Source organism: Punica granatum, chromosome 8 (genome assembly GCF_007655135.1).
Source record: "Punica granatum isolate Tunisia-2019 chromosome 8, ASM765513v2, whole genome shotgun sequence".
Lineage (NCBI taxonomy): Eukaryota > Viridiplantae > Streptophyta > Magnoliopsida > Myrtales > Lythraceae > Punica > Punica granatum.
This window is the reverse complement of record NC_045134.1, coordinates 7,487,229-7,551,343: the sequence shown is the minus strand read 5'-3', so window position 1 is coordinate 7,551,343 and position 64,115 is coordinate 7,487,229. Positions and strand designations below refer to the sequence as shown.

The 64,115-nt window shown below is 36.5% G+C and overlaps 6 protein-coding genes across 18 annotated transcripts in view; 5 read left to right on the top strand and 1 right to left on the bottom strand.

Moving 5' to 3' along the window:
• The first annotated feature begins 3,516 nt into the window (after positions 1-3,516).
• Positions 3,517-26,393, top strand: LOC116215873 (EG45-like domain containing protein). Of its 10 annotated transcripts, none has more exons than XR_004158583.1 (4): positions 3,521-3,813; positions 4,188-4,488; positions 8,956-9,088; positions 9,463-9,604. XR_004158583.1 is itself a non-coding variant. In XM_031551672.1 (4 exons), exons 2-4 carry the CDS (start codon positions 8,962-8,964, stop codon positions 14,862-14,864), a joined length of 552 nt encoding a protein of 183 aa, XP_031407532.1. In that variant the 5' UTR covers positions 4,351-4,488; positions 8,956-8,961; the 3' UTR covers positions 14,865-14,877. The 10 variants fall into 10 exon arrangements, 9 of the variants coding, with proteins under 9 accessions (XP_031407530.1, XP_031407534.1, XP_031407532.1 ...); XM_031551672.1 differs by lacking the exon at positions 3,521-3,813 and adding an exon at positions 14,741-14,877 and having other exon boundaries at positions 4,351-4,488; positions 9,463-9,763; XM_031551676.1 differs by lacking the exon at positions 3,521-3,813 and adding an exon at positions 10,225-10,469 and having other exon boundaries at positions 4,351-4,488; positions 9,463-9,763.
• Positions 26,394-28,502: 2,109 nt separating this feature from the next.
• LOC116188387 (carbon catabolite repressor protein 4 homolog 6) lies at positions 28,503-35,085 on the bottom strand. 2 transcript variants are annotated; one of them, XM_031517709.1, is made up of 15 exons: positions 34,837-35,085; positions 33,937-34,522; positions 33,165-33,331; positions 32,851-32,916; positions 32,321-32,373; positions 32,003-32,084; positions 31,868-31,914; positions 31,420-31,501; positions 31,058-31,150; positions 30,890-30,922; positions 30,642-30,730; positions 29,777-30,551; positions 29,574-29,659; positions 29,247-29,331; positions 28,503-29,014 (listed from the first exon to the last, which is right to left on the bottom strand). In XM_031517709.1, the coding sequence occupies exons 1-15, from the start codon at positions 34,918-34,920 to the stop codon at positions 28,919-28,921; spliced, it is 2,424 nt and encodes an 807-aa protein (XP_031373569.1). In that variant the 5' UTR covers positions 34,921-35,085; the 3' UTR covers positions 28,503-28,918. The 2 variants fall into 2 exon arrangements, with proteins under 2 accessions (XP_031373569.1, XP_031373570.1); XM_031517710.1 differs by lacking the exon at positions 34,837-35,085 and having other exon boundaries at positions 33,165-33,351; positions 33,937-34,071.
• Positions 35,086-35,796: 711 nt separating this feature from the next.
• On the top strand, positions 35,797-40,550 carry LOC116188679 (TMV resistance protein N-like). Its single transcript, XM_031518165.1, has 5 exons — positions 35,797-36,092; positions 37,323-37,942; positions 38,037-38,422; positions 38,528-38,802; positions 38,924-40,550. The coding sequence occupies exons 1-5, from the start codon at positions 35,797-35,799 to the stop codon at positions 40,548-40,550; spliced, it is 3,204 nt and encodes a 1,067-aa protein (XP_031374025.1).
• Positions 40,551-44,162: 3,612 nt separating this feature from the next.
• LOC116188522 (TMV resistance protein N-like) lies at positions 44,163-53,253 on the top strand. Of its 2 annotated transcripts, none has more exons than XM_031517942.1 (4): positions 44,163-44,789; positions 45,539-46,664; positions 46,765-47,052; positions 51,710-53,253. In XM_031517942.1, the coding sequence occupies exons 1-4, from the start codon at positions 44,347-44,349 to the stop codon at positions 52,724-52,726; spliced, it is 2,874 nt and encodes a 957-aa protein (XP_031373802.1). In that variant the 5' UTR covers positions 44,163-44,346; the 3' UTR covers positions 52,727-53,253. The 2 variants fall into 2 exon arrangements, with proteins under 2 accessions (XP_031373802.1, XP_031373803.1); XM_031517943.1 differs by lacking the exon at positions 51,710-53,253 and adding an exon at positions 48,452-50,247 and having other exon boundaries at positions 44,167-44,789.
• A 6,109-nt stretch (positions 53,254-59,362) lies between these two features.
• Positions 59,363-61,466, top strand: LOC116188523 (aurachin C monooxygenase/isomerase-like). Its single transcript, XM_031517944.1, has 4 exons — positions 59,363-59,666; positions 59,984-60,288; positions 60,386-60,596; positions 60,703-61,466. Exons 1-4 carry the CDS (start codon positions 59,421-59,423, stop codon positions 61,219-61,221), a joined length of 1,281 nt encoding a protein of 426 aa, XP_031373804.1. The 5' UTR covers positions 59,363-59,420; the 3' UTR covers positions 61,222-61,466.
• Positions 61,467-62,090: 624 nt separating this feature from the next.
• The window catches only part of LOC116188526 (FAD-dependent monooxygenase ptmM-like), a 2,906-nt gene continuing 881 nt past the window's right edge, over positions 62,091-64,115 (top strand). The window contains exons 1-4 of one of the 2 annotated variants that reach the window (XM_031517948.1): positions 62,091-62,434; positions 62,675-62,988; positions 63,083-63,293; positions 63,373-64,115. The exon at positions 63,373-64,115 is cut by the window's right edge and continues 881 nt beyond it. In XM_031517948.1, coding sequence (XP_031373808.1) covers positions 62,204-62,434; positions 62,675-62,988; positions 63,083-63,293; positions 63,373-63,660 — 1,044 coding nt within the window. In that variant the 5' untranslated portion in view covers positions 62,091-62,203 and the 3' untranslated portion in view covers positions 63,661-64,115. Of the gene's footprint in view, positions 62,435-62,674; positions 62,989-63,082; positions 63,294-63,357 lie in introns of both variants that reach the window. The other variant, XM_031517949.1, reaches the window with a different exon arrangement.

Genomic DNA, 64,115 nt, shown 5'->3' with positions numbered 1-64,115 from the left:
AATAATAATTATTTTCTCTTTTTCTTTCATTAAATAATACTTTCTCATTCTTACTTTTTTCATTTCTAAACTTTCATTTAATAATATTTTCTCACTTATACTTTTTCCTAACCATTTTTAAAATTAATTTTTTAATAATAAATATCCTATCTACTTTCCCATCTATATATGTATACATATATATATATATATATATATATATATATTTTTTTTCATACATCAATATATTTGTTAATATTTATAATCATTATATAAAATCAAATTGAGTCAAATCACTTATCTAACTCGAAAACCAAACGCAAGTTAAATTTTCTTTCTTTGGGATGCGTGAAATCGACAACTTATGATGAACTATCTCTCTTTCAAATGTCATCTCAATTCAATTTTTTCATAAGCTTTTAATTATTGTAACTTTTTTGCCATGAAGATCCACAAGCCTAACAAGAAAAAAAAGTAAAAAAGAAAATGGAAAGTAACGAGGCAAGGAGTTTCATTCACGATGAGTATCAAATCTGGAACCCTTAAGAGAATTAAACGATCTTTCGTTCACAAATGGGGAAGTCGATATTTATGATCTATAAAGGCCATTCCTTTACTTACTTGAAGCCCATTGGTGCAATCTTTTGGGCCTACATTGGATTATATTGTTATTTGGGCTTCCGCGAGGCCCTGCATGTTTGTTTTGATGGGCTATCACTTTTCCAATTTTTGATTTGATTTAATAAGGGGAGTTATGAAAGATGCATCTCCATTACGGCATGCAAAGGGCAAAAGACAATAATCTATGAATTTTTATAGCTCGATACTTGACGCTGAAATTTACATTTAATATTTGTCAAGGCAGAGGTCGATGGTTTTCAATTACATCTGGATTAATTAATTATTTAATGCATCGGTTTGTGTAGGTCATCTATGTTGACAAATGAACCTATCAAAAGAATTCAAGTTCGAGGCCGAATATAAATTTTATGGTCTCCTCTCTAGAAAGGTTAAGAATGTTCTACCACATTGAATTTTTTGGCAGTTGGAAATTGGGAGAGCTACTCATTAAACGTCCAACTAAATCGATTAATATTGTCAGTATTAGCTGAAAAGCGCACCCTTTTTTCTTCCCATATATGTCACCTAATGTCAACCTATATATGTACGCATACATCAAATGGGTATATGTATATATATGTTTACGTTCTAGATTTTTATTTATTTTGGGCTCGAAAGAACATTATTATTTATCACATTAGAAACTTGGGAAAAGTATGCTTTTAGTTTGGTAGATTTAGCCACTTTTCTGTTTTTATCTTATTTCTATTTTTGTCCTTTACCTTTTACAATTTTTCTATTTTCGTCATTCCGTCATTTTAACTGTTAACTTTGTTGATGTGAAATATGATTACATTCCATGTATTTATACATGAGCCCACACCCTCATATGAAGAAAAGGGAATTCCAACAAGTGAGTATTAATAAAAGAAAGAAATATGCCTAGAAAAAAATAAAAGAAAGAAATATGAAAAATAGAATTCTTTTTTCTTCATCCTTCTTCTTCTTGTCGATGACCATGACAGAGAGAGAGTGAGAAAAACTTTCCAACTAAAGTCTTTGACACCAAGTTATAAAGAGGACAACCATAACAACAACATCTAGTACTTCTTGCTAATACTCTGATGCTCAAGGGTATCGAGGTCTTGCTCCCTCCTCTACCACCGTCGCCAAGGCGTTGCAATTCTCTCTCTCTCTCTCTCTCTCTCTCTCTCTCTCTCTCTCTCTCTCTCTCTCTCTCTCTCTCTCTCTCTCTCTCTCTCTCTCTCTCTCTCTCTCTCTCTCTCTCTCTCTCTCTCTCTCTCTCTATAAATTAAGGTGGGAAGAAAATAGAAAAGTTGTAAAAGGTCAAAAACAAAAATAGGATAAAATAGAATAGTGACTAACCCTACATGACTAAAAGTATATTTTTTCCTAGAAACTTCTAATTCAAACTATAAGCACACACTTAATTTTCTTCATGGATGTGTGTACATGAAATATTGATGGATCATGTACTTATTTTTTATGCGTGAAGCTCACACTCATCATAAGTATCTCTATGCATAATCCCCGCTAGACTAATGTTGTACAGTCTTGATTTTGGGAAATATTAGTAGTCTTAGCCAACAATGACATAATTATGATGTATTTGGTTTTTGAGTTAAGTTGAAGTTGAGTTTTGATTTTAATTGGTTTGTAATGATTGTATTGTTGAATTATGAGAAAAAATGTGAAAAAGTAATGAATAGTTGAGAGAAAGTAATGATTGTGTTGTTAAATTGTGAAAAAAATAATGAATAGTTGAAAGAATTTAATATTAAAAATTGAATTGAATTATTAAAAAATTTTAAAAAATTAAAAAAGTAATGATTGTATTGTTGAATTGAAGATAAGTAGAATTAAAAATTTTTTAAAAACCAAACACACCCTTAAATTTCTTAATACTGGTGACTGGTGAGTCGATTATAGGCCGCAAGAAGTTTATAACTCATCAGTCGGTTATGCAGAAGGCATCATACGCAAGGTTAGACGGTTTTGCCGTTTCTTGACCTACCAAAATTTTCTATTGTTCCTTAGCTATTATATGAGCATGGACATAGAAAATTGATTGAACCATATCATATAAATATAAATATAAATATAATCCCCAAATAAGATAATAATAATAATAATTTCAAGAATTTCTGGAGAAATTTACCTTATATCTTTTTAGAAAGGTCTTTTTATTACCTTATCCATATCCATCCGAACACAAATTGGCTGGATCCATCAACATCTCAAACCCTAAATGGTGAACTTGACATATAAATTTTTTTCCTTAATTATTTTCCATGAAATTGCCTAAATGATATAAATGTATACACTTCAAGCAAAAAAAGATATATATGAATACACAAAAATGTATAGAGCCGGAAAATGATATTTATTTGGGAAAACGAGCTGTACCCTACCGTACGCGTAAACTATATGCACCATTCACGGCACCGAACAAGAGACTAAAATCTTTTGGTTGCTTCCTTTGGGCCTTTGAATTGGAAATTTCCTTTCATATACTTGCATACGCCTCGAGGATGAGGACATGACGTCGACCTACCCCAATTATTATATTCATAAAACTAGTTACCATATATATAGCTTTTCTAGATCTCTGACTTCACATTATTTTTTATTTAAAATTTATTTATTTATTTTATCAATTAATAAATATCGACGCTTGTTGTCCTTAATTAAGATATCATATTTGAGTCTTGTGAACGAAGGTTATTCTTAAATGGGAGAGCTTTACCCCTTAATAGGACGATCAAGTCAAAACTAATTGGAACTCGTTGGTCTTTTGAATATAAGGCATATACGAAAAAATAAATATATATATATATTTTTTACACAAGTGGCGAATAAATAAATAAATGTATATATAAGCTGCACGCATGTTAACTCTCTCTTCAGGATTATTGCCGATGTAATCATCAAAAGCCAATTTTTCAAGAATTTTAGACCAAGCTCCCGATAAACTTTCATTTTTGGCTAGCCCGAAAATTAACTTTATTATTATAAATAAAGTTATTGAATATTTCGACAAATCCAGAAATTCAAAACTACACCTAAAATTCCTAGTTTGTATATAATATATGAAGAAGCTTCGTCACATGACATTGCAGGAAGATATGCCTCAAATGCAGCCTATGGCTGTCTCTCAAATTCTATTGCGACTTCTTATAATTTCAACGGCATTAACTTCTCTGTCGTACGGCGACGTCGGTACCGCCGCTCGGTATAGCCCTCCATACACTCGTAAGTCCGGCATCTTTCCCGTGTACTGCCTGTTTTTCTTTTTCTGTTTTGCGAAAGTCGGAATTTGTGTGTTTCTGCCGTACACTGCACGTAGAAGCTTCAAGTTCATCCAACGTGTATGTGTGTATACTGCTTAGCATCAGGAACAACAATGATTATAACATCTTTCTGAGATATACATCGCCCGTGTTATATTGTTTATATGTACCCTTCCTCATGATGCTATCGTATAGCCGAGGCCAACTTTTATCGATGATCTTCGTATCTATCGATGTACTGCTACCATAAGCTGAAAAGGACATACTGGCGGATCTATCTCCTTATTCGCACGGCCCGCATGTGAGAATAATTCTTTTTATTTCCATGGCACATAGCTACTGCTTGCTATGGAAACGATCCGTCACAGTTCCCATCGAGCAACCTGTTCGGGGCAGCGGGGGATGGAATATGGGACAATGGGGCGGCATGTGGGAGGCAGTATCTGGTTCGATGTATTAGCGCCACCGTAGCCGGGACTTGCAACCCAAGCCAAACGATCCAAGTTCGGATTGTCGATCGGGCCGCTACATCGGGGTCCCGCCCCTCGAGGGAAGGTGCGACCATCGTCCTCTCAACCACCGCCTTCGGGTCCATCGCGAACCCATCCGCAACTTCCATTAACGTCGAGTTTCAACAGTGAGTAGTCCTCTATCTCTCCGTCTGTCGTCACTCATATTTATCTTATTTAATGTCGTTTTCCTCGCGTATATATAGACGGCTTCCCTGTCCTGTCTTTTACTTTCGATATGGTCCGTAAGCGGTTCGGCATTCGTTCCGCTTAAGGTTTCGGATTCGAGTTATTATAAATGTAGAAAATATATGTTTAGAAAGTTTTACCCTTTAGTGGGCCAACCTGATTCAACAGGATTAATCGGGGCTCAATTGTGATTCAAATACCGAGATTCACATTGAAAAAAACTTAAAAATTAACAAATTAATCAGGATCATTGCAGAATTTCTCGTATTTTATCCCATTATTAGTTGAAAAAAAATACGACATTTGATAATTTAAAGCTCTTCGATTATACCATTGTTGTATGATAAACTGATCCTTCTTTTTTTTTTTTTTTTTTTTTTTCTTTTTGGCTGGATGCAGAGTCTGAGATGATAGAGAACTTTCGATTTCTAAATATTTGAACCGATGCTCTTAGCAAACCGATTATTTTGAGTAAGATTGTGTTTGTTTGGACTTAATTATTAGTGCTAAAATATTAAGTGCTAAATGAAATAAGTGCTTTTTCAATTAAGTTAATTTTGTTTGATTGGATACATGTTGAAAACTTCATATTATTTGAGATTCCAATTACCTAATGACCAGAAAACTTTCCTTTTTTCCACTTTTGCCTCGATATTTTCTTTTTTGCAAAAATTAAAAAGAAAAAGTCAGATAAAATCTGACGTAGAAGGGGGAGAGGGGCGGTGATGGCCCCGATTCTAGCCACCACAATCGAGGTCACCAACGACATTAGAAGTCGCCAGCGACCTCGTCTGAATCGGGCCACCACCACCAAGTATCGCGTCCGCCTCTCTTCTCTTGTGAAGAGAGAGAGGAGGTAGATTGGAGGGGTGGGCGGCTCATTGCTGACCACCACCTCCCTATTAAGGTCGCTGGCGACCTCAATCAGTGTGGGGGGAGAGGGGTGAGGGTGCAAAGAGCAGCGCACCCCTTCGATCTACCTCCTCTCTCTCTTAGCGAGAGAAGAGAGGTATTGCTTATTTCGGGCGGTGGTGGCCTCGATCTCGGCCACCATCGCCCATACGAGGTCACTGGCAATCTCTGACGTCGCCGACGATCTCGGTTAGCGTGGTGATAACTAGGATCGGGGCCACCACCGCCCTTCTCCCCCTGGTTGCCCGACTCACCCACCGACACTCTCTCTCTCTAGCTTTCTGTCTGTCAAAGCAAAAAAAGGACGACTTTGCAAATTATTGAAAATATAGGGGCATCGCTGAAAATCTAGAAAACTACATGGATGGCTGAGTGAGTTAGTAAAAAGAAACAAAGTAGATTCCCGTTTGCTTAATTAAGTACTTTTCGAACTGAATGATTAAGTTCAATTTTTATATTTTGCTTATCAAATAAGCTAAATTTAATTAAGTGGTGAAATTTTAATTTCAACACTTAATTTGAGTTATCAAACACAATCTACGTTAGGTTTGTGATCCTTATTTCAGTTTCTAGATAAGCTATTTTGTACTTAACCTTGTGACTTTTTTTATGCTTGCTTACCTCCCTGAGAAACTTTTAAGATACATTATTGAAAGCGAAATATAAACTAACAAGGGTATTCAACTGGAATTCGACTCTTATAAACATAGAAAATCCACCACTAAAATAGCTTTATCGTGTAACAACCCAACTCAAACATGGATTTATTGGGGTCTATTGGGCTCTGGATACCCAGTCATGCACAAAAAAAAATAATAAAAAAAAAAATATATATATATATATTCGCGTTTAATGGAGAGACACTTGTGTTATGTTTGTTTGGATTTAATTTTAAGTGCTAAAATTTTAAGTATTTAATCAAATAAGTGCTTAATTGATTAAGTATAAATTATTTGATAAAGTTAACTATTGAAAGTCTAGAGTTTTTGGTACAGTATTCACATGCTAGCCTACTATTTTCTTTCTTTTCACTTTTGACCCCTGTATTTACTATTATTTTCTTTTTATCATTTCTCAAAATAATAAAAATAAAAAATTAAAAAAAGAAGAGGAGAGAGCAGATCGGGATATGGGAAGGGGGAGGTGATAGCCGTTGATTTCGGCCGCCACTGCTCAAATTGAGGTCATCGGCGACATCGAGGGTTGCTGGCGACCAGACTAGGTGGTGGTGGCTGGGATCGGGGGCCACCACAACCCATAATCGCCCCTCTCTCTTTGGATCGAAGAGAGAGAGAAGGATGATCACCACTGCCCTCCTCCCTCACCGTCGCCCTTCTCCCTTGCCCCCTTCTCTCTTCTTTTCTGTCCAAAACTGAGTAGGTTGACTTGCAAACTCTGTAAAAGTTGTGGGGCGCCACTGCTGCAAGTATCTTAAAATGGATCTCAGCTGAGCGAATAAGATAAAATCTGCTGAATCTATATTTAAGTAAAATTTATTTGAGTAACAATAATGCTACTCAATAAATGTTCTTATATTAATGTAATTGAAAAATAAAAGAATTTGATTTTTAATTTCTGAAATTAAAATTAAAATACTACTTAAAGTTGTATTATTTACGCAATATTGATCACATATAAAATAAAAAATAAAATTTATCAAAAAATAAGAATTTTGATAGCAATATTTCAAAAAAATGCGCAAAATAAAATTTATAAATCTAAATGTGATTTTTTCGGTATATATTCATATTATATTCACAATATTCAACATGTGTTAAATGAAATACTTAGTTATCTATGCGCCGGATTTCAAAAATAATATAAAACATGACTCTAATTCTAAGAATGAGGGTCATAAAAAGTAAAAATTTAATTAATGAAAGTAAGGATTTAACAATATAATATTTTAAAAATTATTTACAAAATCACATTGGAATACTTGCACTTCATATTTGGAGTCGACTTGAATAATATTAACGATTAAATAAATACGCAATGCAATTAAATAGGAGAATTAGTAATAAATTTGCACTAAACTAAAGTTAATTTAATATATTAGGTATGTAATTCAAAAGATTAAGTTATTGTTGAAAATTTTCATTATACTTAAAAAAGTAAATTTGTTTTTAAAAATTATGAATTATTCTATTGAAACAAACTTGTGCCAAGCACGGTCATAACACTAGTGATTAAAGTAAATTCCCATTTACTTACTCATTCAACACTTTTTTTGACTTACTCATTAAGTTAAGTCACTTTCATTTTGTATTTATCAAACAAGGTTAATCTAATTAAGTATTGGAGTAATCAAATACAACTTTACTGTTAGTTTTGAACCAAGATATTCTAAATCTAAATAGAATAGTTAATAGGACTTTTTGTGGTTATGCTTATTTATTTCTCATTATTCTAATTCTTATCTAAGCTGATCACTCTCCTGTGTAATTGAAGAAAAAAAGTGTGGAGAGAAAAGAGCCCTCCTGTGTAATTTAGAGAAAAGGCGTTAAGAGAAAGGGTTGAGTGTGTAAGGGCACTCTTTCGCTTATGAATTAAGAGATTATATAGATTGGATTCTTGCTAGCGAAACTGTTCGTGTCTCATATCGAGTAATTTGCTTGAGCAGTGAGCAATTTACTAATACGTGCCATCACAGTACAAAATCGGATCTGTTGATTCCTTTGGATTAATTTATGTCGATTGCTTTGCATGAAAAGGGCAACTTTAGTGCCAAAGCATCAGACTTTTCGTGCCTCATCACAAGAATGGACGTGCATGCAAAAAGAAACACGGATTTTGCGAGTCAAGATTCATGCAATTCAGACTAATTTTTAGTAGAAAGTCGTACAAAAATACACATTAACTTTAACTTTAAAATCTTTTGGTTGTTTCCTTTGGGCCTCTGAATTGGAAATTTCCTTTCCTTTCAAATATGGGCACACTGATGAGGACATGACGTGGGCCTACCCAATTATTATATTCATAAACTAATTACTATATATATGGCTTTTCTAGATCGTTGACTTCACATTATTTATTATTTAAAATTTATTTATTTATTTTACCAATTAATAAATATCGTCTCTTGTTACCCTTAATTAAGATATAATATTTGAGTCTTGTGAACGAAAGTTATCCTTAAATGGGAGAGCTTTACCTCTTAATAGGACGATCCAGTCGAAGCTAATCGGAGCTAGTTGGTCTTACACGGAAAAATAAATAAATATATTTTACACTAGCGGCACACATATTATTGCCGACGTAATCATAAAAAGCCAATTTTTCAGGAATTTTAGACGAAGTTTCCAATAAACTTTGATTTTTGGCTACCCGAAAATTAACTTTAGTATTATAAATCAAGTTATTGAATATTTCGACAAATCCCAAAATTCAAAACTACCCGTTATCCAATAAAACCTAAAATTCCTAATAATAAACCAAAATCACCCCATGTTTGTATATAATATATGAAGAAGCTTCGTCACATGACATTGCAGGAAGATATGCCTCAAATGCAGCCTATGGCTGTCTCTCAAATTCTATTGCGACTTCTTATAATTTCAACGGCATTAACTTCTCTGTCGTACGGCGACGTCGGTACCGCCGCTCGGTATAGCCCTCCATACACTCGTAAGTCCGGCATCTTTCCCGTGTACTGCCTGTTTTTCTTTTTCTGTTTTGCGAAAGTCGGAATTTGTGTGTTTCTGCCGTACACTGCACGTAGAAGCTTCAAGTTCATCCAACGTGTATGTGTGTATACTGCTTAGCATCAGGAACAACAATGATTATAACATCTTTCTGAGATATACATCGCCCGTGTTATATTGTTTATATGTACCCTTCCTCATGATGCTATCGTATAGCCGAGGCCAACTTTTATCGATGATCTTCGTATCTATCGATGTACTGCTACCATAAGCTGAAAAGGACATACTGGCGGATCTATCTCCTTATTCGCACGGCCCGCATGTGAGAATAATTCTTTTTATTTCCATGGCACATAGCTACTGCTTGCTATGGAAACGATCCGTCACAGTTCCCATCGAGCAACCTGTTCGGGGCAGCGGGGGATGGAATATGGGACAATGGGGCGGCATGTGGGAGGCAGTATCTGGTTCGATGTATTAGCGCCACCGTAGCCGGGACTTGCAACCCAAGCCAAACGATCCAAGTTCGGATTGTCGATCGGGCCGCTACATCGGGGTCCCGCCCCTCGAGGGAAGGTGCGACCATCGTCCTCTCAACCACCGCCTTCGGGTCCATCGCGAACCCATCCGCAACTTCCATTAACGTCGAGTTTCAACAGTGAGTAGTCCTCTATCTCTCCGTCTGTCGTCACTCATATTTATCTTATTTAATGTCGTTTTCCTCGCGTATATATAGACGGCTTCCCTGTCCTGTCTTTTACTTTCGATATGGTCCGTAAGCGGTTCGGCATTCGTTCCGCTTAAGGTTTCGGATTCGAGTTATTATAAATGTAGAAAATATATGTTTAGAAAGTTTTACCCTTTAGTGGGCCAACCTGATTCAACAGGATTAATCGGGGCTCAATTGTGATTCAAATACCGAGATTCACATTGAAAAAAACTTAAAAATTAACAAATTAATCAGGATCATTGCAGAATTTCTCGTATTTTATCCCATTATTAGTTGAAAAAAAATACGACATTTGATAATTTAAAGCTCTTCGATTATACCATTGTTGTATGATAAACTGATCCTTCTTTTTTTTTTTTTTTTTTTTTTTTCTTTTTGGCTGGATGCAGAGTCTGAGATGATAGAGAACTTTCGATTTCTAAATATTTGAACCGATGCTCTTAGCAAACCGATTATTTTGAGTAAGATTGTGTTTGTTTGGACTTAATTATTAGTGCTAAAATATTAAGTGCTAAATGAAATAAGTGCTTTTTCAATTAAGTTAATTTTGTTTGATTGGATACATGTTGAAAACTTCATATTATTTGAGATTCCAATTACCTAATGACCAGAAAACTTTCCTTTTTTCCACTTTTGCCTCGATATTTTCTTTTTTGCAAAAATTAAAAAGAAAAAGTCAGATAAAATCTGACGTAGAAGGGGGAGAGGGGCGGTGATGGCCCCGATTCTAGCCACCACAATCGAGGTCACCAACGACATTAGAAGTCGCCAGCGACCTCGTCTGAATCGGGCCACCACCACCAAGTATCGCGTCCGCCTCTCTTCTCTTGTGAAGAGAGAGAGGAGGTAGATTGGAGGGGTGGGCGGCTCATTGCTGACCACCACCTCCCTATTAAGGTCGCTGGCGACCTCAATCAGTGTGGGGGGAGAGGGGTGAGGGTGCAAAGAGCAGCGCACCCCTTCGATCTACCTCCTCTCTCTCTTAGCGAGAGAAGAGAGGTATTGCTTATTTCGGGCGGTGGTGGCCTCGATCTCGGCCACCATCGCCCATACGAGGTCACTGGCAATCTCTGACGTCGCCGACGATCTCGGTTAGCGTGGTGATAACTAGGATCGGGGCCACCACCGCCCTTCTCCCCCTGGTTGCCCGACTCACCCACCGACACTCTCTCTCTCTAGCTTTCTGTCTGTCAAAGCAAAAAAAGGACGACTTTGCAAATTATTGAAAATATAGGGGCATCGCTGAAAATCTAGAAAACTACATGGATGGCTGAGTGAGTTAGTAAAAAGAAACAAAGTAGATTCCCGTTTGCTTAATTAAGTACTTTTCGAACTGAATGATTAAGTTCAATTTTTATATTTTGCTTATCAAATAAGCTAAATTTAATTAAGTGGTGAAATTTTAATTTCAACACTTAATTTGAGTTATCAAACACAATCTACGTTAGGTTTGTGATCCTTATTTCAGTTTCTAGATAAGCTATTTTGTACTTAACCTTGTGACTTTTTTTATGCTTGCTTACCTCCCTGAGAAACTTTTAAGATACATTATTGAAAGCGAAATATAAACTAACAAGGGTATTCAACTGGAATTCGACTCTTATAAACATAGAAAATCCACCACTAAAATAGCTTTATCGTGTAACAACCCAACTCAAACATGGATTTATTGGGGTCTATTGGGCTCTGGATACCCAGTCATGCACAAAAAAAAATAATAAAAAAAAATAAATATATATATATATATTCGCGTTTAATGGAGAGACACTTGTGTTATGTTTGTTTGGATTTAATTTTAAGTGCTAAAATTTTAAGTATTTAATCAAATAAGTGCTTAATTGATTAAGTATAAATTATTTGATAAAGTTAACTATTGAAAGTCTAGAGTTTTTGGTACAGTATTCACATGCTAGCCTACTATTTTCTTTCTTTTCACTTTTGACCCCTGTATTTACTATTATTTTCTTTTTATCATTTCTCAAAATAATAAAAATAAAAAATTAAAAAAAGAAGAGGAGAGAGCAGATCGGGATATGGGAAGGGGGAGGTGATAGCCGTTGATTTCGGCCGCCACTGCTCAAATTGAGGTCATCGGCGACATCGAGGGTTGCTGGCGACCAGACTAGGTGGTGGTGGCTGGGATCGGGGGCCACCACAACCCATAATCGCCCCTCTCTCTTTGGATCGAAGAGAGAGAGAAGGATGATCACCACTGCCCTCCTCCCTCACCGTCGCCCTTCTCCCTTGCCCCCTTCTCTCTTCTTTTCTGTCCAAAACTGAGTAGGTTGACTTGCAAACTCTGTAAAAGTTGTGGGGCGCCACTGCTGCAAGTATCTTAAAATGGATCTCAGCTGAGCGAATAAGATAAAATCTGCTGAATCTATATTTAAGTAAAATTTATTTGAGTAACAATAATGCTACTCAATAAATGTTCTTATATTAATGTAATTGAAAAATAAAAGAATTTGATTTTTAATTTCTGAAATTAAAATTAAAATACTACTTAAAGTTGTATTATTTACGCAATATTGATCACATATAAAATAAAAAATAAAATTTATCAAAAAATAAGAATTTTGATAGCAATATTTCAAAAAAATGCGCAAAATAAAATTTATAAATCTAAATGTGATTTTTTCGGTATATATTCATATTATATTCACAATATTCAACATGTGTTAAATGAAATACTTAGTTATCTATGCGCCGGATTTCAAAAATAATATAAAACATGACTCTAATTCTAAGAATGAGGGTCATAAAAAGTAAAAATTTAATTAATGAAAGTAAGGATTTAACAATATAATATTTTAAAAATTATTTACAAAATCACATTGGAATACTTGCACTTCATATTTGGAGTCGACTTGAATAATATTAACGATTAAATAAATACGCAATGCAATTAAATAGGAGAATTAGTAATAAATTTGCACTAAACTAAAGTTAATTTAATATATTAGGTATGTAATTCAAAAGATTAAGTTATTGTTGAAAATTTTCATTATACTTAAAAAAGTAAATTTGTTTTTAAAAATTATGAATTATTCTATTGAAACAAACTTGTGCCAAGCACGGTCATAACACTAGTGATTAAAGTAAATTCCCATTTACTTACTCATTCAACACTTTTTTTGACTTACTCATTAAGTTAAGTCACTTTCATTTTGTATTTATCAAACAAGGTTAATCTAATTAAGTATTGGAGTAATCAAATACAACTTTACTGTTAGTTTTGAACCAAGATATTCTAAATCTAAATAGAATAGTTAATAGGACTTTTTGTGGTTATGCTTATTTATTTCTCATTATTCTAATTCTTATCTAAGCTGATCACTCTCCTGTGTAATTGAAGAAAAAAAGTGTGGAGAGAAAAGAGCCCTCCTGTGTAATTTAGAGAAAAGGCGTTAAGAGAAAGGGTTGAGTGTGTAAGGGCACTCTTTCGCTTATGAATTAAGAGATTATATAGATTGGATTCTTGCTAGCGAAACTGTTCGTGTCTCATATCGAGTAATTTGCTTGAGCAGTGAGCAATTTACTAATACGTGCCATCACAGTACAAAATCGGATCTGTTGATTCCTTTGGATTAATTTATGTCGATTGCTTTGCATGAAAAGGGCAACTTTAGTGCCAAAGCATCAGACTTTTCGTGCCTCATCACAAGAATGGACGTGCATGCAAAAAGAAACACGGATTTTGCGAGTCAAGATTCATGCAATTCAGACTAATTTTTAGTAGAAAGTCGTACAAAAATACACATTAACTTTAACTTTAAAATCTTTTGGTTGTTTCCTTTGGGCCTCTGAATTGGAAATTTCCTTTCCTTTCAAATATGGGCACACTGATGAGGACATGACGTGGGCCTACCCAATTATTATATTCATAAACTAATTACTATATATATGGCTTTTCTAGATCGTTGACTTCACATTATTTATTATTTAAAATTTATTTATTTATTTTACCAATTAATAAATATCGTCTCTTGTTACCCTTAATTAAGATATAATATTTGAGTCTTGTGAACGAAAGTTATCCTTAAATGGGAGAGCTTTACCTCTTAATAGGACGATCCAGTCGAAGCTAATCGGAGCTAGTTGGTCTTACACGGAAAAATAAATAAATATATTTTACACTAGCGGCACACATATTATTGCCGACGTAATCATAAAAAGCCAATTTTTCAGGAATTTTAGACGAAGTTTCCAATAAACTTTGATTTTTGGCTACCCGAAAATTAACTTTAGTATTATAAATCAAGTTATTGAATATTTCGACAAATCCCAAAATTCAAAACTACCCGTTATCCAATAAAACCTAAAATTCCTAATAATAAACCAAAATCACCCCATGTTTGTATATAATATATGAAGAAGCTTCGTCACATGACATTGCAGGAAGATATGCCTCAAATGCAGCCTATGGCTGTCTCTCAAATTCTATTGCGACTTCTTATAATTTCAACGGCATTAACTTCTCTGTCGTACGGCGACGTCGGTACCGCCGCTCGGTATAGCCCTCCATACACTCGTAAGTCCGGCATCTTTCCCGTGTACTGCCTGTTTTTCTTTTTCTGTTTTGCGAAAGTCGGAATTTGTGTGTTTCTGCCGTACACTGCACGTAGAAGCTTCAAGTTCATCCAACGTGTATGTGTGTATACTGCTTAGCATCAGGAACAACAATGATTATAACATCTTTCTGAGATATACATCGCCCGTGTTATATTGTTTATATGTACCCTTCCTCATGATGCTATCGTATAGCCGAGGCCAACTTTTATCGATGATCTTCGTATCTATCGATGTACTGCTACCATAAGCTGAAAAGGACATACTGGCGGATCTATCTCCTTATTCGCACGGCCCGCATGTGAGAATAATTCTTTTTATTTCCATGGCACATAGCTACTGCTTGCTATGGAAACGATCCGTCACAGTTCCCATCGAGCAACCTGTTCGGGGCAGCGGGGGATGGAATATGGGACAATGGGGCGGCATGTGGGAGGCAGTATCTGGTTCGATGTATTAGCGCCACCGTAGCCGGGACTTGCAACCCAAGCCAAACGATCCAAGTTCGGATTGTCGATCGGGCCGCTACATCGGGGTCCCGCCCCTCGAGGGAAGGTGCGACCATCGTCCTCTCAACCACCGCCTTCGGGTCCATCGCGAACCCATCCGCAACTTCCATTAACGTCGAGTTTCAACAGTGAGTAGTCCTCTATCTCTCCGTCTGTCGTCACTCATATTTATCTTATTTAATGTCGTTTTCCTCGCGTATATATAGACGGCTTCCCTGTCCTGTCTTTTACTTTCGATATGGTCCGTAAGCGGTTCGGCATTCGTTCCGCTTAAGGTTTCGGATTCGAGTTATTATAAATGTAGAAAATATATGTTTAGAAAGTTTTACCCTTTAGTGGGCCAACCTGATTCAACAGGATTAATCGGGGCTCAATTGTGATTCAAATACCGAGATTCACATTGAAAAAAACTTAAAAATTAACAAATTAATCAGGATCATTGCAGAATTTCTCGTATTTTATCCCATTATTAGTTGAAAAAAAATACGACATTTGATAATTTAAAGCTCTTCGATTATACCATTGTTGTATGATAAACTGATCCTTCTTTTTTTTTTTTTTTTTTTTCTTTTTGGCTGGATGCAGAGTCTGAGATGATAGAGAACTTTCGATTTCTAAATATTTGAACCGATGCTCTTAGCAAACCGATTATTTTGAGTAAGATTGTGTTTGTTTGGACTTAATTATTAGTGCTAAAATATTAAGTGCTAAATGAAATAAGTGCTTTTTCAATTAAGTTAATTTTGTTTGATTGGATACATGTTGAAAACTTCATATTATTTGAGATTCCAATTACCTAATGACCAGAAAACTTTCCTTTTTTCCACTTTTGCCTCGATATTTTCTTTTTTGCAAAAATTAAAAAGAAAAAGTCAGATAAAATCTGACGTAGAAGGGGGAGAGGGGCGGTGATGGCCCCGATTCTAGCCACCACAATCGAGGTCACCAACGACATTAGAAGTCGCCAGCGACCTCGTCTGAATCGGGCCACCACCACCAAGTATCGCGTCCGCCTCTCTTCTCTTGTGAAGAGAGAGAGGAGGTAGATTGGAGGGGTGGGCGGCTCATTGCTGACCACCACCTCCCTATTAAGGTCGCTGGCGACCTCAATCAGTGTGGGGGGAGAGGGGTGAGGGTGCAAAGAGCAGCGCACCCCTTCGATCTACCTCCTCTCTCTCTTAGCGAGAGAAGAGAGGTATTGCTTATTTCGGGCGGTGGTGGCCTCGATCTCGGCCACCATCGCCCATACGAGGTCACTGGCAATCTCTGACGTCGCCGACGATCTCGGTTAGCGTGGTGATAACTAGGATCGGGGCCACCACCGCCCTTCTCCCCCTGGTTGCCCGACTCACCCACCGACACTCTCTCTCTCTAGCTTTCTGTCTGTCAAAGCAAAAAAAGGACGACTTTGCAAATTATTGAAAATATAGGGGCATCGCTGAAAATCTAGAAAACTACATGGATGGCTGAGTGAGTTAGTAAAAAGAAACAAAGTAGATTCCCGTTTGCTTAATTAAGTACTTTTCGAACTGAATGATTAAGTTCAATTTTTATATTTTGCTTATCAAATAAGCTAAATTTAATTAAGTGGTGAAATTTTAATTTCAACACTTAATTTGAGTTATCAAACACAATCTACGTTAGGTTTGTGATCCTTATTTCAGTTTCTAGATAAGCTATTTTGTACTTAACCTTGTGACTTTTTTTATGCTTGCTTACCTCCCTGAGAAACTTTTAAGATACATTATTGAAAGCGAAATATAAACTAACAAGGGTATTCAACTGGAATTCGACTCTTATAAACATAGAAAATCCACCACTAAAATAGCTTTATCGTGTAACAACCCAACTCAAACATGGATTTATTGGGGTCTATTGGGCTCTGGATACCCAGTCATGCACAAAAAAAAATAATAAAAAAAAATAAATATATATATATATATTCGCGTTTAATGGAGAGACACTTGTGTTATGTTTGTTTGGATTTAATTTTAAGTGCTAAAATTTTAAGTATTTAATCAAATAAGTGCTTAATTGATTAAGTATAAATTATTTGATAAAGTTAACTATTGAAAGTCTAGAGTTTTTGGTACAGTATTCACATGCTAGCCTACTATTTTCTTTCTTTTCACTTTTGACCCCTGTATTTACTATTATTTTCTTTTTATCATTTCTCAAAATAATAAAAATAAAAAATTAAAAAAAGAAGAGGAGAGAGCAGATCGGGATATGGGAAGGGGGAGGTGATAGCCGTTGATTTCGGCCGCCACTGCTCAAATTGAGGTCATCGGCGACATCGAGGGTTGCTGGCGACCAGACTAGGTGGTGGTGGCTGGGATCGGGGGCCACCACAACCCATAATCGCCCCTCTCTCTTTGGATCGAAGAGAGAGAGAAGGATGATCACCACTGCCCTCCTCCCTCACCGTCGCCCTTCTCCCTTGCCCCCTTCTCTCTTCTTTTCTGTCCAAAACTGAGTAGGTTGACTTGCAAACTCTGTAAAAGTTGTGGGGCGCCACTGCTGCAAGTATCTTAAAATGGATCTCAGCTGAGCGAATAAGATAAAATCTGCTGAATCTATATTTAAGTAAAATTTATTTGAGTAACAATAATGCTACTCAATAAATGTTCTTATATTAATGTAATTGAAAAATAAAAGAATTTGATTTTTAATTTCTGAAATTAAAATTAAAATACTACTTAAAGTTGTATTATTTACGCAATATTGATCACATATAAAATAAAAAATAAAATTTATCAAAAAATAAGAATTTTGATAGCAATATTTCAAAAAAATGTGCAAAATAAAATTTATAAATCTAAATGTGATTTTTTCGGTATATATTCATATTATATTCACAATATTCAACATGTGTTAAATGAAATACTTAGTTATCTATGCGCCGGATTTCAAAAATAATATAAAACATGACTCTAATTCTAAGAATGAGGGTCATAAAAAGTAAAAATTTAATTAATGAAAGTAAGGATTTAACAATATAATATTTTAAAAATTATTTACAAAATCACATTGGAATACTTGCACTTCATATTTGGAGTCGACTTGAATAATATTAACGATTAAATAAATACGCAATGCAATTAAATAGGAGAATTAGTAATAAATTTGCACTAAACTAAAGTTAATTTAATATATTAGGTATGTAATTCAAAAGATTAAGTTATTGTTGAAAATTTTCATTATACTTAAAAAAGTAAATTTGTTTTTAAAAATTATGAATTATTCTATTGAAACAAACTTGTGCCAAGCACGGTCATAACACTAGTGATTAAAGTAAATTCCCATTTACTTACTCATTCAACACTTTTTTTGACTTACTCATTAAGTTAAGTCACTTTCATTTTGTATTTATCAAACAAGGTTAATCTAATTAAGTATTGGAGTAATCAAATACAACTTTACTGTTAGTTTTGAACCAAGATATTCTAAATCTAAATAGAATAGTTAATAGGACTTTTTGTGGTTATGCTTATTTATTTCTCATTATTCTAATTCTTATCTAAGCTGATCACTCTCCTGTGTAATTGAAGAAAAAAAGTGTGGAGAGAAAAGAGCCCTCCTGTGTAATTTAGAGAAAAGGCGTTAAGAGAAAGGGTTGAGTGTGTAAGGGCACTCTTTCGCTTATGAATTAAGAGATTATATAGATTGGATTCTTGCTAGCGAAACTGTTCGTGTCTCATATCGAGTAATTTGCTTGAGCAGTGAGCAATTTACTAATACGTGCCATCACAGTACAAAATCGGATCTGTTGATTCCTTTGGATTAATTTATGTCGATTGCTTTGCATGAAAAGGGCAACTTTAGTGCCAAAGCATCAGACTTTTCGTGCCTCATCACAAGAATGGACGTGCATGCAAAAAGAAACACGGATTTTGCGAGTCAAGATTCATGCAATTCAGACTAATTTTTAGTAGAAAGTCGTACAAAAATACACATTAACTTTAACTTTAAAATCTTTTGGTTGTTTCCTTTGGGCCTCTGAATTGGAAATTTCCTTTCCTTTCAAATATGGGCACACTGATGAGGACATGACGTGGGCCTACCCAATTATTATATTCATAAACTAATTACTATATATATGGCTTTTCTAGATCGTTGACTTCACATTATTTATTATTTAAAATTTATTTATTTATTTTACCAATTAATAAATATCGTCTCTTGTTACCCTTAATTAAGATATAATATTTGAGTCTTGTGAACGAAAGTTATCCTTAAATGGGAGAGCTTTACCTCTTAATAGGACGATCCAGTCGAAGCTAATCGGAGCTAGTTGGTCTTACACGGAAAAATAAATAAATATATTTTACACTAGCGGCACACATATTATTGCCGACGTAATCATAAAAAGCCAATTTTTCAGGAATTTTAGACGAAGTTTCCAATAAACTTTGATTTTTGGCTACCCGAAAATTAACTTTAGTATTATAAATCAAGTTATTGAATATTTCGACAAATCCCAAAATTCAAAACTACCCGTTATCCAATAAAACCTAAAATTCCTAATAATAAACCAAAATCACCCCATGTTTGTATATAATATATGAAGAAGCTTCGTCACATGACATTGCAGGAAGATATGCCTCAAATGCAGCCTATGGCTGTCTCTCAAATTCTATTGCGACTTCTTATAATTTCAACGGCATTAACTTCTCTGTCGTACGGCGACGTCGGTACCGCCGCTCGGTATAGCCCTCCATACACTCGTAAGTCCGGCATCTTTCCCGTGTACTGCCTGTTTTTCTTTTTCTGTTTTGCGAAAGTCGGAATTTGTGTGTTTCTGCCGTACACTGCACGTAGAAGCTTCAAGTTCATCCAACGTGTATGTGTGTATACTGCTTAGCATCAGGAACAACAATGATTATAACATCTTTCTGAGATATACATCGCCCGTGTTATATTGTTTATATGTACCCTTCCTCATGATGCTATCGTATAGCCGAGGCCAACTTTTATCGATGATCTTCGTATCTATCGATGTACTGCTACCATAAGCTGAAAAGGACATACTGGCGGATCTATCTCCTTATTCGCACGGCCCGCATGTGAGAATAATTCTTTTTATTTCCATGGCACATAGCTACTGCTTGCTATGGAAACGATCCGTCACAGTTCCCATCGAGCAACCTGTTCGGGGCAGCGGGGGATGGAATATGGGACAATGGGGCGGCATGTGGGAGGCAGTATCTGGTTCGATGTATTAGCGCCACCGTAGCCGGGACTTGCAACCCAAGCCAAACGATCCAAGTTCGGATTGTCGATCGGGCCGCTACATCGGGGTCCCGCCCCTCGAGGGAAGGTGCGACCATCGTCCTCTCAACCACCGCCTTCGGGTCCATCGCGAACCCATCCGCAACTTCCATTAACGTCGAGTTTCAACAGTGAGTAGTCCTCTATCTCTCCGTCTGTCGTCACTCATATTTATCTTATTTAATGTCGTTTTCCTCGCGTATATATAGACGGCTTCCCTGTCCTGTCTTTTACTTTCGATATGGTCCGTAAGCGGTTCGGCATTCGTTCCGCTTAAGGTTTCGGATTCGAGTTATTATAAATGTAGAAAATATATGTTTAGAAAGTTTTACCCTTTAGTGGGCCAACCTGATTCAACAGGATTAATCGGGGCTCAATTGTGATTCAAATACCGAGATTCACATTGAAAAAAACTTAAAAATTAACAAATTAATCAGGATCATTGCAGAATTTCTCGTATTTTATCCCATTATTAGTTGAAAAAAAATACGACATTTGATAATTTAAAGCTCTTCGATTATACCATTGTTGTATGATAAACTGATCCTTCTTTTTTTTTTTTTTTTTTTTTTTTTTTTTTTGGCTGGATGCAGAGTCTGAGATGATAGAGAACTTTCGATTTCTAAATATTTGAACCGATGCTCTTAGCAAACCGATTATTTTGAGTAAGATTGTGTTTGTTTGGACTTAATTATTAGTGCTAAAATATTAAGTGCTAAATGAAATAAGTGCTTTTTCAATTAAGTTAATTTTGTTTGATTGGATACATGTTGAAAACTTCATATTATTTGAGATTCCAATTACCTAATGACCAGAAAACTTTCCTTTTTTCCACTTTTGCCTCGATATTTTCTTTTTTGCAAAAATTAAAAAGAAAAAGTCAGATAAAATCTGACGTAGAAGGGGGAGAGGGGCGGTGATGGCCCCGATTCTAGCCACCACAATCGAGGTCACCAACGACATTAGAAGTCGCCAGCGACCTCGTCTGAATCGGGCCACCACCACCAAGTATCGCGTCCGCCTCTCTTCTCTTGTGAAGAGAGAGAGGAGGTAGATTGGAGGGGTGGGCGGCTCATTGCTGACCACCACCTCCCTATTAAGGTCGCTGGCGACCTCAATCAGTGTGGGGGGAGAGGGGTGAGGGTGCAAAGAGCAGCGCACCCCTTCGATCTACCTCCTCTCTCTCTTAGCGAGAGAAGAGAGGTATTGCTTATTTCGGGCGGTGGTGGCCTCGATCTCGGCCACCATCGCCCATACGAGGTCACTGGCAATCTCTGACGTCGCCGACGATCTCGGTTAGCGTGGTGATAACTAGGATCGGGGCCACCACCGCCCTTCTCCCCCTGGTTGCCCGACTCACCCACCGACACTCTCTCTCTCTAGCTTTCTGTCTGTCAAAGCAAAAAAAGGACGACTTTGCAAATTATTGAAAATATAGGGGCATCGCTGAAAATCTAGAAAACTACATGGATGGCTGAGTGAGTTAGTAAAAAGAAACAAAGTAGATTCCCGTTTGCTTAATTAAGTACTTTTCGAACTGAATGATTAAGTTCAATTTTTATATTTTGCTTATCAAATAAGCTAAATTTAATTAAGTGGTGAAATTTTAATTTCAACACTTAATTTGAGTTATCAAACACAATCTACGTTAGGTTTGTGATCCTTATTTCAGTTTCTAGATAAGCTATTTTGTACTTAACCTTGTGACTTTTTTTATGCTTGCTTACCTCCCTGAGAAACTTTTAAGATACATTATTGAAAGCGAAATATAAACTAACAAGGGTATTCAACTGGAATTCGACTCTTATAAACATAGAAAATCCACCACTAAAATAGCTTTATCGTGTAACAACCCAACTCAAACATGGATTTATTGGGGTCTATTGGGCTCTGGATACCCAGTCATGCACAAAAAAAAATAATAAAAAAAAAATAAATATATATATATATATTCGCGTTTAATGGAGAGACACTTGTGTTATGTTTGTTTGGATTTAATTTTAAGTGCTAAAATTTTAAGTATTTAATCAAATAAGTGCTTAATTGATTAAGTATAAATTATTTGATAAAGTTAACTATTGAAAGTCTAGAGTTTTTGGTACAGTATTCACATGCTAGCCTACTATTTTCTTTCTTTTCACTTTTGACCCCTGTATTTACTATTATTTTCTTTTTATCATTTCTCAAAATAATAAAAATAAAAAATTAAAAAAAGAAGAGGAGAGAGCAGATCGGGATATGGGAAGGGGGAGGTGATAGCCGTTGATTTCGGCCGCCACTGCTCAAATTGAGGTCATCGGCGACATCGAGGGTTGCTGGCGACCAGACTAGGTGGTGGTGGCTGGGATCGGGGGCCACCACAACCCATAATCGCCCCTCTCTCTTTGGATCGAAGAGAGAGAGAAGGATGATCACCACTGCCCTCCTCCCTCACCGTCGCCCTTCTCCCTTGCCCCCTTCTCTCTTCTTTTCTGTCCAAAACTGAGTAGGTTGACTTGCAAACTCTGTAAAAGTTGTGGGGCGCCACTGCTGCAAGTATCTTAAAATGGATCTCAGCTGAGCGAATAAGATAAAATCTGCTGAATCTATATTTAAGTAAAATTTATTTGAGTAACAATAATGCTACTCAATAAATGTTCTTATATTAATGTAATTGAAAAATAAAAGAATTTGATTTTTAATTTCTGAAATTAAAATTAAAATACTACTTAAAGTTGTATTATTTACGCAATATTGATCACATATAAAATAAAAAATAAAATTTATCAAAAAATAAGAATTTTGATAGCAATATTTCAAAAAAATGTGCAAAATAAAATTTATAAATCTAAATGTGATTTTTTCGGTATATATTCATATTATATTCACAATATTCAACATGTGTTAAATGAAATACTTAGTTATCTATGCGCCGGATTTCAAAAATAATATAAAACATGACTCTAATTCTAAGAATGAGGGTCATAAAAAGTAAAAATTTAATTAATGAAAGTAAGGATTTAACAATATAATATTTTAAAAATTATTTACAAAATCACATTGGAATACTTGCACTTCATATTTGGAGTCGACTTGAATAATATTAACGATTAAATAAATACGCAATGCAATTAAATAGGAGAATTAGTAATAAATTTGCACTAAACTAAAGTTAATTTAATATATTAGGTATGTAATTCAAAAGATTAAGTTATTGTTGAAAATTTTCATTATACTTAAAAAAGTAAATTTGTTTTTAAAAATTATGAATTATTCTATTGAAACAAACTTGTGCCAAGCACGGTCATAACACTAGTGATTAAAGTAAATTCCCATTTACTTACTCATTCAACACTTTTTTTGACTTACTCATTAAGTTAAGTCACTTTCATTTTGTATTTATCAAACAAGGTTAATCTAATTAAGTATTGGAGTAATCAAATACAACTTTACTGTTAGTTTTGAACCAAGATATTCTAAATCTAAATAGAATAGTTAATAGGACTTTTTGTGGTTATGCTTATTTATTTCTCATTATTCTAATTCTTATCTAAGCTGATCACTCTCCTGTGTAATTGAAGAAAAAAAGTGTGGAGAGAAAAGAGCCCTCCTGTGTAATTTAGAGAAAAGGCGTTAAGAGAAAGGGTTGAGTGTGTAAGGGCACTCTTTCGCTTATGAATTAAGAGATTATATAGATTGGATTCTTGCTAGCGAAACTGTTCGTGTCTCATATCGAGTAATTTGCTTGAGCAGTGAGCAATTTACTAATACGTGCCATCACAGTACAAAATCGGATCTGTTGATTCCTTTGGATTAATTTATGTCGATTGCTTTGCATGAAAAGGGCAACTTTAGTGCCAAAGCATCAGACTTTTCGTGCCTCATCACAAGAATGGACGTGCATGCAAAAAGAAACACGGATTTTGCGAGTCAAGATTCATGCAATTCAGACTAATTTTTAGTAGAAAGTCGTACAAAAATACACATTAACTTTAACTTTAAAATCTTTTGGTTGTTTCCTTTGGGCCTCTGAATTGGAAATTTCCTTTCCTTTCAAATATGGGCACACTGATGAGGACATGACGTGGGCCTACCCAATTATTATATTCATAAACTAATTACTATATATATGGCTTTTCTAGATCGTTGACTTCACATTATTTATTATTTAAAATTTATTTATTTATTTTACCAATTAATAAATATCGTCTCTTGTTACCCTTAATTAAGATATAATATTTGAGTCTTGTGAACGAAAGTTATCCTTAAATGGGAGAGCTTTACCTCTTAATAGGACGATCCAGTCGAAGCTAATCGGAGCTAGTTGGTCTTACACGGAAAAATAAATAAATATATTTTACACTAGCGGCACACATATTATTGCCGACGTAATCATAAAAAGCCAATTTTTCAGGAATTTTAGACGAAGGTTCCAATAAACTTTGATTTTTGGCTACCCGAAAATTAACTTTAGTATTATAAATCAAGTTATTGAGTATTTCGACAAATCCCAAAATTCAAAACTACCCGTTATCCAATAAAACCTAAAATTCCTAATAATAAACCAAAATCACCCCATGTTTGTATATAATATATGAAGAAGCTTCGTCACATGACATTGCAGGAAGATATGCCTCAAATGCAGCCTATGGCTGTCTCTCAAATTCTATTGCGACTTCTTATAATTTCAACGGCATTAACTTCTCTGTCGTACGGCGACGTCGGTACCGCCGCTCGGTATAGCCCTCCATACACTCGTAAGTCCGGCATCTTTCCCGTGTACTGCCTGTTTTTCTTTTTCTGTTTTGCGAAAGTCGGAATTTGTGTGTTTCTGCCGTACACTGCACGTAGAAGCTTCAAGTTCATCCAACGTGTATGTGTGTATACTGCTTAGCATCAGGAACAACAATGATTATAACATCTTTCTGAGATATACATCGCCGTGTTATATTGCTTATATGTACCCTTCTTCATGATGCTATCGTATAGCCGAGGCCAACTTTTATCGATGATCTTCGTATCTATCGATGTACTGCTACCATAAGCTGAAAAGGACATACTGGCGGATCTATCTCCTTATTCGCACGGCCCGCAAGTGAGAATAATTCTTTTTATTTCCATGGCACATAGCTCCTGCTTGCTATGGAAACGATCCGTCACAGTTCCCATCGAGCAACCTGTTCGGGGCAGCGGGGGATGGAATATGGGACAATGGGGCGGCATGTGGGAGGCAGTATCTGGTTCGATGTATTAGCGCCACCGTAGCCGGGACTTGCAACCCAAGCCAAACGATCCAAGTTCGGATTGTCGATCGGGCCGCTACATCGGGGTCCCGCCCCTCGAGGGAAGGTGCGACCATCGTCCTCTCAACCACCGCCTTCGGGTCCATCGCGAACCCATCCGCAACTTCCATTAACGTCGAGTTTCAACAGTGAGTAGTCCTCTATCTCTCCTTCTGTCGTCACTCATATTTATCTTATTTAATGTCGTTTTCCTCGCGTATATATAGACGGCTTCCCTGTCCTGTCTTTTACTTTCGATATGGTCAGTAAGCGGTTCGGCATTCGTTCCGCTTAAGGTTTCGGATTCGAGTTATTATAAATGTAGAAAATATATGTTTGGAAAGTTTTACCCTTTAGTGGGCCAACCTGATTCAACAGGATTAATCGGGGCTCAATTGTGATTCGAATACCGAGATTCACATTGAAAAAAACTTAAAAATTAACAAATTAATCAGGATCATTGCAGAATTTCTCGTATTTTATCCCATTATTAGTTGAACAAAATACGACATTTGATAATTTAAAGCTCTTCGATTATACCATTGTTGTATGATAAACTGATCCTTCTTTTTTTTTTTTTTTTTTTTTTTTTTTTTTTTTGGCCGGATGCAGAGTCTGAGATGATAGAGAACTTTCGATTTCTAAAATTAATACGAGGTCGCTGGCAATCTCTGACGTCGTCGACGATCTCGGTTAGGGTGACACACTAAGAGAAAGGGTTGAATGTGTAATGACACACTCTTTCGCTTATGAATTAAGAGATTGTATAGATTGGATTCTTGCTAGCGAAACTATCTGTGTCCCATATCGAGTAACTTGCTTGAGTGGTGAGCAATTTACTAATACGTGCCATCCTTTCAAGGTGAAAGATTTGTTTAACATGGGCTAGGCAAAGTTTAGCTTAGTCAATGGAAATCGCAAGCGAATAAGAATTGTCTCGAAATCGGATCTGTTGATTCCTTTGGACTAATTTGTCTCGATTGCTTTGCATGAAAAGGGTAACTTTAGTGCCAAAGCATCAGACTTTTCATGCCTCATCACGAGAATGGACGTGCATGCAAAAAGAAACACGGATTTTGCGAGTCAAGATTCATGCAATTCAGACTAATTTTTAGGACAAAGTCGTACAAAGCATAAACACTAATATTCCTTTTTTCCTTCACGTGCAGAGATTATTAGATCTCATCCTATCATTGAATTCTTACGTTGTGAGAAAAATCAAATGATCATCCCACACAATAACGTGGTGTGAAATAGAAATTCTTGCTTTATAAAACTTTAGCTTACCCACTGCTCGCTTGCTTGCTGGTAAAACTTTCTCACTGTAACTTGGTATGGTATTATCGATAAAATTATCTCATTTTAGGGCCCCATTTGGTATAATGAAATGAAAGAGAACGAGTTTGATCAAATCATGTAATGGTATTGGAGGAAGAAGAATGATGATTTTTGGATTGATACATAGACCTTGTTGGAATGTTACTAAAGGATTACACTTTTTCCCCCCCTTTTTGAGTGTGTAATCCGGTGTCCGGAAGTGTAATGTGTATCAACTAATCCAGTTCAAATTTGATCGACTCATTAAGGAAATAAACCTCTCTCAACATGAATTTTATTCATATTTAACGCAATGATATACTAAACATAATAATCCAAAAATTCATTGTTGACATTCGTAGAATTAGTGGAGTAACCATTCCTTTAACTTTTTTGAGGGAATGTCAATTCCATCAAATAAAAGAAAAATGATCATAATCATAATGGAATGATCATTTCAACACTTGCACGTGCAACCATTCAAGGATGTGAGATTGAAGGTTGAATGACGCACCATTTCGTGCTATTCTTGCATACTAAACATTAATTATCATTCCATTCTGTTCTATTCTTACGTACCAAACGTGACCTAATAATTTGCAATGCGACAATGATAAACCCATCATTTGTTTATTATTATTTTTTATTATTTTCTCACGTCATATAGCGATATATAATTACTAAAGATATACTTTACCATAATCTCATAAATGCTTTATGGTGATATATAATGAATTAGGATTACCGAAAAATTTCTTTAACAAAAACAATTGGATGGGTCCACCCTTCTCCAACTTGATCTTCAAATGAAAACAAAAATCTTTAGTCAAATCCAGAGGAAGAATTGAACTATATATTTGGCAAGAAGATGTTGTTCCATATGGAACAACAGACGTGTCGTAGACCGCCTTTCCGGTCAATGCGCAATTTGATCACGGGACCTTGGATTATTAGCTGGGAAAGGGAAAGCCAAAACAATCAACTCACAATTCAGTTTATCCCCACCAAAAGAAAATCTAATACCTATTTAAGAAGAAATTATATTTTTCGATGATAGGAGGCTACGGACTTTACGGAGAACAGAAAGGAAAATATAAAATGATACGGATATTCCTACTAATAATAATCAAATTCAGACTCTTGGTTTCATGGGAAAGCCATCGAACCGTAAACAACATAACATGAACATATGTAGTGGAACCTCAACTGATCCACAAGGCCACACCCGTGCCTTCGAGCCAGTTCACTGGCCGAGCCGTTTTCTAGAAACCGTCTTGTGGACGTAGGGGGGAAAACTGGTCATGGGAAGAACGTTACTCCCATGTTACTCTCTTCATCCTCTTCTCATCCAAGCTTTGCGGCCATCAATTGTGGCATTGATACAGCCCTCAAAAGTCGATAATAATTTTCATTCATGTCGATATGGAATCATTATTTGGGATCGAGATACACAATCCGAGACCAGTCATGAATACTAACCATCATCCCGTCAGTAGGATGCATCAGTATGGAACACAGACACTCCACCACAAGAAGCTGCAGGTTTCGGTGAAGAAAGTAAGCATTAAGTGACGATTAAAACATAACGGCTTTGTATCAAGTCATCAATGTGGTCCTCGACATAATTGCACATCAATATCGGGCAACATGCATATACACACACAATAGAAGTCAGACCTTATAGAGTGAATAAAACCCAATAGCTTGTCCTAAGAAATTTCTCGAGAACAAATAACAGCATGCTAATAAGAGACAATTGTATATCACGACCAGTGTTTTACGAGAGCAGTCGCATCAGGAAAGAAAGGGAAAAGCCTAAAATTCGTGAAACCAGCTCCGAATTTGCTCGGAACCCAACAGTTTTCAGGATGCCTCCATATATACTACTGATTGGTAAGCGAAATGCTGTGGATAAAAAACTTCTGCATGGCAGGATTCTATTGATTCTCAAGAACAAAATAGTTCATTTCTACTCGAAAGGATCGACAGGTGAGTTTTATTTCCAATGCTAAATGGAGTACACACTTGGCCAAAATTGGGAAACAGAACCACGATAATCGAACATAAGAACAAGATGAGGCGCACAAGGACAGCATAATGGAGTGGTAGGATTCGGAGTTCTTTGCTTTGTCCATCACGGATGGCAAGTGCCAAAGCTAGGGAGTGTCACCGCATTGGGCTTCTTGATCAGAAACATTACCCCCCGTAAGGGTCAATTCAGAGACCAGAGCTATATGATCGCTACCCCATTTCTGGAAACACGACAAGCAAGTATAAAATTACTGATAATATGAGCCGCAAACAGAATGAAGCTAGAAACTAGAGTTTCTATCTATTCCACTGAGCGAAATTTAATTCGTGACATCAATCAGTGAATCACCATTTATTGGCTTACCAAGCAGATTTATCAAAGAGCTAGTGAAGATGCATCTAGAAGACATTTTCGAGAAGTATTCTAAAAAGAAATAAAAATACAAGACTTACCTTAGTTGGGAACCCCTGTGTCCACTGCATCGCCTGTTTTGGTATCGGAGCAAGCACTTTAATAGTCTGAAGACCTTCCGAACGCCTATATTTTAAATGCGATACAGAGTATAGTTCAGTAAATTACAGGAACAGAACAATTGCAACTTCCTATACTTATTATCAAAATCCCAGAAATATGGCCTCAGCCTAAGCGAACTAAAAAATAAAGTTTTACAACTTGATTTTGGAGGTATCTATGAATGTACTCGTTCCAGACATCTAAAACATGTCTAGTAGCTAGGATCAAAAGAAATGAAAATTCTGACTGTAAGAGGGAATATTTACCATATGTAATCAACAGTGCCCATAAACCGACTGTTGTAACTGGTCACAAGTGGCTCCCCAATGTCATTTCTTGTCCTCGAAAGATCCTACAAAGAGGCAAATGTTGAAGATCCATTCAGAAGTACTATCCCAAAATCAATTCCCCAGTATTTAAAATATATATGGCACCACATATATAATGAAACTCAATATATGCAGCTTACCTCAACCTCAGTGTACGTGCTTTTGAGTTTGAGCTTATGCTCCAAAACAAGGCAATCCCCACTGCCGGTCGCAGTAGCTATTTCCGTCGGAGTCCAAACTGACGGATCATATGAAGTTCTTCCCTCTTCAACAGGCTCAAATTCTAACCCTGATGGAGACCCAAGCTGTGGGGAATCCTCTCCTTCATGTAGCGCTGCCAAAAAAGCAGTATCATCCTCACATGAACTTCCACCACCTTCCACATTTGGCTCATCTACCTCGTTCAGAGACAACACCTTCAGTTGCTCATCCAGCGACTCAGCAGCAGAGTCCTCATCATTAGCACTTGGGTTGAATGATGAGTCTACAGCCGTCACAGAAATAGATATAATGGTGTCATTTGCTTCAATGGCTGTCCGCTCCATTTCGTCAGCTAAAACAGAGCAATGCTCTGAGGATTTCTTTTCGACTTTATCCACTATGCCCATATCCTCTGGAAAGTCTCTTCCTCCAAGTGAGCTTGAACTCTCCACGGTGTTATCGTACGAGGCAAGAGAAGAGGAAATATTCTCATCTGAAGTAACATCCACTGAAATCAGTGTATCATTTTTTGTCGCCTCATGGTTTGCTTCTTCATGGTCGGAAGTATCTTGAACTTGCCCATTGGTGCAAGATTGCTGTGGAGATAAGTCATCCTTAATGAGAATATCTTCAACATCGGGGGAACTATGTTTATGCTCATCCAAGCTCTCCACATTCAGCGGATCTTGAATTGTCCTATCAGTTGATAATTCCCTGTAAGAGTTTCATGGGAAAAAAAGGAATAAATTTAAATTTCGTTTAGCCTTCATTAACTAAAAATTAAACACAAATTTGGAACCCCACCGATTATTGTGAAAATTTGGCTTCGTTTCACGTATTTCTGCTGATGCCTGTCCAGATACTTTATCTCTATCTATCCCAGATAAATCTAACTGCGAAGCCCGGTAAAATTATGTCAAGACAGTGAGAGGATTATAGACTGAATGAAATAGGCAGGCAGATAAATGAAATCCCACATACATCCCCCTCTCAGTAGATTAGAAAATTGACAACTACTATATTTCCATCAGAAGTCAAAACAAGATAATTACCTTCTGTTCTGAGATGAAGTTGTACAATGGGCTCTGAGTAAGAAGTAAAAGAGATATTTGTTTCAAAACATCATTACAGAAATGAAGCATGGAAAAGAAGAAGGGAAGGAAAAGAACAAAGGATCAGGTTCAACACAAGAAAATGAGTTCAAGGCATCAAGCAATAACCTTCGGAGTGCAATTAAAATCTCCACAAAGAACAATCGGTGAATTATCCCAGCTTTTTGATACAACATGAGCGCTATCCAAGAGAACCCTAATCTGTTTGATCAGAAATGAGCAAAATTGTCATGAGCAAGCTTTAAACCATTAGTGTACTTCCACATTGGAATCAACATAAGGAAAGATGAGGGGGAAGTCAATCTTGATGGTTTAGCATTATCACAAATATCAAGTCCATAAACTTTTAACAGGTAAAATCCTCAAATTTAGAGACAAACTAAAGTCACAGATGCCCAGTAAAAACTCTGACCATGGTCTATTAACAATACCAAAATTCTAATATAAAATTGTTTACAACAAACAAGTACCTGGCCAAGCTTGATTTCCCCTCTTTTAGGATTGTAAAGCACATGGATGTTGCAAACTACAATTTTATTAGAACCTGTTGAGCTGTCAGAGGTACACTTTTAAGTCAGAAGAACAGAAATGAGTGATGGAAAAAGGACGAGGAAAATCTATTAAGACGAGAGCTTTGAGGCCTGTTGTATGGGACTTCCATTCAGCAGTTGATGAGTAGCTTCGGTTAAAAGATGGAAAATGTGAGAAATGGTGTTCATTGTAGTAACACTCCCTCTCAACCTAGAAAGATTCTAAATTTGACTCTTACTAGTGAGACTTCATGTGTCCTTTATTTCCCCTTTCCTATCCCTACTAGGCCTACGGGCCTCCTCTCTAACTCTCCCTCCCCCCACAGAAAAGAAAAGGGGAAAAAGAGATGGAAGACACAAACAACTAAACTAAAATGATGACTATTACCTTATTGGGGCGTTACCAACATCCTCGGAGCTATCTTCACTCACAAGCTGTTTGTCAAAAGAATAGCGATGCAAATATTAGAGGACATATAACGGGCAGATGTTAGCTCTACAAGTAACTCTTAAGCAATTGTACCTCAAGCACACATATCTGAGCAACATTATCCCGTAGTCCAAGCTTACTGAATTCAATGAATTCCTCATGAAGCAGCTTGAACCTAATAAGCCAGAAGCAGAGAAATTCAATATCAACACTGTAGATCATTGACTTCATCTATACTTTTTCTTTAGCAGATTCGTGAAAGAAGACATTTGACAATACAAAAAACTGTGTAAAACACCAGAGCTAATGGAATAGCTTTTTATCTCTACAAAACTACAATTATAAAATAAACTTTACCCATAAATTTTAAATTGAAAAACCATTGAGAGACTAATGAGGACCATTGACTACCTTGAAGTACGCCAAAATATTGCACACCCATCAACTGGATCACCAGTCCGCATCTATTTGACAATAAAAAAATGTAAGATTTCCTTCTAAAGAACCTCCCTGTTGGATATAATGCAAAAATTGGTCAAATCCAACTTCAAGTGAACATTGAATTTGTTTGCCAGCATATAGGTAGATTTATCGTTAATAATATGTCACTATATACAAATTTTGTTAGAATAATAAACAACAAAACATGCCTCGAAAGAACACGCTTAAGCTTTTATTTCAGTTGGTTGTGAACACGGTGTTCATAAAATTCTCGAAAAGTTGAACATGGCCCCTGGGAAGTGTCACTTTTCCTCCAACAGTAAATTTTTCTGGCAGCGAGGGACATTCGTTTTGGATTCCGTAGTTTCTATCCCATGTAAACTGTATCCTTATAGCTTCTTATTGCATATGACATTGCGTGCAAAACACCAACATGATAAACTAAATATAAATAAGGTAGTACATTTAGTCTAATCACATATTTCAGGCTTTACGTGCACCTTCCAAATGCCACAATAACCCCGGAACTTTAACTCCTCCTCCAGGTCCTGAAATCTATCAACTTCCTGAGAATAAGAAAAAAGATAGAAATCATTGCAAAACCATAAAAATAATATCAAATCCAGTCTCCACGCAAGAACCAACAATAGATCATCAATAAGATGTTCACTAGTTTTTCAGACATTAGGGGAAGCAGATGTTGAAACAACTAATTCGAACTCGACAAGGCTAATCACTTAAGCAGAGTTCACCTATTAAAATTAAATAAGTACACTGCAAACAAATGACATAATCAGACACAGCCAAAAAGTACCTGAAAGCACATTATGTCAGCAGACCACAGTCCAAGCTCGAAGATGATGTTTCTCTTTCGCCAGTCCCAGTCCAACATGTAACGAGGTATATGGTAGTAAAGTTTGCTCCTATGGTTTAGAGCAAGGTAATCAGCCAATATGTTGTACGAAAGAACAACAAACCGCTCTGCAAAGCATGCCATTAAACTATAACAAGGTTAGTCAGTCTCAGAGACTACAACGTGGAGAGAGATCATACAATCGTTCCAGCAAGTATGCTAAGAAAATATCAGTACTCCCTTATTCTTGTCAAGTCAAAAAAAGTTCACAATTAGTATCTTACTAATTTTTCAATGATCTCGTTTGGCAACATTAACCCAATGTTGACCCAGTTGCAGTTTTTATAGCCGTTATCATTAAACGATGGAAATACATCTCTTTATATCTAGTTCACTAGACCTCATGCAGTACAATTCCTTACATGCTTCCTCTTAACAAGAAAGCCCAAACATATGAGAAGTTCTAATATAAATGCTGAGAAGCTTTTCCTTTTTGATGATCTGACTTTGGTGAGTGTTTCATTTCATCAGCAAGTTAAATTATCATTTCACAATTTCCAATTTCCACGTGAAGCTTTGAACTTACAGATATGGACCATTATAAACAAATTCCATGGTTTCAAAATTGGAGCATTTTCTAAAAATCAACCGACTGAGACATTGAAAGCAATGCTAATTATGCATTTGGAGTTGCTTCTTCATTCAAGTAATGTGTAAAGAAAAAAGGACATACTGCAATTCGGAGGAGGCTTTGTCCCTGCAAATTTCCAATTCCGATAATTTAAAGCTTGAGGAGGCCTAGGCCTGATTTGCTGAGGTGGGCCTACAGCGGGATTTTGATCATATGGTGGAGGCTGATAAAATGGATGATTTGGATAAGGCAGTGGTTGCTGAGAAAACTGTGGGTTTCGAACATTTGGCCGTGGCCGATAAAGTCTTGGATTATATTGCTGAGGTGGAGCAAACTGCTGGTTGTGATTATAAGGCGGCGAGAGTTGACGAAATCGAAATGGTTGATTGTGGTTATAAGGACGTCCCCTACTGAATGGAGGCCGAGATTCACTTTGTGGGTATTGCTGATTATGATTATAAGGGGAGGGAAGACGAAAGGATTGGTTATAAGGCTGTCTTCCACTGAATGGGGGAGGCTGCGACCGCGTCCGAATCAGAGGATCGCCTCCCTCTAGTTCTCGTGATGTGACATTAGCCTCTTGCACTGACCGGCTATGGGAATCATTGGTCGCGCACTGGCCTCTTCCAGCATTGTCTCGTTGGTCGGAGTAGCTCCTCTGCCACTGTCTCCGACTGCCACCTCGGTACTGAAACCAATTAAAAATAGGTCAGCAACTTCCCCGAATTAGTCGATAAACCAAGACAGTTCCATGATCAAAAGGAGATGAAAACTAGCAGGACCACACATGCTCACTGAAGAGTTCATACGCTGAATCTCATCTATTTGAAACAAACAAACAAGCAAGGAGCTAACTTCAATCTGATGATTTTACGAGGTACAGAAGCTATGAATCAATAGCATGAACTTCCTCGCGCATAGCTTCAGCGATGGTGATCGTTTGCATTGATTCAGCCGACAAAGCTCTGATAGAGAGAATCGAGTAGAGATAGGAACACTCACCCTGGGAGCAAAGCTCATGGTTTTCGCGGCTTCGGAGCTGGCGGCTGCTGATAGGGACCGGACGGAAGTAGCGGAACGCCTCATTCGAGGGGAGGTGGCTCCATCGGCCGAAACGCCGTCGGTGCTGGCTGGGTTTATCAGCTGAGGATGACCGGTGTCGACGACGCGCCGCCGTTGGGCTCTTGGGCAGCGTGGGCTTCCTCGGGCCCTTTAGATGGATGTGTAAACAATTGGGCCAGTTCTCCTCCAGCCTGCAGGATTTATTTATTAAGTAATGTATTTTATGCTCCTCAATCATTTTTCTTAATTAATTTTCTGAAACTATAAAACAATATTAAAAAAGTTTTTTCAAGAACTGTAAAAATGATTTTAAAATAATATTTCCAAAAAAAAGAGGAAAGGGCTTTGGTCTGTCGGGCCATGATCAGAGTTGTCGCTGATGCTCTTCTCGGAAGCCGGTGGACCAAAATGAAGTGCTGATATGGAGGAAATAGTACTGGTGAAATATGAAATTATTTACTTACGTGACAATTTATCAAAGAATATTCTATTCTTTGATCTATAAAATTTTTTTGATCTATAAAAATGTCAATGGCATTTCTTGCAACTAAAGTTCCTTAGATTTGGTGTTTATTCCTGTCTTTGCAGTTTAGTGATGGGGCAACGCATCCTATTCGCTCGGCAAACTGGTGAAGCTAAGTACACAACGAATCTGAATATCGACTTTGAGCAGTTGAAGCCTGTTTTCCTTGTTCCTTGCCAAGTGCAGAAGCTAAGTATATGAGGAATAAGATCATATCTTTCGTGATATATATATATATATATGTATATATATGCTTTTCCTTTTAGATATCAATCGGCTTTTACAGCTTTCATATTGTTGCATTGTGCTTTGCCAAACAAGTTTCCCTCATTACTGGATTCAAGCAAGAAGATTTGTTGTTGGAAAATCCGCGTGCAATGGCCCTCGCGACTGCAGAGAGCTACGACTACGACGTCTTCCTAAGTTTCAGAGGGACAGACACGCGCCACGGCTTCACTGATTGCCACTACAATTTCATGGTAGACGCCGGCATCCGGGTCTTCAGGGATGATGACGAGCTCTCAGTCGGTCAGCAGATCAACAAGATCTTGCTGGCCATCGAGAATTCCAGAATATGCATGCCGGTCTTGTCTAGGGGTTTTGCATCTAGCACTTGGTGCCTCCACGAGTTTGCAAAAATGGTTGAGCTTAGGAAGGAGATCGTGCCCATCATGTTAAGCTCCGGACTTCGGTGTATGGAGACAATATGGACAAGCACGAGATGAAGCACGGGAAAGACCAAGTGAAACAGTGGGAGGATGCTCTTAAGGAGGTTGCTAGGATCAAAGGACGTGAAGATGTATTCATATGTAACTCCAATAGAAGCATTGCCTATTCATATTTGATGAATAAAGATGTATTGGATGCCAGTATAAATGTGATGAAATTGAAAGGATAAACATGATATATAGTTAAACGAAAAAGTGACGATGCAAATTCAGTAAAAGGATTTGAAGTTCTACAATAATAATATTTATACATCACTAGAACATGAACATATGCGTACACTAGTATCTACTTTATTATAATTTGACCATTTATGTGAGGTCTACAATATATAGAATACACATACAATGTGAAAATTGATAGGACAAATGAACTTTTGGAGATCTTCTCCATTTTATCTTGTTTCGGTTCGTGGAATTATTCAACTCTCCAGCTAATATTTTCTAGTTCAAATATTACAAATTTTCAGTTAAAATTTTATATAAAAATTTTGGTAAATTGCAGATCATAAAATCAATTGGTTTACCGACTTCAAAATAAAATCAAACATTTCACATTTGAAAAATAAAATCACAGGGTTTTACCGACTTCAAAATAAAGTCAAATCGTCATTTCTTTTTCAAAATTTAGTGAGACTCAAGACTGAAAATAAAAATTAATATTAAACTCTAAGTTTGTTTATATTATTTGGTAGCCCAGACTGGCTCAACATGCTGACCGGAAAGACAATCATTTGAATTCGCTTGCTTGATCGAAGATAGCGTATCTATTCAAGGGAAAATTCACATATATCCAATGCACATATCTGTCTCCGATCAAGCAAACTTGACATATTGCCCCTTTGATTATTAACGCACTGAGCGACAAAGAGGACAGAGGAAGAAGGTTTTTTTTATCATTCACGTGCCAATGATAAAATGTTAGTAAATTTGAAGTTTGACCTAAATCTTATAATTTTATTCGATCCTGTATCTCACTTAAATTCAAAGAAAATGACGAATTGACTTGATTTGAGAGAATTATTATATAACGCGATTTTATTTTTCAAATTCGATTGTGAAAATGATGAAAATGAGTGATTTTATTTTTCAAAATTATGCATTGTGATAATGTAATATATTTGTTAGCTCTATTTGTTTTTGGCTAATTAAGTCAATTTTATAATACGCTATCGCAGATACTTTCAATTCAGTAAAGAGATCGTTAAAGAGGTTCTAATCGAGTTGAAGCTCAACCACATTCATGTGCCGGACTATCTAGTTGGAATGGATGGTCAACCGGAAGTTGCGATGAAAATGTTACTTTCCAAATCGAGTGATGTTCGGTTCCTCGGGATCCACGGCATGGGCGGGATTGGAAAAACGACACTGGCCAAGGTTCTATTCAACAAACCCTCATCGAGCTTTGAGTGTTATAGCTTTCTCGCAGATGTTCGAGAGATGGCGAGCCACCATGGTATCGAATACTTGCAAAAGAAGCTACTGAGCAATCTCAATCCCAGAATAGGAGACACTACTCATATCTCCAACCCAATTGTGATGATAAGGAATAGCTTTCGTATAAAGAAAGTTTTGATAATTCTTGACGATATCGATCGAAAGGAACAGATTGAGAATATTGTTGGCGATGCTAAGTGCTTCGGTCCAGGGAGTAGGATAATTGTTACAACGAGGGACTCAAGAGTCTTGAAAATTGGCCATGAACCGTTTCATGGCATCATTGAGATGGAAGAGATGAATTTAAGTGAAGCACTTCGACTTTTCAGCTGGCACGCTTTTGAAGGGGACTCTCCTCCACGTGAGTATGAGCCCCTTTCAAGTCGAGCAGTTGTGGCTTGTGGAGGACTTCCTTTAGCTCTTGAGGTATTAGGCTCATTGCTTCATGGCAAAAGTAAAAAGCATATGGGAAGAGACCGCAAAGATGTTAGAGAAAAAGCCAGATCGGGCTGTCCGAGAAAAGCTGAAGATCAGTTATGACGCGCTGGAGCATGAGCAACAGCAGATGTTTCTCGATATCGCTTGTTTCTTCATCAACACAGAAAAGTCAAATCCGATTCACATGTGGGATGCCTGTGATTTTCATCCGACTTTGGGACTCAATACCCTCATTTCCATGGCTCTGGTGAACATTGTTGAAGATGATAAGCTATGGATGCACGACCAACTAAGAGATCTCGGAAGGGAAATCGTCCGAGAAGAAGGATTGCAACATTATAGAAAGTGCAGCAGGTTATGGATATGCGGGGAGGAGATCTCAACCACGCTCAAAAGCAAAGAGGTATAAATAAGTGGACGAAAGGAATATTACTAGTTCAACATTAATTACTAGAGCAATTATACGTAACCAAGTTTCTCATCTCTTTTGTTTGATCTTTATTGACAGGGTAAGGAAAGCATTGTAGGCCTCCATTTAGACGGACTTTACCCAAATGCGACGGGAGAGGTGTTTGCCGGAATGCAAAATCTACGGTTCCTTTCATTGGAGGAGGCTAAATTTGGGAAGAAGTTCAATCATCCTCTTCCAGAACTAAAATGGTTGTCATGGCATTATTTACCTTCAAGTTTGAACCCTGCCCATCTAAACATTCGCAAGCTGGTTGTTCTCGAGTTGCCACGGAGTTCCACTAGCAAGAGTGGAGTGGATGGAATCAAATCGAGGTAAATATTATGTCATAGCGCAGTTTCAACTGACCTAATAGTACGTGATATATTTTTTGGCCTAATGTTGTGTGTTTCCGCAGATGGTGCATTTGAAGGTCCTTGATCTCACAAACTGCAGCAAGTTGACTGCTACACCAGACTTCTCTAGGATCTCGAACTTGGAGAGATTGACTCTCTGTAAGTGCACCAATCTTGCCAAACTTCACAGATCCATCGTTAAGTTGAAGAACCTAAGGCACCTGGATCTCAGGTATTGTTCTTCACTTTGTGAGCTGCCCGACGAATTAGGATGCCTAGAAAAACTGGAATTCATGTCCTTATATCGTTGTGCAAGACTAAAGAAACTCCCCAACTCATTTGGGAAACTAAAGGCTTTAGTCGCATTGAATTTTTCAGGTAAAGTAGATATCAGCACCAGATTAGTGTCTTGGATTGTGTCTATGATTGAGATGAGTGAGATGATGCCATTTGGGAGCACAAGTTTATGGGATGAAGTTCTGGATCTGTCGCTTCTTTCTGATTTTGATGATCAATCCATCATCAGGAAGATAATATCGTTTGTGAAGTTCGTCATAGATGAATACCTGGCCAAATGGCTATACCCTCAGCAGCAAGAGCTTCCGGAAACGTTTGGCGATCTAACAGCACTCACAAAGCTAGATCTCTCGTACTCGAAGGTTTCTCATTTACCAGATTCCTTTGGAAATCTAGGAAACCTGAAGGAACTAAACGCAAAATGGTCTTCCTTGGTTGCACAACCAAAATCTGTAGGAATGTTAAAGAAGCTTGAAACACTTGGCCTGGGAGGATGTCTCTCGTTGGCAGAAATCCCATCAGAAATCGGGGGCCTCTCCAGCTTGAGAATATTGGACCTGTCACTTACAGCAATCCACCAGTTGCCTTCAACCGTGACTCAGCTTTATCTTCTCCAGTCTATCAATTTAAGGATTTCCTCGCTAGGAAAACCGACAGAAGTTCCTACTAGCTTAAACGGTCTGCCCGGTGAATCTTCAGACTCCCCCCTGTCGCTTGAACTCCTTCAGTGGGTTACCCCCCTGCCAACCACTTTTGCTGATTGTTCTCGACTTGAGGCACTTAACCTCTCGTGTGAGTTCTTGAAACGCATCCCACCACTTCCCTCTAGCTTGAGATGGTTGGCTCTTGACGGGTTAGGTAATGCCGTGGAAATGCCATATACTTCCAACTTGAAGAATTTGGCCGGTTTAAGTATCTACATGTCCAATCGAGAGGAACTGGCATGTTTGTTGCTGGAAAGTTTGAGAGAGCTGCGCATATCTGACTGTAATTCTTTGCCTGATCTGTCACACTTGAAGAATCTCCAGAAGTTTACATTATTAGGTACGGCATCATTGCAAGAGATTCCAGGGCTCGGGAAATTGGAATCATTGCAAGAGCTATGTATTGGCGACTGCAATTCCATTGGGTCATTAGAGAATCTATCAGTTTTGACGAAGCTAAAGCACCTCAGTCTACACGATTGTCGGAACCTCAAAGTAGTTGAAGGACTCGATAGACTGTCATTGATTGAGAAAGATGTGCACTTTGCTGATTGTAAATGCACACTATGTTCTCCAAGACATGGTTTGCTGTCGGCAAAGACATTGATCCTCTTAGTCATAGGTGTAGTTGGAATTCCCCGTTGGGATCTTCCATCGAAGATTCGACATTTCTTAGAGAGCCCGGAAGTCAACGCAATCTCTTCAATAAATGATGGAAACCATTGATCGGATCAATAACGTGGCTGAGCTGAGGGATGACGTTAATCTGAAGAGATAAATGGAAAACTCAAATCAAGCAGCACTCAAACTCAAACTCAAATCAAGATTAGCCTACTGAATGATTCTTTCTATCACTTACGTCATTTCAGGATGGGTTTTCTTTGATCGGATCACCACACCTGACAAATAATTAAAACAATTTCATTGCATTAAGATCGAGACTGGCACGGGTGGTGGAGAGCTCAGCTTTTCCATGTGCAAGACCACAAACAGTATTCCCCCTAAAGCTCAGCTCTGCTAAGGCGTTTTGGAGATTGACCTATCTTTCGAATTCGTATCCGTTGGCTAAGTACTTAGAAGCATGGCTGCCAGTAGCCAACTTTGGGACCTTCATCCTTCGTTGATTCCCTCAAGTTAAAGGTAGTTCCTATCCTAATCCTCAAATCTTTCCATGGACCACATCCACGGATCGTCTATGTACTTTCTTGTTTTCCAGTTGATAATTAAACTTCAATGGCATGTGACTTTCTACTTTCTCATCTCCTATTATCTTTACATGGTAAAATGGCACTTCAATTATAATGAAAGTAAGACGCAACATAATCTGAAGATCAAATACTCTGGGACAATGTCATGCTGGTTGTGGACACAGCCGATCCCATGACCCTGCTTTGCGCTCGGAGCACCAACCTGTCGATACTAGATACAGTGATGCTGGGCCGGTTCGGGGAGGTATCCTGGGGACCTGCAGTGGGCGCGCCATGAGTACCAGGCGATCAGGTCCCCAGTCACTTCCGCACAGGTCCTCAAGTCGAGGAGGGTCACGAGGATCAAGGAGGGCTTGAGTGTTCCTGGGTTCAATGTATCACTTCACCTGAACAAGGCCAGCCTGCAGGAGCACGAGGATCTGGAGCCAAAAACAGTGCCTTTCACTTGTGATGATCCCTTTGCGAGTAAGGAAGGCACTGAGCTCCCTTTGATGAACTCATCAGTACGTATAATGGATTCCCGGGTCATGTCTACTTCCAATATTCAGGCCAAGGGGACTCACATAAGCTTTTGCCGCATTGATTTGGATTGCAGGGTATTGGGATAGAGATCTCAGCTCCTATCATTTGAACATGTCATGATAAACTTGACGATATATAAGGAATGTAATTCTTTGACCTCCTTCGGTTTGCTTTTGATCAAAACGTCAAGGTCCGACTGGGATTGTGAATGGAGTGTGTTTATTTTTTTTGGCTATTGATTTGGATTGCAGGGTATTGGGATAGAGATCTCAGCTCCTATCATTTGAACATGTCATGATAAACTTGACGATATATAAGGAATGTAATTCTTTGACCTCCTTCGGTTTGCTTTTGATCAAAACGTCAAGGTCCGACTGGGATTGTGAATGGAGTGTGTTTATTTTTTTTGGCTAACCCGGGGTGTCCGGGCTTCGCCCGACTAATTCCCGGGGCTCCGTGAACCCCCGGCGACGCACGAAGCGGGTAATCACGCTAAAGGCGCTCCGGTGGAGCCAAGGGGATTCGAACCCGGGTCTCGGAGCAAACTTGGGTGCTCATTAACCACTAGGCCAAATCCCTTAGAGTTGTGAATGGAGTGTGTTACCTATATGGGATGTTGGAGCGACAATTTTTGCACAAACTTTATTAGTCTTTTTTGTTATCTTTTCATTATTATCCTCCATAACTTCACATATTTAATGCGCCATTCACCGCCTCCGTAGATAACTGCCCCCACTGTGCACACTGATATGTAAACATCTGGAAGTGCTAGCTATGAGCGAACTTGAAGTCCAGGCCAAATCAATGTATGAGTTCAATATAATATGACAAAAATATATCTTTGATATCTCTAGAACTCAATAAATCGTCCCTTTGCCCTTGCCCATCTCCAGATTACTGAGGCTGCTCCAGTATATGGCAGCCTCTCTGCACTAAATAACCATTTCGTCGTGCTTGGCATGCAATGCGACTGACTCAGGGTGTCTTTCATCAGTATTAATACCGTAACTCTAAACCTCACCCTCTCATTTCCAAATATCATATTCGATTGTATGAATAAATACATGATCTACGGCACTGACTTGGCCATGAAAAAATTTTAAATTATTTTCCATTCAGTGATGTTAAAAGTGTTTTAAACTGTATTGTTTATTAAAAAAAAACTTATGTTGAGTGTTTGTTAAGCGATTGAAGGATCTATTTTTGACATAAAGAATTTAGAACTTGCGGAATATTTAAGGTTCCTTGAACTGCACAAGCGATTGAAGGATCTCTGCTTTTGACGTAAAGAATTTAAAACTTAAGGAAAATTTAAGGTTCCTTGAAGTGCACAAGCAATTGAAGGATCTCCGCTTTTGACGTAAAGAGTTTAGAACTTACAGAAAATTTGCTTCGTTTGGTTTCGCAATTAAACTTTAACTTTAACTCACCACACTATACAACAAAAATACACATTTCCCAAGTCAAAAATTTTAACTTTAACTTTAACTCAACACACTACACAATCATTTGTCATTTTCCACAATCAAAATCAAAGTTACTTTAATTCTGAAACCAAACGCACTATGTTCCTTGAACTGCACAAGCAATTGAAGGATCTCTGCTTTCGACGTAAAGAATTTGAAACTTACGGAAAATTTAAGGTTCCTTGAACTTCACAAGCGATTGAAGGATCTCTACTTTTGAAGTAAAGAATTTAAAACTTACGAAAAATTTAAGGTTCCTTGAACTACACAAGTGATTGAAGGATCTCTGCTTTTGACGTAAAGAATTTAAAACTTTCGAAAATTTTAACGTTCCTTGAACTGTATAGGTTGAGTATTGTTTGAGGTTCTGATTATCATTTTTCCCCCTATCTTGAATCTAGTGATTCGTGACCTCTCACGGGAGTAGACGTAAGTGAAAAGAGGGTTCTTTAGCTGCTCTGGAAGAGGAGGTAAAGGTGAATTGATTCTTTCACCTGTGTGCATTCCCACAAGGATCTTCAGGCGAACTTGCCTATCAATGCAATTATAGAACATTTTCCCAATAAATGTAATATTATTAATTCTAGCTACTTGAGTGCTCTTCAACTTCTGAAGGTTGGGTTATGAAAAAACTCCAGAATTTTTCCTTGACTCAACCACGGAATGTGAAATTCGTAAATTCACATTCAATTTCTTCGCCCTTCTCTTTCATGGCACTCTCCTACTTTTACGCTTACTGTAACATCCCAAGAATTTGGGCATACTATTTTGCATTTTGGAGCCATTAACATCTAAAAAAATTTTAGATTCACAATAAAACCATGGTGATGATTAATAATATCCTTTTACCGCTACTAAGGCTGTCACATGAGTTTCAACGTAATTTAAGACTAAATTGCCCATGAAGATGAGGTTGGAGCTTGGATGTGCCTTAATCTGTCCAATTTCTGCAGAACTATCAAATATTGATACATCTGTAGTTAGAATTGCACTTCCAACAATTACAAATCGTGTCTTATATGTTTTTCTATTGCTTTGCTTTCTTCTTTGCTCATCCGCTTTATCCTATACTTATTGTCTTCACCATTCTTAAACCTCGCGTAAAGGAAAATGTGGATAGCATATCATGCTTTCCTCTCTTCAAGCAAAGGAAATTAATGTACTTTACTTGCTATATCGTTCTAGCTTTGTACCCTCTTCCTCTTTAAATTTTGGGACTTCTCTCCCAGCTTGTCATCACTTCTCTCCATCTTCAAATTTCATCACTTCTCTCCAGCGTGCCCTTAAACATAATCACTCTCTGAAACCTAACTTGTACCTAAAAAGATGGACTCGGTCATACCAGGAGCTGAGTATCAAGTGTTCCTGAGCTTTAGGGGCCCGGATACTCGACAAGGGTTTGCAGACTGCCTTTATCATTACATGATTGATGCAGGACTTCGCGTCTTCAGAGACAATGAAGAGATTCGCCAAGGTGAGAAGATCGAAGAGATCCTAAGAGCCATAGACAACTCAGCCATCTGCATGCCCATCTTCTCACAGGGCTATGCTTCTAGCAAGTGGTGCCTCCGTGAACTAGCTGAAATGGTGGAGAAGAAAAAAAAGATTATGCCTATCTTCTATGATGTGACTCCTGATGATGTAAAGCTCAAAACGCCTCTTTATCGTGATGCTCTGCAAAGACATGAGGATAAAAATGAGAAGACGCAGTGGGAGAATGCACTGGAGAAGGTGGCTAAAATAAAAGGATCGAAACTAGAAGATATTGGGTATGTGCCATTTCTTTATATTTTCTAAGCATATACTTTTCATGTTCACTCGGTCTGGAATAAGAATTTGGCAAAACACATAATAAAATCACAAACACCCAACTATCTGAAAATACAGGAAATTAAAAATATATATATACCATGTAATATAAGAAAGCATCGGCAAATAATTATTAGAACAACAGTAGCTTCCAAGCTAAAAAGTAAAGGAGGGGCGGTTCTGCTGCTTATGAAAGGTGAAGCACCAATTGGAACTTTATTCGAAATACGACCCAAAGTTTTGAGTTTATTTGCTGATATTTTACCTTCTAATTTAATTATAAACAAAAAAACAAAATATAATCAAGACTGATTTTTCCTCAAACAGAAAAATAAAATGTTGATCTTAATTCTTGTAGGAAGTTCATAAACTCAAATCATTTCATCCAAGTTGCCAAGACATTTTTCATCGGCTAGATATTTTCCAACGATATGACAACTAGTGATGTACAATTTCAATTATGACAATAATTTTAGTAGTTTTCTATAATTTTCTATCTAAAAGCATTATTTTCAGAAACTAATAGTTTTCGCATGACAATTTGTGGTATCTAGAGAAAAATCTAATTGTCTACGATGATAATGCTTGTGACTCCTGAAATCACGTACATGAGGACTTTTAGTTTTTTAGGTACATAAATATATGTTCTTGAATTTGATGATGATGACATTTGGTAAGGTTGTTTTCTTTTTTCTTTTGTTTCTGGCAGTTATGGTGAGTTATGCAAATTAATTGTCAAAGAGGTCTTGGCTAATTTGAAGGTAAAAAATCGGGTTGTAACTAACAACCTAGTAGAAATGGATGAAAGTATTGAAAACATGTTGGCCTACTTAGACATTCAAGCTCCTGGAGTGAGATGTGTGGTTGTTCATGGAATAGGCGGTAGCGGCAAGACAACTCTTGCCAAGACTTTGTTCAATCAACTATCAACCCGCTTTGAGGCTTGTAGTTTCCTAGCAGATATTCGAGAGTCTTCAAAACATGAACTTAAGCATCTGCAGAAAAAGCTAATTCGTGATCTTCTACCAAAAGACTCAGGAACTATTTCGGATACCGATGGTGGGCTCAACATCCTCCAAGAAAGATTACATAATAAAAAGGTTCTCATAGTTCTTGATGATGTGGATAAAAGAGAGCAAATTGAGAGACTGGCTGGAAGTTCGAGTTGGTTTTCTCCTGGAAGTAGGATAATTGTCACAACCAGGGATACACGAGTGTTAGTAGCTGAGCAAGAGCATATGAAAGAAGGCAACGGGAAGAAGTCGGAGGAATTGTGGACTTTGGAAATGGGAGAAATGAATTTTGAACGTGCTCTTCAACTATTTTCGAGGCACGCTTTTAAAATGGATTATCCTCCAAGTGACTTCCTCAATCTATCAAAAGATGTTATTTCTGTTATCGGACGACTTCCTTTAGCTCTTGAAATCACAGGTTCATATCTTTGTGGCAAACCTAAAGAAGCATGGGAGGACAACCGAAATATGATGGTGAGGATACCGCAAAAGAACATCCAGAAAACGTTAATGATAAGCTCCGAAGCCCTAGACTTTCGAGCAAAACAAATCTTCCTTGATATAGCTTGTTTGCCAACTAAAACACAGATAAAGACTGCAAATTACATGTGGGAATCTTGCGGATTTCGTCCAGAGATGGGGACTAAAGAGCTAATTTTAGCATCTATTATTAAAGTAAGGGATGATGGCGAACTGTGGATGCATGACTATCTCAAAGATCTAGGAAAAGAAATTATTTGTATAGAGAACTTTATGGATTCTGGGATGCGCAGCCGGTTGTGGGATCATGAGGAAGCATTGGGTATATTGAAGAGAAAAGAGGTAAGATTATATGCAGGCACACATGAACCCAAATTTAATTATTTCTTTGAAGAAATTTTGTTATTGTTGTTTTCAATATACATTTCCTCTTTTCTTACAGGGATCCGAAAACATTCAAGTGTTGTATCTTTTAAGTGATGATCCTACACAAAAATGCAATCTCTTTCAAGGTCATTTTAGAAAATTTCGCAATCTGAGATTACTTTATTTGCATGGGATTAATATTGTCAGGAATTTCGAGCATCGATTTCAAAAGTTAAGATGGCTATCTTGGCATTCTTGCCCTTCGGATTTCAAGGCGACCAATCTATATATGGAGAACCTAGCAATTCTTGATCTCTCCAACAGTGATATCTGCGAAGAATGGGAAGGATGGAGCCAAAGAAAGGTATGTAATTAGGTTTTGTTTTACATGGCAAATTATCCAAGTTTTGCATTTATTATCTTTCTTCCATCTATACGCATGATAGAATGATTATGTACGTATAATGACTATGTTACACTAATAAAAATGTCTGGCAAGACCATTAATGGACCAAAAAATGCTTAGACCCAAAATCCCTAATAAAAACACTTTAATATGTATATATATATATATATATATATAATTGTATCCCACCCTATTAAATAGGGGTTGAATTGTTATTATCTCTACTAAATAATGTTAGAATAGTAATCTCACTCAATTAAATAGGGTTTAATTGTAAACAGCTCTATTATATAAAGGTAGAATAATAAATGTCTTAATAAATTAATATGTTATATAGAAATTGAATATATTCCTTATTGTTGTAATTAAAGAAAATATATCACTCTAACAGAAAAGAAAAATTAAAGAAGAATTCTAATCACTTATTATTATTTTTTATAAGCAATTGCTATTTTATTAGTAAATAAATATACATAATTTTAATGATCATTATTAGCCTCTAAAAGTTAAATTAAGTTAATCTCTCATTGAAATGATTAGTCATTTTATCTAAAATTATTCAAATTTACAAAAATTAATACATCAAATTTGAGTGAGAAAAAGACAATTGCGAATACTTAATATAAAATTTTATCAACTCTATACTTATTAATTTTTCTTTCAAAAGTTAGGGATTTTATATCTTTTGGATTTTATGATTATTTTTAATAAATTGGATTGACAATTGAGATCATGCATATGGAATATTTTACATGAACGATTTGCTTATGAGCTCTTAAATTAATTTTATCTTGCATGGGTATGGAATTCATCATATTACAATTTATATAGTGCGAAAATAAATTTTGTATATATTAATATAAACTATAAATCAATATTAATATATTTTTAATATCTAACATTTTATAATGGATTTTCTTCACAAAGCCCTTGTAACGAACGGGTTCAATAGTCTACTATTTATCTATCCGTCTCATACTTGAGTAGAATTTAATAGAATTAATTGCCTAAAAAAATATGAACCTTTCACAATTTATCAAGGGTAAATAACCTAAAAAAGGACGTACTATTCAAATATTCCCTAATTTAGTACGAACTTTAAAAATTTTCTAAAAAAACACGAAATTTCAAAATCCTCCCTAATCTAGCACGCCGTCTCCTTCCGTCCAAACAAAACCGTCAAATGCTGACGTGGTCATTAGCTTTTGTACACATGGTCGTTATCCTCCACGTGAATGCCATTAAGTTCTGGTCGGAGCCGAGGAAAAATGAGAATGGGAATGAATATCAGGAGAGGGAATGGTCATGAAGGTCATGTACTGATGGTAAGGGGATCATTTGATGAACTTCATTGCAGGAGATGATGAGGATGATCCGAGAGATGGTGGTCTGGAAGGAAAAGAAAGTGATCAGTAGAAGCCATTGCGAGTGAGGGAAGGAAAGAACATTCCGGTTGTTCTTGTGACCGAGAAAAGAAAAGCTCGTGAGTTCCAACCGAGAGCCTTTTGATACGCGGGACTTGGAGGAGGAAGCCGGAGAAGAAAAGAGCAGTAGAGATTGATGTTGATGATGCAGAGGAGCTGATGATCAAGCTCGGGGTCAAGAGGTGATGGGAGATGTCTCTATTTGTAGGTGTCCAGAGAGGAAGAGATAGAGAGAGAACGAGAGAGAGGTTGGTTTATGATCTGGTCTCATTCGGTTCAGAGCAGGGAATGGGCAATGTTGTCTGTTGACTGATGTAGCAAGATGGCGTCCAGAGAGAGAGTGAGGGTTACTTTGCTGTAACCGAAGAAGAATCGCATAGGAAGGGAAGCAACCCTCGCAGTTGCAGAGTTGGGGCAGCCCAAAAAAAAATGAAGTTGATGGAGGTGACGGGAGGGCACGCTTGCGTGAAGATGATAGAGAGGCAGATGATGGGCATGGCAGTTCGACGCTGGGACAGAGTTGCAGGGAGGAGCAGGTTGGACTCGAGGAAGCAAGCCAGCAACTTGCACAAGAAGCAGAGAAGAGAACCGAAGAGAAAGGAAAAAGAAAAGAAGAAAAAAATGGTCAACTAGTCCCGGAAGAAAAAGAAAAGAATAGAAAAGGAAGGAAGGAAGAAAAGTGGAATAGGTTTTGGAGGGAAAAGGATACTGGGGAGGGGGGAGGGCTCGCTAATTGCTTTAATGAAGTTTACGTGGAGGATAACGGTAATGTGTACAAAAATTAACGGCCACATCAACATTTGACGGTTTTATTTGGACGGAAGGAGACGGCGTGCTAGATTATAAAAAATTTCGAAACTTTGGGGTTTATAAAATTTTTAAATTAAGGAATATTTGAATAGTATGTGTTTTTTTAGGTTTTTACCCTTTTATCAATTCTAGCATAAACTTTTTTTCTTAACCTAAAAATACACAAACTATCAATTTGATATTAATGTTAACACGACTTCCATTTTTTGATCATGGGTCTCAACGACAACCACCGCTCACCCAATTAGAGTTGTCCATGACGGTGAGATCTCCGGTGACCCTAATTAGGGAATGGTGGCCGTCAATAAGACTCCCACCACCTACCCCCTTCATTTGTTTGTCGAAATTTTTTTTTTTCAAGTTCCAGAGGTAAAGGCCTCATCGGGGCCTAGCGCCGCCTCTATAAGGTCGCCAGCAACCTCGGCTACTCCAATCGGAGGGTCTGGCCATCGATTCTCATTTAAATTAACGAACAAATTTAGTGCTAAAATTGATAGTTCGTGCATTTTCCGGTCAAGAAAAAAGTTAGTGCTAGAATTGATAAAATATGAAAAGTTTGTATTTTTTAGGCAATTAACCCAATTTAATATGCTGGAGTTTGAAAAATTCAAAAAAATTAAGTTTAGTTTTTGAAATTAAAAATTACTTAAGAACTAGTGTTGCATATCTATATGTTCATATATATAAATATGAAAATTAATTGGAATTGCAGTTACATGCAGTATCAAAAGCAACTAAATTCCCTAAAATTGTGCACACTAAAAAAAATCTCCTAAAAAATTAAAAGAAAATTTAAAAACAAATAATGGTAGTTAAAGATGTTTAACAAGAAAAAATAAATAAAGGAGTTCCAATCCCTAAAACTAAAGACAAGTTTTAACTGATTTTAATAAATGAACTACTTACAAATTGGAAGAAGAAAACTTACAAGAAAAGTAAATTATGAAAAATGAATATAAAAGTACTTAAAAACGGAAAAAGAAATAAGCAATAGCCGGTTCATAACAATCATAGCTTTTGTAATTAAAACGGTAAAGAACACACAAAATTACAACTACAATTATAAATTTAAAAGACAAATTGACCACAGGAAATAATTATAAGATATACTTAAAAATGATAATGGAATCGGTTTCATAGAATTTTTTCTAAATGTATTGGAAATGTTACAGAATTACAAAATTTTAAATATAGATAGAGAAATTATTAGTACAAAATCATCTTCGAATACGAAACAGAGGACCTTCATGACTCAAAGTTTGGAAAAAAAATTAATTTCCTAATAAAACATGTGTTTATAAATTTCTTAGAATTGCATGGCATATATATATATACATATTTTTTTGACAAAATTACCTACTAATTAATCGATGAGCCTATTAAATGCTTATTAAGTTGAAAATAAGAACAAAGAAACCCTATATACTGAATACATAAGAAATTAATAACCCAAAATAAAGATGATCAATATTTAAAAATAACAATTATTATAAAATTTCAACCATATATATATAACTACTAAATATTTAATTAGATTTTATATTATTCCTATTGGAAAATTTTAGTTGGTTGCAGATATAAGCTTACAATCAATTTATGTGAAGCTGCTAATTATAATTATAGTTAAGTATTTGATGTGACAATATCACCACAATTATTTTTGGCTAGACAAAAAAGACATTTGAAAAATATAAGTCATGTTTGTATAAGAATTCCTCCGTTAAATATATATGTGAGGCGCATACCCTCGCTACAAGCGGCATTATGCTTTTTTTGTTATCTTAAACTTTTTGCAAAGATAATAGTTTTTTATACATACAAATTATTTTATACAAATTATAAGAAGATCTATTAATATTATTATTTAATTATAAAATTAAAGCGTTAATAAAGAAAATAAATTATGAGAGAGGGGGAAGCGAGGTACGGATGGAGATGAGAGGAAGAGAGAGAGAGAGAGAAAGCGAGAGGGTGAAAGAGTAAGAGGACTAAGGGTAGTTGACTAGTTGGCGTTAGCAGTTAACAGGAAATTACTAAATTATCCTCCAACAACCAATGATCTAATGACCCTCAATTAATTAAAATATTTTTGTAAGGGTATTTTGAGAAAAGGAAAGTCCAACTACCTTCCTTCTCCCATTTGTAATATAAGTCACAAATTTGTATATTACATTGAAGTTTCGAATCAATAATTGTCAAATGTTATTACTCTTGTTAGTGAAATGTGAATAAATGATATTTTGCATGAAAGGAAGAAGATAATTAGTTGGCATATTTGTTATATGTATAAAAATGTGGAACTTCTAATCTATCTATGCTTCAATTTACACTTCTTCGAGATTTAACTTTTTTCCCCCCCCTTCTTCTTTGGACTTGTCCAGGCCGGAGACAATTTAAAAGTTCTAGATCTCTCTTCGTGTAAAATATCTGGAACATCCAATTTACCACGATACGGGAACCTAGAGAGATTGCTTCTTAATAATTGTCAACATTTGACAAGACTCAGCTGCTCCATCGGCAATTTGAAGAAATTGAAGCACTTGGATTTGAGGGATTGCGGGTCTCTTCAAGATTTGCCCGAAGAAATCGGTTCTCTCGAAGCATTAGAAGAGCTTTTCCTATCAAATTGCAGCCCGGACTTCACCACGTTGCCGGATTCAATCGGTAATCTGAAATCCTTGGTAGTTCTTGATATATATTATGTCAGGATCGTGACGCTTCCAGACACGATCAGCGAGCTGAGGAAACTTAAACGCCTGTCGTTGAGAAGCTGGTGGATAGAAAGGCTACCGGAAACACTTGGAGATATCCAGACATTAGTTGAATTGGACTTGGATTATACATATACTGCTCAGCTACCTGACTCCATCGGACGCCTTAAGAAGCTTCGGCATCTCTGTCTGAGTTTGTGCCAGTGTCTTGAAACACTTCCAAGCTCGATTGGCTACCTAGAGGAACTGATAATATTAAACATGTCACATTGCGAGGTGAAAACGTTACCTCGGTCTATTGGAATGATGAAGAAGCTTGAAGAGTTGCATGCACTTGGAAGCTACTTAGAAGAAATCCCACCAGAAATAGGGAGTTTGTCTTGCTTGAGAACAATGGACTTATCAGGTACCAACTTATCATGGTTACCCTCAACGATCGATCAACTTTCTTCACTCGAAAACCTCTCTGTATTGTGCGAAGAACTCAAGGAACTACCAAAGCTTCCTGCAGGTCTGGTCCATCTATGGGCGTTTCCGGATGTACTGGAGACGGTCATCTTAGATCTCTCAAATAAAAGCAACCAAATTAATTTGGTTTCGATAAATGGTCTAGGCGTTGAGGAATGGCGAAAGAAACCCAACCAAAATGGGGACAACCTGCTGGCTGCTGGCAAGCCGCGCTTTTAACTCAACCAAAATCAGGACAACCTCCCGGCTGCTGGCAAGCCGCGCTTTAAACTCAACCAAAATCGGGACAACCTGCCGGCTGCTGGCAAGCCGCGCTTTAAACTTAAGGGTGTCCGTGGAAAGTCTGAGATGAGATGAGACCGTCAAGCTAGGTTTGATATCTAGCTAGTGGTGTTTTATGTTGGCGAAATCTGATGGTGACTCAGCTCGACGTTTACAGTTTGTAGGAAGTTGCAGTGCCATGGATTGCCTGGGCATGCCGGGGACTATATTAGACAATGACGAGGGTTGATCGTGTTGAACAGCTAGGGGTGACGGTCTGTGTCTTATAATAACCTTAAGAAGGATTATAAAGTATTGATGTTCCAATAAAACATTCAGTTCTTTTTTCTTTTTCTTTTTCTTTTTCCGGTGTAATATAAACGTTCAGTTCTTTAATTGTGTCGATTGCTCAGATGGGATTATATTGCCGAATTTGTAATCCGGCTTTATTATTATATATATATATATATATATATTCTAGTTGTGGAGCCCATGCATTACACGGGATGATTCCACCAATATTAAAAGAAATTGTGAATAAAAATTAAAAAGAAATTACATTAATATGGTATGGATGTTGCAACTGTCAAAAAGTCTGAATGTTTGCATACTCAAACTTATAATTAGGAATTGAGAAGGTCAGATGTTATTAGCAAAACTACGATTTTCAAACCACCCATGACTGGACAATATTGTGCAAAAATAGTGTGGATGAACTTGGGGCACGAACTTATTGAACAATTTGTTCGATTCATTACAGCAAATTTACACCAATTTTAAAATATTTAATATTTACAAAGTAACTGAAACTGTTTTTCGAAAAGTAAATATAATCTTACGTGATTTACTATTTATAACAAAATATAATTTTACATGATTTACTATCTATAAAAGGATATCCTATGACTATAGTTTCTAAAAGAAAATATATATATATATATATATATATACAAACATTAATTCTAAGAAAAATTGTCTGGTCTCACAATTAGTAATTTATAATTCATTAAAATATTTAAAAGTAAAAATAATTAAAAATTCGAGAAAATTCTATTCAAATATCGAGCTTTGGGAGGCCATCTGGCCAGCCCAACTAGTCTTTGCTTTCATACATATACTAGTCGTGGAGTCCGTGCGTTGTGGGTAGTACACCAAATTGAAAAAAAAATTATAATTAAAAATTAAAAATAAAATTTCCTTCAAAAATCAAAAGTGAAACAAAAACAATAAAATAAACAAACAACATTCATATTTAGTGGTAGAAGAACTTACTTTCTGAAAGCATACGTATAGGCGTAGCCTTTCAAAAGATTAAAGGCACATCACCAATCTTGAGAAATAATATGAGGAAAAAAATGCAAAAAAAGAAATTACGATAAAATTAGAAAAAAAAATTACGATAAAATTAGAAAAAAAATCAAATCATAAATTTAATCAACTCTCTTGCATCTAAAGATAGACATATGTTTTGAGAGCCCACATCTAGTTGTAGACGTATTGTTTGAGAGCTGAATAAGCCCATGTGTATGTATATGATAATTCCTATTTATAATTATCATACAAAATATAGATAAAATATAATCTGATTTGTTTTCCTTTTTTGGTTAATAAGTCCTTTTTTTAAAGAAAATATAATTTTTATATATCTATAAAATATTACCTAATCTATTTTTTGAAAATAGATATATATAAAAATATATAATTTATATATACTTTTTCTTCTTAGATATACTAAGGTTGTCCACGTAACCATATATTAATATATTTATATTATGTATAAATATATATACTAATATGTATACTTATTTTCATGTTAATACTTATGTGATAAAATTTTAAATTTTTATTTGAAAAATTCAAAATTATTAAATAATATATATACATATAACAAAATCTTCTCATTTACTTCAAATACATTATGTTATATGAATTATAAAAATTAAAGAAACCAAGAAATCGAATTTTATGATGGGATATCTTTTAAAAAATATTTTTTTATAAAAAATAAGCCCTAAAATAAAAAAAATAAAAACATAGAAAACTCCTTTCAAAAAATATACGCTAATATATACTTATTTTCATGTTAATATTGATGTCATGAATTTTGAATTTTATTTTTAAAAGTCAAGTTATTAAATAATATCTATACATATAATAAAATCTTCTCATTTATTTCAAATAAATTATGTTATATAAATTATAAAAATTGAAGAACTCAAGAAATCGGATTTTCCGATGAGATATTTTTTAAAATATTTTCATTAAAAATAATTCTAAAAATAAAAAATAAGTAAAACCCTAGAAAACTCATTGCGTAAAATACATTCTAATATGTATTTATTAAATTTCATTTAGAAATCGAGCGTTCCGAGGCCATCTATTAATATATTTATATTAAGTATGAATATATACATATTTTGGTGTTAATATTTATGTGATGAAGTACTGATTTTTATTTTCAAAATTCAAGATTATTAAATAATATCTATACATATAATAAAAACCTTCCATTTATTTCAAATGCATTATGTTATAGAAATTATAAAAATTAAAGAAATCAAGAAATCGAAATTTATGATGAGGTATCTATAAAAAAATATTTTTTATTAAAAATAATTCCTAAATAAAAATAATTAAATGAAAGCCTAGATAATTCCATTCACAATATTCGTATTGCCTTTCATTCAAAATATTTTTTTTGCTAATTTATAATAAAAGATAGTTCAAAATTTTCAAAACTCAAAAAATAAAGAATATTTCATTAAAAAATGAAGCGTTTTGAGACAATTTGACAAGACTCACCTCATAAAAATATATATATTTAAGATATCTAATCATAAAATTTGATTTTTTTATTTCTTTAATTTTCAGAATTTTTATACAACATAATGTATTTGAAATAAATGAGAGGATTTTCTTATATATATATATATATAGAGATATTATTTAATAATTCAGAACTTTTTAAAATAAAAATTAATAGTTCATCACATAAATATTAACATCGAAATAAGTACATATATTAGCAGTATACGTACTAATATATTATACATATATTCTGAATGAAATTTAATCAGTATATACTAGCATTTTCTTAAAGGAATTTTTTTGGGTTTTTATTTTTTTATTTTCTGAATTATTTTAATAAGAATTATTTTTTAAATATATCTCATCATAAAATCTGATTTATTTATTTCTTCAACTTTATAAATTATATAACATAATGTATTTGAAATAAATGAGAAAATTTTATTATATGTATAGATATTATTTAATAATCTTGAATTTTTTAAAATAAAAATTAATATTCCATCGCATCAATTTTAACATCAAAATAGGTATATGTCAGCATATATTTTCTAAAAGGAGTTTTCTAGATTTTATTTATTTATCTTTATTTTCGGACTTATTTTTAATAAAAGTATTTTTTAAAGATATGTCATCATAAAATCATATTTCTTGATTTCTTTAATTTTAATCATTTATATAACATAATGTATTTGAAATAAATGAGAAGATTTTGTTATATGTATAGATATTATTTAATAATCTTGAATTTTTTACACTCAAAATTAATATTTCATCACATCAATATTAACATGAATATAAGTATATATTAGTATATATATTATACATAATATAAATATGTTAAGATATGGTTATATGGACAAACTTAAGTATATATATGAAGAAAATATATATAATTATATGTTTTTATAGATATCCATTTTTAAAAAATGGATTAGATAATATTTAGATATATATGAGAATCATACTTTCTTTTCAAAAAATAAATCAATTTTTTTCTCTAAAATAGGAAAACATATCATATTATATTTTATCTAATTTTGTATGATTGTTAGAAATAAGAATTATCACACAAATATGCATGGGTCTATTCAGCTCTCAAATAATATATTTATAACTAAATGTGAGCTCTCGAAACACATGTATATCCACAGATGCAAGTGAGTTGATTAACTTTATAGTTTGATTTTTTATCTCATTTTTATCGTAATTTTCATTTTTATTTTTATTTAATTTTTGCTTTTTTTTCTCATATCATTTCTCATGATTGGTGATGTGAGGTTCATCTCTCGAAAGGCTACCCCTATATACAAGATCTACGAGAGTAAGTTCATGTACCACTTAATACGAAAGTTGTTTGTTTATTTTACTATTTTATTTTCATTTTTGATTCTTGAATGAATTTTTCTTTTTAAATTTTAATTATAATTTTTTTTTCAGGTTAGTGTACTATCGCGAATCATAAATGAAAGAAAATGAATAATAAACAAATAATCTTCCCTTTTAGTGGTAGACGAACTTACTTTTTAAGAGTTTGTGTTTAGGGGTAGAAATACCTTTTAAGAGATGAAACTCAAATTACCAATCTTGAGAAAGAATATGAGGAAAAATAAAAAAATAAAAAAATAAAAAATTTTCGATAAAAATGAGAGAAAGAAGCAAAGTATAAATTTAATCAACTAACATGCATCAGAGATAAACATAGTTTAGAGAGTTCGATCTAATTGTAACCATATTCTTTAAGAGTTCAATAAGCTCATGTTTATGTGTATGATAATCTCTATTTATAATATCGTACATAATCTAGATAAAATATAATTTGATTTATTTTCCTCTTTTCAGTGAACAAATCTAATTTATTTTAAAAAGAAAATATATCATATATTCATCTATGAAATATTATCTAATTTATTTTTTAAAAATAGATATTTTAAAAACATATAATTCGTATATAACATTTTCTTACTATATATTAAAGGTTGTACGCATAACCATATATATTTATACATATTTATATTACGTACGAATATATACTGATATATATTTATTATGATGTCAATATTTATGTGATGAAATATTAATTTTTATTTTAAAAAATTCAAAATTATTATATAATATCTATATATACAATAGAATTTTCTCATTTATTTTAAATACATTCTTGCTATATTGATATGGATTATGAAAATTAAACAAATCAAGAAAGCGAATTTTATGATGAGATATCATTAAAAAATTATTTTTTATTAAAAGTAATTTTGAAAAATAAAATTTAAGAAATCTAGAAAATTCCATTAAGAAACCAAGACTTGATCGGGCCCACGGAATCGAAATAAAATATAATCTAATTTATCTTCCTTTTCCAGTATACAAATCTGATTTGTTTTTTGAAAAAAAATATAATTTATATAATACCTATAAAATATTATCTAATCTATAATTTCAGATGACTTTATTGATAATTTTATAATCGAGGCAATCTGACCAAACTCATCTTGTACCTTGCTTTCATATAGATAATAGATATGGATATAGATATCACATTATAGACATTAAGAAGCATTACATATACCATATGTGAAGATATAATCAGATATATGCTCGTGTAATCATCTTTAAAATTTTTGGTATCGTCGCTGTGATATATTATGGCTTTGATTATGTCCCGTTTGGATTCAAAGACAATTGATTTTAACTTTAACTTTAACTTTAACTCAACACACTACACAATAAAAATACACATTTTCCAATTCAAAAATTTTAACTTTAACTTTTACCCAACACACTACATAACAAAAACACATGTATCCCAAGTCAAATTTATAATCACATTTCATTTGTCCTTTTCCACAATCAAAATCAAAATCAAAATTAAAATCAAAATAACTTTAATTCTGAATCCAAACATAATAACTTTATGTCTTGCAAAATTATTGAGAATGCAATTCTGATCCAGTGGATCGTTGGATATATATAATCTATCAGGTTTGATGAAGGTAAAGCACATCATTATATGCTATTGTCCGAACCTCCAAGTAGTCAAAGGACTCGATAGACTGTCCTTGGTCGATAAGGAGGTGCATTTAGCTGATTGTAAATGCACACAATGTTCTCCAGAAAAATCACAGGCTATCCGCAAAGAGATTCATCTCGGATTATATAGCTTCACGGGGGATTTTCCTCCGAAGATTTGACAATTCTTGGAGTCGCAAGCTCTTCTAACGGTGTTCAGCCACCTTGCTTCAGGAACTGCTGTAAGATCATAGAGCTAATCTTGGTATGGGATTTATGCATGAAATGATGCTCAGACATGTCTAGTATGCCTAATTAAGTCATGCATAAGTTCCATTAAAAATTTCATGACATGATATCAGGGAATTCTGATATTTTAAGGTTAAATTCAAGAAATTATATGACACTGAAAAATATGAGCCAAACAAGTTCTAGTCCGACTTTACTTTAGCCACTTATAGTGCGATTGATCCAGAAAACTACCCTTAGTCCTGACAGTCCCATCTTAACCACAATTTTTTTTCCCTTGTAAGGGAGACTCATAATTTAATACAAAGAAATAAAATTAATGATAATAAAAGGTGTGGCACGAGTAATTTCATTACAAGAACTGGAACTGGAACTTCTAAATTACAATAATCGAATCTAAAACTTTTATGTCTTTCACATGTCCCTTTCTCCCCTTCTATGAATGATCAATGGGACGTCTTCCTTTTGTCATCTACTCGGTGACTTTATAGCAACTTGTCCTTATCCCCACATATATGTACTGCAAGTTCCTCCCAGCAAAAGTTTTTCAGCCATTATTAGAGGAAGGATAGAGAAGAAAGTGATGATGAAGCAGCCGCAGCCGAGGGCAGTGGTGGTGGGAGGGAGCATAGCAGGAGTGTCGTGTGCCCACGCACTTGCCTTGGCGGGCTGGGATGTCATAGTCCTTGAGAAGTCGCGCAGGCCTCCGACCGGCAGCCCCACCGGGGCAGGTGTGGGTATAGACCCCCTCACGCAGCGGATCATTGGATCTTGGCTCCAGAAACCAGGCAGCCTTCATAATATAAGCTTGCCGCTGACGGTTCATCAGGTAAAACTTCTCCACAGTCTACGCTTACTCAGCTTGACAATCTTCTTGACCAGCGGATAATTTGTTCTTTTCCTTTTCGGAAATTTAAATTTGCACCCTGAAGTCTGACAAAGTGATCAGTTTTGCCCTCTGAGGTCTCAACTTTTCGTCCTACGATGTACCATTGCATTAATTTGATCTACTCGTACCACGAAGAACATCGTATGGCATACACACGAGCTCTCCACCACTCTTTCTTTAAAGAGTTGATTGCTCTCGACTGAACCGAGCTTTTCCATTGGGATATGTAATTTCACTCCTCTATTTATGCAATACAGAACCAAGCAATCAGTGATGGGAAGATCAGCAAAATCCTCACAAGAGATGAACGCTTCAACCACATTGCAGTCCACTGGGCAGACCTCCATGGCCTTCTCTATAACTCGATTCCGCAACAGGTGCTCTTCCTCTGGGGCCACCTTCTCCACTCTTTCTCCGTGTCCAACAACAAGAAATCTGTCAAGGTTAAGGCCAAGGTTCTTCATAGCGGAGAAACCATCGAAGTCAATGGGGATTTGCTTGTTGCCGCTGATGGTTGCCTCTCTTCAGTACGCCAGAGTTTCCTTCCGGACCTCAAACTAAGGTTGGTATGTGGAGGTTTACGGCTTGGTAAAAGGTCTACAATCTGTCGGGAAGTAGCGTGGAATCGACGCTGTTCATGTGCTTTCTCCCTGAAACAGGTATTCAGGTTACTGTGCTTGGAGAGGAGTATTTGATTATTCCGGGATTGAAGATTCCGGAAACATGAAATGGATCAGAGCAACGTACCCTGGGCTCGGGAACTGCTTGTGCTTTGACTTGGCACCAGGAACTCATAACGCCTTATTTGAGATCCCGAACAAACGAATTAACTGGCTCTGGTATATCAATCAGCCTGAACCCAAGCTGAAGGTAGTCCCTCTTCCATTCCTGAGATCTTTTCCATGGAACTCAATCTACTAAAACTCTTTTAGTTCAGTTCGGCTAGTTGATCACCTCAATCTGTTTGTGATGAAAGGGTACTTCGGTTACGATGAAAGTAAGAGAGGACATGATCAGGAAGATGCAACAAGAAGCGGAAAAAGTTTGGCCCCCAGCCTTTGTCGAGATCATAAAGCTAACCGAGGAGCCTTTCATAAATGTCATATACGACGCAGACCCACTAGACCAGATATTCAGGGACAATGTTGTGCTGGTTGGGGATGCAGCCCACCCCACGACCCCACACTGTGCTCGGAGCACCAACATGTCGATCCTAGATGCGGAGGTGCTGGGCCGGTGCCTGGGGAGGTATCCTGGGAACCTGCGGTGCTCGCTCCGTGAGTACCAGGCAATCAGGTCACCAGTCACTTCCGCGCAGGTCCTCAAGTCAAGGAGAGTCGGGATGATCAAGCAGGGCTTGAAGGTTCCTGGGTGTGACAAATTATTCGACCCATGCAGGGCTAGCTCGGAAGAGCGTGAGGAGCTGGAGCCGAAGACTGTGCCTTTCACAAGTGATGTTCCATTGCAAGGAAAGGGGGCAGTAAGCTCTCTCTGATGAACTCATCTGTACATTGGTCGGAGCCTTAACATTGAGCAAATCCCGGGTTTCACGATCCAATCTACTTCCATTTTCAGGCCAACGCGACTCGTATAAGTTGTTGCGGTATTGATTTGGATTGCAGGGGAATTGGAATAGAGAACCTTTCAATCATTTGAAGATGTCATGTATAAACTCGATATATATACAATGAATGTAATTCTTTGCTTTTGATCGATGTCGAGGCAAGGATTTCATCATGAGTTGAGTTCCACCTGTTTGAGATGCTGGAGCAACGATCTATAGATTCTTTGATGCGGCAAAAATTTTGCTTATGCTCACCTACCCAGGAGCTCTAATATAGTTAGATCATTAGATAAGTTCTCGGATCTTTCGGGTCTCGGGGATTTCCGAAGCGTCAAAGTACGATCATGTAATTTTCGTTACGGTAAGCAGAAGAGTCGAGGTGCAGTATGGCCAGTGAAAGCACTTGATATGGCATTCACTAGGGCTGGGCCAGCAGGTTTTTCGGCCCTGTGCCTTACCAAGCCTTGCGTGCTGCACTTGGAAAGACCCTAGAATGCCGTCCAACAGTCCAAGCCCGCCCAAAACTCAGTTGAAAGCGGAGTCAGTTAAAATCTTGAACCAATGACATCCGACTATAGCAGCCAGTCAGTTGAATTCCGATTAAGACCCAGGATAAACTGTAATTGTAGCTCAGACGCGATTGCGCCATGTCTATCGGCAAGGCATGGCCACGTTCAGTACTAAAGAATGAAAAAGAATCGAACCCGGAAAGATCGCAACTTTTCCATCATTCATAGAGTAATGATGATGCCGGTGCTATGTCAGCATAGCTTGGTAACATGTCTGGTCTTTCACCTCTCGTTGGTTCCATTGTCGTGTACCCAAAAATTCCTATGCCTTTTGCTCCTTTGTCTTTAGCTGATAGAAACAGAGGACCGTCTGTCGTCCGGGAAAGGCAATGGAGGGGATGTAGATGCCCAAAGCAGTGATCGTTGGGGGCAGCATCATGGGGCTGTCGTGCACCCACGCGCTCCTACTCGCCGGCTGGGAGGCGGTGGTGCTGGAGAAGTCTGGCGAGCCTCCAAACAAGAGCCCCACCGGAGCCGGTCTTGGGCTTGACCCCACAGCCCGGCGGTTTATCGAACCGTGGATCAGTCAGCCCGAGTTTCTGGACCATCTCACTCTTCCTCTATCCATTGATCAGGTCCTCTCTTATTCTTAAACTATGGAGGTTTATTTCGTGTTTCCTGCTACAGTCAGTCTCAGTTCTTTTGAGGCGTATCCGATCAAACAGAAGATGTTTTTACCGCTGTTCAATTGAAAATTAGAAAGTGAACCACTACAGATAATACACTCTTTCTCCGCGAAGGATCGGAGCCTTAATAAAGAGCTCGGTGCTTGTCTTGATTTGCACTTAAACATGTTTCGGTTTTTTCATTTCAAGACTTTGCAGAACGAAGCAACAGATCCAGAGAAGAAGGTGAGTTGGACCCTGACGAGAGATGAGGACTTCAGCTTCCGAGCAGCACACTGGGCTGATCTCCATGGCCTTCTGCACCCTGCTTTACCACCGGAGACCATAAAGTGGGGCCACCTCTTCCTCTCTTTCACGCTCTACAATGACAGATCCGAGGTCAGTGTGAAGGCCCAAGTCCTCCATAAGGGCGATACGGTTGAGATAACTGGGAACTTGCTTGTTGCAGCAGACGGATGCCTCCCCTCCATCCGGCAGACTTTCCTCCCCGAACTTAAATTGAGGTTCTCCATAGTCTGACTCGTGGATTCTCAACCTCGAAAATGATTGGAAAGGAAATGTTTCTTCGTTATCTCCCGAGTTGATAATGTTCTGCAGGTACTCAGGTTACTGTGCTTGGAGAGGGGTTCTCGACTTCTCAGGACAGGAGGATTCAGAAACAATAATCGAAATCAAGAAGGCTTATCCTGATCTAGGGAAGTGTCTGTACTTTGATCTTAGTTCCGGGACTCACAGTGTGCTTTATGAGCTCTTGAACAAGCGGCTTAATTGGATATGGTACATCAATCAACCTGAGCCAGAACTGAAGGTGGAAAATTCTCGAGTCTTTATTGTACGCATTCAGTTGATGAATCTATTATGTTCACTTACAGGATATCTCTTATTAGTTGCCGATGAACCCATGGACGATGAAGGTAAACCGAGAAATGATGGAGAAGATGCACCAAGAAGCAGAGAAAGTGTGGCGCCCTGAGCTTGCGAGGCTCATGAACGAAACGAGCGATCCCTTCATAATGTCATATAAGACGCTGACCCTCTGGAGAAGATTTTATGGGACAATGTGGTTCTCATGGGAAACGCAGCCTATCCTACGACTCCCCATGGTCTCACGAGCACCAACATGTCGATATCGGATTACGCAGTGCTGGGACTTTGCCTCGGGAAATGGGGACTAGAGAATCTGAGGTCGGGTCTCGAGGAGTACCAGGAGGTTGGGGTTCAAGCAACTTCAAAGAAGGTCTTGCATTCGAGAAAACTTGGGCGGTTAAAGCAAGGACTACCTCTAGACAACGGCGAAAACTTTGATCCAAGGAAGTCGGGTCCTAAGGAGTGGGAGGAGCTTAAGCAGAAGAACATGCCCACATAAAGAATCTTCACGAAGAGTGAGGAGTTCTGGGCATCGGAGAGAGCAAAGCTGCTTCCAATTATTCCCACATAAAGCCTACAAAGCACATTGCTTATAATTGACTGGGACTGAGAAGACAGAGGGATCAGAAAGAAAGATCGAAACTCGAAAATGAAATAGTCAATGGTCGAGAGAAGAACCCGCAAACCAGGTTTGTAACTGCTCTAAGGGACTCTGTCTCAAAATGGAGTGTGAGAGGAGGGGAGGAGATAGGTCGGGGTCCCC

Bases quoted from the DNA above. Each gene is read 5' to 3' on its own strand.
- LOC116188523 (XM_031517944.1), top strand. From the start codon at position 59,421: ATGATGAAGCAGCCGCAGCCGAGGGCAGTGGTGGTGGGAGGGAGCATA. The intron at 60,289-60,385 runs GTTGGTATGTGG...TCCCTGAAACAG, and splicing joins CTTCCGGACCTCAAACTAAG to GTATTCAGGTTACTGTGCTT. The intron at 60,597-60,702 runs GTAGTCCCTCTT...TTGTGATGAAAG, and splicing joins AGCCTGAACCCAAGCTGAAG to GGTACTTCGGTTACGATGAA.
- LOC116188387 (XM_031517709.1), bottom strand. From the start codon at position 34,920: ATGAGGCGTTCCGCTACTTCCGTCCGGTCCCTATCAGCAGCCGCCAGC. The intron at 32,085-32,320 runs GTAGTCAATGGT...CTGGCTTATTAG, and splicing joins ATATTTTGGCGTACTTCAAG to GTTCAAGCTGCTTCATGAGG. The intron at 30,923-31,057 runs GTTATTGCTTGA...CTTCTTACTCAG, and splicing joins ATTTTAATTGCACTCCGAAG to AGCCCATTGTACAACTTCAT.
- LOC116188522 (XM_031517942.1), top strand. From the start codon at position 44,347: ATGGACTCGGTCATACCAGGAGCTGAGTATCAAGTGTTCCTGAGCTTT. The intron at 46,665-46,764 runs GTAAGATTATAT...CTTTTCTTACAG, and splicing joins GTATATTGAAGAGAAAAGAG to GGATCCGAAAACATTCAAGT. The intron at 47,053-51,709 runs GTATGTAATTAG...GGACTTGTCCAG, and splicing joins AAGGATGGAGCCAAAGAAAG to GCCGGAGACAATTTAAAAGT.
- LOC116188679 (XM_031518165.1), top strand. From the start codon at position 35,797: ATGGCCCTCGCGACTGCAGAGAGCTACGACTACGACGTCTTCCTAAGT. The intron at 37,943-38,036 runs GTGAGTATGAGC...TCATGGCAAAAG, and splicing joins TGAAGGGGACTCTCCTCCAC to TAAAAAGCATATGGGAAGAG. The intron at 38,423-38,527 runs GTATAAATAAGT...CTTTATTGACAG, and splicing joins CCACGCTCAAAAGCAAAGAG to GGTAAGGAAAGCATTGTAGG.
- LOC116215873 (XM_031551670.1), top strand. From the start codon at position 3,651: ATGAAGAAGCTTCGTCACATGACATTGCAGGAAGATATGCCTCAAATG. The intron at 3,814-4,187 runs GTAAGTCCGGCA...CATGGCACATAG, and splicing joins GTATAGCCCTCCATACACTC to CTACTGCTTGCTATGGAAAC. The intron at 4,489-9,462 runs GTGAGTAGTCCT...CATGGCACATAG, and splicing joins ATTAACGTCGAGTTTCAACA to CTACTGCTTGCTATGGAAAC.